The sequence below is a fragment of the Erinaceus europaeus genome, chromosome 17 (genome assembly GCF_950295315.1).
Source record: "Erinaceus europaeus chromosome 17, mEriEur2.1, whole genome shotgun sequence".
Classification (NCBI taxonomy): Eukaryota; Metazoa; Chordata; class Mammalia; order Eulipotyphla; family Erinaceidae; genus Erinaceus; species Erinaceus europaeus.
The window spans coordinates 73516206-73575522 of NC_080178.1; the positions used below are offsets into that span (position 1 = coordinate 73516206).

At 41.7% G+C, this 59317-nt stretch overlaps 2 protein-coding genes across 4 annotated transcripts; one reads left to right on the top strand and one right to left on the bottom strand.

The window, feature by feature from the left end:
* The first annotated feature begins 5931 nt into the window (after window positions 1-5931).
* Window positions 5932-43799, top strand: TSG101 (tumor susceptibility 101). Of its 2 annotated transcripts, XM_007515867.2 has the most exons (10): window positions 5932-6107; window positions 10194-10278; window positions 12955-13020; window positions 20189-20352; window positions 24460-24586; window positions 34327-34393; window positions 37712-37803; window positions 41494-41696; window positions 42478-42717; window positions 43459-43799. In XM_007515867.2, the coding sequence occupies exons 1-10, from the start codon at window positions 6066-6068 to the stop codon at window positions 43546-43548; spliced, it is 1176 nt and encodes a 391-aa protein (XP_007515929.1). In that variant the 5' UTR covers window positions 5932-6065; the 3' UTR covers window positions 43549-43799. The 2 variants fall into 2 exon arrangements, with proteins under 2 accessions (XP_007515929.1, XP_060033044.1); XM_060177061.1 differs by lacking the exon at window positions 10194-10278 and having other exon boundaries at window positions 5971-6107.
* Window positions 43800-44099: 300 nt separating this feature from the next.
* On the bottom strand, window positions 44100-55570 carry LDHAL6A (lactate dehydrogenase A like 6A). Of its 2 annotated transcripts, none has more exons than XM_060177062.1 (8): window positions 55455-55570; window positions 54106-54240; window positions 50223-50340; window positions 49125-49253; window positions 46603-46776; window positions 45802-45919; window positions 44858-44981; window positions 44100-44291 (listed from the first exon to the last, which is right to left on the bottom strand). In XM_060177062.1, exons 1-8 carry the CDS (start codon window positions 55521-55523, stop codon window positions 44127-44129), a joined length of 1032 nt encoding a protein of 343 aa, XP_060033045.1. In that variant the 5' UTR covers window positions 55524-55570; the 3' UTR covers window positions 44100-44126. The 2 variants fall into 2 exon arrangements, with proteins under 2 accessions (XP_060033045.1, XP_007515952.2); XM_007515890.3 differs by having other exon boundaries at window positions 49125-49298.
* Window positions 55571-59317: the final 3747 nt, after the last annotated feature.

Consider the following 59317-nt stretch of genomic DNA (forward strand, 5'->3'; position numbering starts at 1 on the left):
TACTAGCCTTTTCTAATATCTGACATCTTACTAGAAATTAATTTCTACCATCCAATTTATAATATATTCTTAATTAGTAACCTAAGTCCAAGATCCTGTGTAATAGATAAATTAACAAGAATTCGCTACATGACACTGAGCACCTACGATTATTCCAAATACTATGTTAGAGTGTGAGTTTTTAGAAGTGAGTAGTAGTCATTGTCCTCTGAAAATAATTCTTTCACATATTTCCTTGCATTGAGTATTATCAGTTATGTTTTAAGTTCTAACTATAAATCAAGAAGCACTACTGTTAACCAATTTTCTGTGATTTGATAATTTGGTGTTTTGCTGCTTCTGTTAACTTTCACTTTTTAATTTTTCCAAAATCATGCAGTATTTATTTTAATTGAGGGTTGGATTTAAATGCGGTGATATTGTACAGAGACACTTCATTTTCTAATATATAGTGTTTTCCTTGAATATCATAAATGATTAAAATAAACTGCCTGTATTTTTAAATCTAATTTTATTGACATGCTGTTACTTTAAAATAATGTAAGATTTCAGGGATACAACTTTGTTGTTGAGCCAGATGTTGTGCGCGGGCTGCGGAGAAGAGAGAGGGGGTCCGGAGCAAAGAGGAAACACAAATCTTTATTTGTGCTGGCACCTCAGAGTTGGCTGCTAGAGAAGCAGGTTGGGCCACGTGGAGGTAGCGAAAATGGCTGCCTCACGCAGCCTGAACACTGGAGTGAAGCGCTGGCAAGAGAGAGAGGTGCAGAAGAAGAAAGGCTTTTATAGGAGCAGCTTTCGCCAGAATGGGAAGGGGGAGGAGTAACCATAGCACTCCAAGATAGGATGATAACTCTCGTGAGAATGGGAGGGGGGAGGAGTATATCGCGGGGATATAGACAATGCCCTGAGGGCACAACATGGCGGAACAGGCACTCCGAGAATGTCCCAACTCTAGCAGGAACTAGCAGTAGCCTGAGGAGACAACATGGCAGATGTGACTGCATCGGCATAATTTCCCAGCATCTCCCCCTTTCCTTTTATCTAATGCCCAGGGTAACAGTGTGTAAAGTCTGTGAACTACTCAGGGTCAGTCTATGAAAAACCAGCAACGTGAAGGGAAGAAAGCTGCTGTAAAATTGTCTAAAGTGTCCAAAGTGTATACCAGCAAGTCCGATAAAAGTCTCAGTCCAAAGTAGGTGACTAGGGGGAGAAATGGCAAGGGATGAAATGCTGCATGAGGAAGGTCAACCTCTGGAATTCTGCTTTTCTGTAGAGAGTGAGCTGGAACCGCCAAAACGTGACAGGTCAAAGCAGAAGCAGGAAAGGCAGACAGGCAGTAAAAAAGTTCTGTCCTTGGAGTCTGTGAATCAGGTTCTTCAGATCGCGTCACGTGACATCTAGGGTTTCGGGGGGGGGGGGTGCCACTGTAGTCATCTAGTGGGTGATGTCAGGACCTTCCAGATAACGGCTGACTACCATGACAAATAATATAAAATATAATCATAAATGAATAGGAAAGATACATCCCCCAATACTCAGTTGGTCAAGGCACCAAACCTCTTTTTCTATAAAGCATTCAAATCAGATGCCCTGCTAACCACAAGAAGCAGATTGTTTGTGTTTCTTCCACAGGAATCCCAGAAAAAAAACATCTGGACCCCTGCACACCCTGGCACTACAACTTGGGACCGGACCTGCGCAACTCCCAGATAAGTGAAGACTTTGCCTACCTATGCACTATGGTCTTCTCTTCTACTTATGAAGAGGTTTGCCAAAGCTTCTACTGTTTAATCATGAGACAGTTTCTCTGTCTCTGGAACATTTTACTCTGGGCCACACTTCGGTTCCCTGACCGGGAACTTTGGTTTCTTATGACCGGGATCATAGAGCTTGGGAGATGTACGGAGATTTCTCCTTGGACTTTCTGGATTCCCTTGCCCATGTTTCCCGAGGAGAAGGACTGCATTTTGCTCTGGGCCACAATTTGGTTCTTTATGACCGTGATCGTAGACCTTGGGATATGCATGGGGATTTCCACTGGGACTTTCTGGACTTCTCGCATGTTTCCCATGGAGAAGGACTACTCTAATTTGAGGAGCGTTCTCCAGTACCCTGGCAGTCCCCAAGAATGGAGACACGTGGTTAGTTCTACTCTCCTGATTGGATTCTTTCTTCGATGGGAAGACATCTTTAAAAATGGGTGCCTGAAGCAATCCAGCAGGAACAGTCAGAAGCACCCTAAATGGGATTTTGAAGAGCTTTTTGGACTAGGACGCCCTCCGGGGACTCTTGATGCTACATGGTGAGATCTGTTTCATAAGAGAGTGATTTAAGTGACTGAATTTTTGTATGACATTGACTTAAAAAAAAATGCTAGATGCAGCCATGATTTGAATGACTGAATTTTTGTTTGACATTGACTTAAAAAAAAAAAATGCTGGACGCAGCCATGATTTCTAGAGACATCCAGAAACAATCCAAAAAATTGTTTTTTCCTCCTTTGATTTCTTTTTTACGTCTTGGCATAAATCTGAAACGTTTAATCCTGAAAACTGTATGAGTTATGGGTGGGGCAGATAGTGGAATGATTATGTTAATTATTCTCATGCCTGAGGCTTTTAACTGTGATTCTTCTGTTTACCTTTCCACATTTTATTGAGTTTAAACTGTTTAAACAACCTTAAAATCATACTAGAAAGGACTTCCAATTATAATGGAGTTATCAATTATAGTAAACTTCTAATCTGCTACAAGTTTTGTTTGACAAGTAAGTGAATTTCAGCTGTCAAGTCTTCACATGAAAAAGCATCTACTCAAATGGAATTCCTGGAAATCCATTTGGATCCTGTTCTCTGACATTGCCCACAAGATGGAATGGGGGTATGTTTACCCCCAGAAACCAATGATGTGACCTGGCACGACCTGAAGAAACAGATTCACAGACTCCAAAGATCACTCTCTACAGAAAAGCAGAATTCTGGTGGCCGACATTCCCCATCGAGACAGACATGCAGCGTTTCATCCCTTGGCATCACACTGGTTATTGCTGCTCGCCTATTTTGTTTTCCATGTCTTATGCCAGTTCTTTTGAAAACGCCTGTATGATATAGGTTTCTGTTCACCCCACACTCCTAATACTATGGCCATTAGTTAAAAAGAAAGGGGGAGGGAGTTGGGCTGTAGCGCAGCGGGTTAAGCACAGGTGGCGCAAAGCACAAGGACAGGCATAAGGATCCCGGTTCGAACCCCGGCTCCCCACCTGCAGGGGAGTCGCTTCACAGGAGGTGAAGCAGTTCTGCAGGTGTCTATCTTTCTCTCCTCCTCTCTGTCTTCCCCTCCTCTCTCCATTTCTCTCTGTCCTATCCAACAACGACAACAACAATAATAACTACAACAATAAAACAACAAGGGCAACAAAAGGGAATAAATAAATATTTAAAAAAAGGGGGAATTGTTGGTATGCATGAGACCCCTTCTGTTTCATTGGTTTAATACCCCCTGCTTAACACTGTATTCTATTTACATAACCACTGTATTCTATTTACATAACCACTACATGGCATTGGTTCAATCCCCACTGGTTCATGATATGTTTTTGCTCCGCCCTGTCTCCTTGTCTCACACTGATTTTCACCAGTCACTTTTCTCTCCACCCTCTCTGCGTCGCATCCTGTTCCCACCTTACTGGGCTAGTATATTTATAAGGACAAGATTGTTTGTAGAGTTAGTTTAGCTTAGCTCGGCTTAGATTGTGCTGCGTCCTGCATGAATAAAGAGATACTGCCTACAGCTCAACCGTGAGTCCCTGGTCGTCTGTTACCCGCCTGTGAAGCCAGCCCGGCGAAAACAATATAGCCCGGTGAAAACAACACAACTTCATACTTCTGTATGTATATGTTTCACTACAGTAGCCTAGGAGGTGGTGCAGTGGATAGTGTTGGACTCTCAACTATGAGGTCCTGAGCTTGATCCTTGCCATCACATGTGCAGAAGTGATCTTCTGGTTCTCTCTTACCCCCATTAATAATTATTTTTTTAAAAAATTTATTTATTAGGGAGTCGGGCTGTAGCGCAGCGGGTTAAGCGCAGGTGGCGCAAAGCGCAAGGACCGGCATAAGGATCCCGGTTCGAACCCCGGCTCCCCACCTGCAGGGGAGTCGCTTCACAGGCGGTGAAGCAGGTCTGCAGGTGTCTATCTTTCTCTCCTCCTCTCTGTCTTCCCCTCCTCTCTCCATTTCTCTCTGTCCTATCCAACAACGACGACAACAACAATAATAACTACAACAATAAAACAACAAGGGAAACAAAAGGGAATAAATAAATAAAATAAAATAAAAAAATAATAAATTAAAAAAAAATTTATTTATTAATGAGAAAGATAGGAGGAGAGAGAGAAAGAGCCAGACATCACATCATTCTGGTACATGTGCTACGTGGGGTTGAACTCAGGACCTCAAGCTTGAGAGATGCTTTATCCACTGCGCCACCTCCCAGACCACCATTAATAATTATTTTTAATTTACAAACTTCACAGTACCTACTGCCGAAGTCCAGTGTCATCACAGTATCAAAAATGTGCCCCTCTTCCTATTAAAATTTGACCATAAGTGGCCAGGAGGTGCTTAATTTATTGAGAGAAAACTTAAACTAAGGAGAAAGTTTCTTTCATATAATTCTTACCATACCATGGATATTTAAATATTTCATTTAGCTTGAGCTTAGACTGACCTCTTTTCAATTTTTTTAAATGTATGTTTATCTATTCCCTTTTGTTGCCCTGTTATTTTATTGTTGTAGTTATTCTTGTCGTCGTTGTTGGATAGGACTGAGAGAAATGGAGAGAGGAGGGGAAGACAGAGAAGGGAGAGAAAGATAGACACCTGCAGACCTGCTTCACCGCCTGTGAAGCGACTCCCCTGCAAGTGGGGAGCCGGGGGCTCAAACCGGGTCCTTATACCGAACCTTGAGCTTTGTGCCACGTGCGCTTAACCCGCTGTGCTACCGCCCAACTCCCTGTTTTCAATTTTTAAATATTTTTTAGATTTTTTTTTATTATTTTGGATAAATACAGAAATTGAGAAGGAAGAAGACAAATAGAGAAGGAAAGAGAAAGAGAAGACACCTGCAGCTCTGCTTCACTGTTTGTGAAGCTTCCCCTGTTGCAGATGGCGACCTGGGGCTTGAACTGAGGTCCTTGTGCATGGCACCATACCTACTCTCAGCCAGGTACACCATCGCCAGGCCCCATCTGTTTTAACTTTTTAAAGCCTTATTTTAGCAGAAAAGTTTGTTGTTCCTCCCCCTGAAAGCACTGGTCTACTTTGACTTATGGTGGTGCCAGGCGTTGAACCTGGGACCTAGAAGTCTCAGGAATGAAAACCTCACTGCATGACCATTATGCTATTTCATCACTCCTGCAAGACCGCTTTTAAAACATTATCTTACTTGCACTCTTACCTGATAAAAGAGTTGCTTTAACTGAAGTTACTCCCAAATGAACTATGGCTTTAAGGATCGTTTGAAAACCACTTTGCTTTTAAGTGACATAAAAGTGGTTCAGTGGATCAGTTGTCTTACAGTTGAGTTTGCTTTGCACTGCATGCTTAACATAAGGTATCCAAAAGTGATACCTCTAAGTAGAGCCTTTATCTTTCGTGTTTACAACGGTTTATAATGATGTTTCTACATAGCTTCAGCCAAACCCTCTGCGTGTATGCTTCCTCAGGCTAAGGCAGCTGTGAGACCTGCTGCTCTTATCCCCAGCCTAGACTTTGGACTCTTAGAACAGGTTTCCCTTTAATATTTAAAAATCCAACAGAGAGCCGAGCACGACAGGCAAACGCAGGTGAGTCACTCACTACGCAGGCTCCGCCCCATCGCCGGCGCGAGTCTCGGAAGTGACGTAGCGGAAGCGGAAGGGCTATCGCAGAGGCCAACTTCCTGTTGTTAGAGGCGGGGGGGGTGGGGGGCGGCCACTCGGTGTGTGGTTGTGTGGGGCGGCCTGGGGCAGCCCTGGAGCGGCTGACCCTCTGCCTAACCCGGACGGGAGTCGCGCGGAGGCCGCCATGGCCGTGTCGGAGAACCAGCTCAAGAAAATGGTGTCCAAGGTGAGGCCGCGGCGCGCTCGCTGCCGGGGGGGTGCCCGCCGCTCCCTTCCGAGCCGCCCGGGCCTGAGCAGACGCAGCCCCCCGCCTCGCTTGGCTCCTGGGCGGGCGGGACCCTCTGTGCCGGCTTCGGCCGCCGGGGCGCCCCCCACCGCCCCGTCCCCCTCCCTGAGAGCCGCGTCGCCCATTGCGGGAATCCCCCAGAAGGTACCTGGGAGCGGAGAGGCAGCGACCGTCTACAGAGGCGCCTAGCGGAGCCCCCTGCCGCCGCCCCCTCCTCTTTCGGAGTGTTGGGAGCCTTGTAGTTGGGCTCTTGGTTGTCATAGACTGGCAGAAGGGGTCGTACTTAGTACTAAGTACTTAGCACTCCTGGCCACTCCTGCCCCAGTGTAAGGGCCAAGCAGTCACTCGTCGCCCTCCCCGCTGGCACCTGGAGCTGGTTGTCCGCTCGATGCCCGTCTGTCGGAGATCACTGCTCAGCGGTTGAGTTGGCTCCATTATAAATATACACAAACAGAAGAGCCAAAATGCCGGTACCTCACTATCTCGGGTGGAATAGTTCACATGACCGTTTTTAGAGACTTTGATTTAACCCCCCCCCCCCAAGAATAAAATAAGGCTTTGATAGTAGTGTGCTTCTCATAAGACGACTTCATTTACTTCGAACTTTTATCATTTTCACAGTTGAAGTGGTCTTGTTTGTTTTTTTTTCTTGAGAACAGGTGTTTTGAATTTTAAAGTGGTGGATCAGTTTTGTTAATCACTCAAATGTGTCCACTTGAAGACAGTTTGGGGGCCGCGCACGGGTGCGGTGACGTACTGGCTCCCCTGCAGCAGAGCTAACCGCGGTCAGCTGTGCTGCTCTAGTTCAACAGGTCAGCTTTGGGGTCTCGGTTGGAGAGGGGTAGAAACTGACTAGTGCTAGTAAAACGCGCCATTGTGCATCGACTTTTCCTGTGAAAAATACTTTCCCCTGTAAGACCTTCATAGTTTTAGATGGAAAAGCAAATGACCTATACAGACAGAATGGCTGAGGAAATAATGGTTATGCGAGAAGAGAAAAAAATTTTTTTTTACAAGGGCCGGAGTAAGGATCCCGGTGCGAGCCCCCAGCTCCCCACCTGCAGGGGAGTCACTTCACAGGCGGTGAAGCAGGTCTGCAGGTGTCTGTCTTTCCCCTCCTCTCTCCATTTCTGTCCTATCCAACAACGACGACATCAATAACAACAGTAATAACTACAGCAATAAAACAACAAGGGCAACAAAAGGGAATAAATAAATATATTTTTTTTAATTCTGAAAAAAAAAAGGGGGGCTGGGTGGTGATGCAACTGATTGAGCGCATGTGTTAGGTAACACACAAGGTCAAGGGTTTGACCCCCAGCCCCCACCTGCAGGGGGAAAGCTTTGCAAGTGGGTGAAGAAGCTGTTCAGGTGTCTCTCTGTCACCTTTTCTCCCTCTTTCCTCTAAAATTCTTTCCTGGCAAAATACATTTTTAAAAAGTTATATGTTTTAAAAAAAAACGAGCTTGGGGTGGCTTGGGATCAATTTCACTGCTTTGCCATGCGTCATTCCCAGGTTCCAGCCACATAGGAGTACAAAGATGCTGTAGTCTGTCTCTGTCTCTCTCTCTTTCTCTCTCTCGTATCTAGCTTCTTGAGGAAGGTGTTTTGAACTGAGGTGATTGCGGTTATAACCGGAAGGGTTAGGGAAGAATGTGTTTGCTTGTGAGAATATGATAGAGAAGTTAGTGTGTTCTACTAGTGAGCCCCATAGCATGGGAAAATTAGTACTTTGAGACAAGAGGCTAAAAAATACCTTTGAATACAACACCTGACTTTACCTCCTAGTTTTTCTTTTGTTTTCTCCCTTTTTGTCCTGAGACTTCTGGGGAAGGGCGTGTGTATCTATCCATGCATGCATACATACATTCATTCAGTGCTGTAGGGGGTTGGGCTCAAACCTGGGTTGCACACAAGGCAAAGCAGTGCACTATCCAGTTGAGTTGTTTCGCTAACCTTTGACTTTATATTCTAACCTTTCTATTACATCATTTTTCCTTTTTTAAATTTGCTTTCTTCCCCCCTTTGGTTGCCCTTTTTTTATTGTTGTAGTTATTATTATTGATGTTATTGATGGATAGGACAGAGAGAAATGGAGAGAGGAGGGGAAGACAGAGGGGGAGAGAAAGACACCTGCAGACCTGCTTCACCGCCTATGAAGCGACTTCCCTGCAGGTGGGGAGCCAGAGGCTCGAACTGGGATCCTTATGCCGGTCTTTGTGCTTCCTGCCACATCCACTTAACCCGCTGAGCTACCGCCCGACCCCCAAATCGTTTTTTCTACTCACATTTTTTTATAATATCCAAGAGTTCTTGAGCCCCATTCCAATATCACTTTACTGAAGAAATGTTAACTTATAGGATTTTTCCTCTACCCTAGTTGTTTCGTCACATATCAGTTCTTTAGTTGATGTTATGAATTTTAATTCTTTGAGTTTATTTCTGCTCCTTGTGTTGTTTTTGTTTTCTCATTTTTTCCTTTCTCTTCTTTCTTTTTTTAATTGGATAGAAATTGAGGGAGGAGGGAAGATGGGGAGGGTGAAAAAGAGACACCTACAGCACTGTTTCACCCTTTTGTGAAGTTTCCCCCTGCAGGTATGTTCTGAGGACTTACATGGCAGTGTGAGTGCTCTACTCAGCCCCTAGTTTCTACCTTTTTGTTTCTTTAGATCTCTGGTTGCTTTTTGGAATCTTATCTTCCTGAAATAGCTGACTGCTCCTTTTTTTTTTTTTTTTTTTTAAGAAGCAAGAACTAAAGCTAATTGAAAGTTTTTTTTTTTTCTTGTAATTGGTCAGAGCTTGTCAGCTGGGAAACTTCATATGGATTTTTCCTTTTCCTGATATTCTAGTCTACTACTGGTGTGTAAACTGGGTTCCTGGTTTTCTTGGAATGACTTGGTAAAAGTGGGAAAAATGGGGGCCAGGCGGTGGCGCACCTGGTTAAACACACACATTACGGTGTGCAAGGACCAGGTTCAGTGGCCCCTGGCCCCCACCTGCAGAGGGAAAGCTTTACAAGTGGTGAAGCAAGGCTGCAGATGCCTCTCTGTCTCTATCCCTTTCTATCTCCCCCTCCCCTCTCAGTTTCTGGCTGTCTTTATCCAATAAATAAAGATAAAAGTGGGGAAATGAAAAACAGTAAATGATAAATTGTAAGCTAGATAGTATTGCTGATGCTGAAATTTGTAGGAGAGGAAGAGATCATTAATTGGCTACAGGGAAATCTGATAAAAGGATTCACTAAGAGATTTAGGCTAGGTTTTTTTGTTTGTTTGTTTGTTTGTTTAGAGAGCTGCTCAATTCTGATTTATGGTGGGGATTGCATATGAGCTGTTTGGTGCCTCAGGCATGGCAGTCTTTCTGCATAACCATTATGCTATCTTCCCAGCCCAGGTCTTTGAGAATATTATGATTATAAAGTCTGATTTGGTGGAATGCATTTATTAATGAGAGAGAGAGAGAGGAGAGAAAGGCTAGAGGATCACTCTGATACATGAGCTGCCAGAGGATTGAACTCATACTCCAATGCTTTATCCACTACACCATCTCCCAGACCATGGTGGAATACTTTTTTTTTTTTTTTTTTAATTAATGAGAAAGATAGGAGGGGAGAGAGAAAGGACCAGACATTACTTTGGTACATGTGCTGCTGGGGATCAAACTCAGGACCTCTTGCTTGAAAGTCCAGTGATTTATCCACTGTGTCACCTCTCGGACAACAAATGAAATACTTTTTAAACTGGAAAGAGGAGTTAGAATAGAGATGAGTAAGTGGATTGACTAAGTGGCAGTAGAGAAAGCTAAAGCTGTTCAGATTTTTTTCAGACTTTAATGTTAATGATTAGTAATAGGAACCATTATACTACCAAGAAAATAAGACCTTCCCCCACTTTATTGGGGTGGGTTGTTTATAGTATGATTGTTGGAACATAGCTACGACAGAAAATAAGATCTTAAGAGAATTAACCTAGCTGTAATATATATACACTGGGTTTAAACAAACTTCTTGTGTCGTTTGCTTTTCAGTACAAATACAGAGACCTAACTGTACGTGAAACTGTCAACGTTATTACTCTATACAAAGATCTCAAACCTGTATTGGAATCATATGGTGAGTTTGTGCAACAAGAATGTCACTTACTTTGAATTTACTCTTTTTTTTTAATGATTGTAGGTTTCTCATTTTTCCCTTGTAAGTGTGTTGATTTTTTGGTTGTAAGAATGAATTCCCATTTAATAAAAATGCTGGAGTGGAGTAAGAAATGTAGTAATAACATCTTACTCTATATTTGTTTAGTGTCTTAAAAAACAAAACAAAAACAGACACAAAAATCCTAGCATACTGCAAATTCAGATCTAGAGGGAATATAAACACAGATGAATTAGTCTGTCATTTCCCAAAGTGTTATCCATAGTTATAGAGAATGTAACCTGAGGAGGTAGGGGGATTCTGTGGTTTAGTTTGAGCAATTACAAAGTAAACAAAATTAAATCATTTCTTTACAGCAAGATTTCTCAGAGCCTTTTACTGTGCTAATGTGTGCCTCAACAGCAGGAGAAGGAGAATATACTGTAAAGACTAGAAGTTTCAAGCTATTGGGCCTTTTTCTCCACCACATATCATCTCCAAAGCAATACTTGGAACTGTCTCTTTGGTTTCATAGATGAGGAAATGTCTTTGAAATCGTGTAGAGATGGTGGGTTTGTTTCTGTTTCTACTGAAACAGAATAAAATACCTAGAATTGTTTTTGTTTGTTTTTAATAATCTCTTTGTCCCCACCAGTTTTAACATTATCTAACCATGAAAATGTGCAAAGACCAAGGAAAAACCACATGTAGCCTCTTCCACTATGAGCACTTTTAGCAGAGAGGGAAAGTCACTGAACTTTGTTGCTGAATTCGTCACTGTAAGTGCCACTCAACAATCACTAGAATTTTAAAAGCATTTTAGGAGCCTGATGAAGAGGTGGAAATAACAGGTACTCTTGAATTTTGTGAACATCAGAGGCATGAACCAGAAAGTCCTTTCCCAAACCTAAGCATGAAAATTCTCCCTCTGGGGAGTAGGCTGTAGCGCAGCAGGTTAAGCACACATGGGGCAAAGTGCAAGGACCTGCATAAGAATCCCCACCTGCGGGGGAGTCATTTCACAAGCAGTGAAGCAGGTCTGCAGGTGTCTTTCTCTCCCCCTCTCTGTCTTCCCCTCCTCTCTCCATTTCTCTTTGCCCTAGCCAACAACAACATTAACAACAATAATAGCTACAACAATAAAACAAGGGCAACAAAAGGAAATAAATATTTTTTTAAAAGAATACTTTTCTTTAAAAAAAAATTCTCCCTCCTGCCTACCATACTATGGTATTTAGACCCACTCAAAGATATGTATTTCCAAAATTAAAATTAAAATGATTTTAATAGAGGGGAAAACTTGTGGTACAGTAGGCTGTAAAAAACTTTTTTTTATACCAGGGTTACTGCTGGGACTTGGTGCCTGCAAAACAGTACCACTTCTTCTGGTGGCCATTTCTCCCTCCTCCTCCCTCCCTTTCTGATAGAAAGGGGGCAATAAAGACATCTGCAGCACTGTTCCATCACTGGTGAGCCCTCCTCCCCATAGTGGGACTGAGGGTTTGAACCCAGTCCTTGCACATGGTAATGTGTGCATTGTGCCCCATGGGCCACTGCCCAGGCCCAGAAGCTTTCTTTTTAATACCATGACTTCACACATTGTATTGAGAATAACTGAGTAGAGGTAAACATCTGGAATAGTAAAATAGGATGATAGTAGGCTAACATTTAGTATTTTGTCAATTCTTAACAATTTTTAAGAGATCTTATAATTACAGTTGGGAAACTAGTACTCATACTTGCTGGGCCTGTGGTACACATGTTTTTTAAATTTCTTTATTGGGGGATTAGTGTTTTACAGTTGACAGTAAATACAATAGTTTGTACATGCATAACTTTTCTCAGTTTGCCACATAACAATACAATCCCCACTAGGTCCTCTGTCATCCTTTTCCACGACCTGTACTCTCCCCCTCCCCTACCCATCCCAGAGTGTTTTACTTTGGTGCAATACACCAACTCCAGTTCAGGTTCTACTTGTGTTTTCTCTTCTGATCTTGTTTTTCAACTTCTGCCTGTAAGTGAGATCATCCCATATTCGTCCTTCTGTTTCTGACTTATTTTACTTAACATGATGTCTTCAAGCTCCATCCAAGATGAGCTGAAAATGGTGAAGTTGCCATTTTTAATAGCTGAGTAGTAATCCATTGTGTATATATACACCACAACTTGCTCGACCACTCATCTGCTGTTGGACACCTGGGTTGCTTCCAGGTTTTGGCTATTGCAAATTGCCAAATATAGATATATATGCCAAATATAGATATACACAAATCTTTTTGGATGGGTGTGTTGGGTTCCTTAGGATATATCCCCAGGAGAGGAATTGCAGGGTCATATGGTAGGTCCATTTCTAGCCTTCTGAGCGTTCTCCAGAATGCTCTCCACAGAGGTTGGACCAATTTACATTCCCACCAGCAGTGAAGGAGGGTTCCTTTGACCCCACAACCTCCCCAGCATTTGTTGCTACTCACACACGTTTTGCCAAGTAGTTCAAAGCATCTTTTCTAAACTCAAATGGTGACTCTGCTGAGAGCCAAGAAAGGATGCTGTATTAATAATCACTAGCCCCTTTCAGGGTAATAATCAGTATTTGTGTAAGACTGTATGGAAACATCTGAAAACAGTCATGACTAAATCACTGTCCTTCCTTTTCAGTGTTTAATGATGGCAGTTCCAGAGAACTAATGAACCTCACTGGAACAATTCCTGTGCCTTACAGAGGTAAATGTCTTGTTCAGTTTCTGTTTGTAATGTAGATGCATTTTGATTCACATAACATGTTGCCAAAGAGTTGTAAGTAAATTTTTCATGATGCCTGAGAGATTTAAAGTTTGGTTCTTTTATTTAAAGTATTTATTTATAAGAAAAAGAAGGGGGAGGGAGTTGGGAAGTAGCACAGTGGGTTAAGCGCAGGTGGCGCAAAGCACAAGGACTGGCCTAAGGATCCTGGTTTGAGCCCTGGCTCCCCACCTGCAGGGGAGTTGCTTCACAGGCAGTGAAGCAGGTCTGCAGGTGTCTATCTTTCTCTCCCCCTCTCTGTCTTCCCTTCCCCTCTCCATTTCTCTCTATCCTATCCAACAATGACATCAATAACAACAATGACTACAACAATTTAAAAAATGCAACAAAAAAGGGAATAAAAAAAAAAAAAAAAGAAGTGTGTGTGTGGGGGGAGAGAACCAGAGCATTAGGGACTCATGCTTGAAAGCCCAGGGCTTTACCTACTGCATCACCTCCCTGGTTTCATCTTTTTTTTTTTTTTTAAGATTTGTGTGGGTGTGGGGAGACCTCAGGAGGTTACTGAATGTTATAGCTCAAGATGTATGTATGAAGTTCCGGCTTTGATCACCAACTATGCTAGAGATAAGCAGTGTTCTGGTCTCTCTCCCTGTCTCATAAAAAGAAACCTAAAATTTTTTGAAATATTGGGGCTGGGTGGTGGCGCACCTGGTTGAGCACACACGTTACAATGCACAAGGACCCAGGTTTGAGTCCCCAGTGCCTGCTTCAGCACTCACAAAGCTTTTCCCCTGCAGGTAGAGGCGAACACTGACTATTTCATTGGCCTGTTTCATTTTTTAATTTTTAAAAGATTGATTGAGAGAGAACCAAAGCATCAATCTAGTACATGAGATGTCAGAGATTGAACTCTGAACCCCATACTTTCGAGTCCAATGTTCTAGCCATTGCTCCACCTCCCAGATTACATGGCTTCACTTTTTTTTTTTTGTAAGACGTTAAAATTTCTTTTATGAGAGAACCAGAACACTTTGTTTAATGTGAGAAAGGGAACAGAGTGTTGCTTCCATATACGCATACCAGAATTGATCCAGGCCAATAAATGAGTGTCTCGATGCACTGAGAGTTTGTGGTTTCCAAGGTTTAGAGAATCTTAGAACTAGAAAGGCCTAGTCCCTCCTAGTTCAGCTGCCCACCCAATTCAACTTGTCTGACAGTAGGAATCTATGGCTATGAAGGGGGTACTAAATTCCAGACATAGTTAGGTTTTAGTTCTTGCTTTATGATCTTAGCAGCTTGTAACAATAGGCATCTATAACATTTGGACAATAGTAGCTAACTAAAAAAAAAAATTCATTGTGATATTGTAAAAGATTTAGCACAGACTCAGTCATACTAAACAGATATTGTTTGCAGTTGTAATGTTGATGATAGTGCTGTTAATGGATAATTGTATCCTTTGATAGTCAGCTATCCTCTGCTGGGTACTTGAAAGATAAAAGGGACCATTCAGCTGCATAAAAGATATATATTTGAACAGCTCTTTTAACTATTCCTTGTAACTAACTTAAGGACTCTCTTTAATTTCCTCTTTGACTTTACTTAATATCTGCAATGCATAAAGCATTGGGGTAGGGGTTATGGATACAAAAGAAGACCACTTGGAAAGTGTGAAGGAAATGACATTTGAATTTAGTATTGAAGAATGAGTCAAATATTCAAACCAGATTGGACATGCCAAGCAGAGAGAGAGACATTTGCATATCAATATTATATATAACAAGTATGATAAAGTTAGAGATGACTGAGTGAAATTCAGGACTTACTGACTCTGCCTTTACCCTCAGGAAATAGTCTGGTGAGGGGAAATAGTTATATAAATGGAGATAAGGGCAGTGCTATGATTGACTTTTTTTTTTTTCTAAATCTAAGATGAAACCCCCCCCTTTTTTTATGAGGCAGACAGTGAAAAATCTCTACATAGAATTTTTCTTCGGTGCAGTAAAATTTGGGTTGTATATGTGAATATATAGCAGCATACTACACAAGTGAGCTACTTATGTACCAGCCCATCGTTTTTCTTTCTTCCTTATTATATATATATTGCTTGTTTGTTTTACCAGAGCACTGCTCAGTTCTGGCTTGTGGTACAGGGAGGGGATTGAACCTAAGATTTAGGAGCCTCAGGCATGAGATTCTCTTTGTGTAACTGCTATGCTGTCTATCCCCTGCCCTCATTTTTCTTTTTAAAATAAGGTTTCTTTACTTCATATAAGATAGGGTGTCACCTGTATGAAAGGAGCCAAAGCATTACTGCAGCACCTGTAGTGGGAGGGGTCTCAGGTCTATCTTGTTGGGTCTTTTTGACAGGACACCTTAATAATCCAGTTTTCTGGGAGTCAGGTGGTAGTGCAGTGGGTTAAGCGCACATGGTGCGAAGCACAAGGACCAGCAGAAGATCCCAGTTCAAGCCCATGACTCCCCACCTGCAGGGGAGTCGCTTCACAGGCAGTGAAGCAGGTCTGCAGGTGTCTGTCTTTCTCTCCCCCTCTCTGTCTTCCCCTCTCTCCATTTCTCTCTGTCCTACCCAACAACGACGACATCAGTAACAACAACAATAATAACTACAACAATAAAACAAGGGCAACAAAAGGGAAAATAAATAAATTAATTAAAAAAAAATCCTTATGCTAGGGGGTTGGATGTGGTATACCTGGTGAGTGCACGTTACCATAAACTTCTGTTTATACCCCTTCCCATTGAGCCCTACTACTTCTTCTAGCGTTTGCCCTTCTTCCGTAGCCAGTCAACAGCGTCAGGTTGAGCCTGATGTAAAGTTTCGGGACCTCCTTTGAATCTGGAGAGGTGGCAGTCGTTGACTATGTGGGTCATAGTCTGTCTGTAGCCGCAGGGGCACTTCGGGTCGTCTCTGGCTCCCCAGCGATGGAACATAGCAGCGCACCGGCCATGGCCTGTTCGATAGCGATTGAGGAGGGCCCAATCATAACGTGCTAGGTCAAAGCCGGGTTGACGCTCGCAGGGGTCTGTGATGAGGTGTTTGTTCTTTACCTCAGCTGACTGCCAACTCTGTTTCCAAGAGACTGGAACAGAGAAGTTCAGTGTAGGCATAGGGGACCAGATTGGGTGACGAGACGTCAAGCGTTGGACAGGGTGGGCGAAGATATCCGCGTATATTGGCAGGTCGGGTCGAGCGTAGACGTGGGAAATGAACTTAGATGATGCCGCATCCTGACGAATATCTGGTGGGGCGATGTTGCTAAGAACTGGCAGCCATGGAACCGGGGTGGAATGGATGGTTCCAGAAACTATCCTCATGGAGGAATATAATTTGGATTCGACCAAGTGGACATGGGGGCTACGGAACCATACTGGGGCACAGTATTCTGCAGTGGAATAGCATAATGCCAGAGAGGATGATCGTAGTGTGGAAGCGCTCGCGCCCCATGAGGAGCTGGCCAGTCTTGCAATGATGTTATTCCTCGCGCCCACCTTTGCTGCAGTTTTTATGAGATGTTTGTGAAATGACAGAGTGCGATCGAGAGTAACGCCAAGATAGACTGGTTGGGCTTCATGCCGGATTCTCGTATCGCCAAGCTGCACATTAAGCTCACGCGAGGCCGTGGCATGGTGTAGATGGAAAACAGATGATACCGTTTTTGCAGTGCTAGGGATTAGTCGCCATTTTTTACAGTCATCAGATATCAGAGACATGTCTTTCGTGAGTGTTTCCTCGAGGATGTCAAACTTGGATGCCTGAGTTGCACAGCAGATGTCATCGGCGTAGATGAACTTCCTTGAAGAAGTTTCTGGGAGGTCATTGATGTAAATATTGAATAACGTAGGAGCCAGAACAGAGCCCTGGGGGAGGCCACTTGAGACAAGTCTCCATCTGCTAGACTTGTCACCCAGATGCACCCGGAATCTTCTGTTTTGGAGAAGAAACGATATAGTGTTGGCCACCCATGGAGGCAGGCATCTTGAGATCTTGACCAGGAGACCACGGTGCCAGACCATGTCATAGGCTGCTGTGAGATCAACAAAGACAGCACCCGTCTTTAGATTCTTCTGGAATCCATTTTCAATGTAAGTTGAGAGGGCCAGGGCTTGTTCGCAGGTAGATCTTCCTGGGCGGAAACCAGCTTGGGCGGGTGATAGGAATTTCTCTGTAAGATGAGAAATACGTGACAGAAGCAGCCTCTGAAGGAGTTTGTAACACACAGAGAGGAGAGAAATTGGTCTATAGCTGGCGGCCAGTGTTGGGTCTTTCTTTGGTTTCAAAACCGCTATAATCTTTGCACGACGCCAAACTTTGGGCATAGACTCAGATTCCAAGATGTGGGACAGGAATGAAGCGAGCCACTTCTTTGCCGCGGGACCCAGGTTAAGAATGAGTTCTGGGGTGATGTTATAGCCAGCAGCTGTTCCCGGTTTAACCCTCTTCAAAGCATCTTCCAGTTCAGACAGTGTAAAGGGAGAGATTTTTGGAGATGGACAAGATAACCGGAAGTGGGATGACCACTCATGGGAAATTTCTCTTTTCCAGACTGGGTCGATCTTAGCACGTCCAACTTGAGTTAGGTGACTGGCCACTGAGTTTGGAGATACGGGAGGATGGGAGACGGGAGGGGGTTGGCTACCGGCACCCAGTCTGTGAAGAAGCTTCCAGGCCTTCCTACTTGAGTGGGTGAAGTTCAGACTTTCCGTGAGTTGTTGCCAGCGGGCTTGGTGTGCTGCATCCAGGGAGGCAATGAGATGGTCAGCCACATCTGGGTCGCCCGACTCATCATACTGCTTTAGTAGTGGCTCGCATTCAGCATCAAGACAAGGCGTATAGTTAGCATGTCTCCCACGAGGAATGGCTTGGGAAGCTGCTTTGAAGATGGCTTGGCGGAAGCGCCTGTAGGAATCTTCAGAGGGGATAGAGTTAATTAGAATTGCAGGAATAGATTTGTTGGTAAGATCACTGAACAGACGCCAGTTTGCTTTCCGAAAGTTCCATCTTAGTTTCTCCGAGCACAGAATCAGTGGGAGCTGGAGACCAATGTGGATGATAGCTGGGCGGTGATGACTGTGCGGGAAGATCTTGAGAACTTGTCTCGTAGTAGGAAAGGCTTGGCCGTTGACTGCTAATCCAGCACAGGTCGGTTGACGAGTCTTTATTCCATCTAGCACTGTGAAAAGAGCCTGGCTGTTTGGGATCGTATAATAGGGAGAGGTCATTCGCTGAAGCCCAGTCGGCTAAGATAGAGCCATCAGCACGAGTGGAGGAATATCCCCAGTCTTGGTGATGACTATTAAAGTCTCCAACGTAAACGGCTGGGTGATTCGGGCTAGGCAGGACCTCATTATCCCATGAGGCACTGGGAGGCTTATATATGTTGACGAGCTGAATAGTTCCAATAGTAATGGAGTCGTAGAAGGTCGAAGAGGCCGTATGGTAAACGTCCGCAAGACACGATTTGGCATAGATGGCTCGGCCGTGTTTAGGATGGAGATTATAGCATATTAAATCAGATCCACTGATGGTGAATCGAGCAGCTTCATCGACTGCTTATATGTGTTTCTTGTAGGCAGATAACATCTGCCTGATGCTGTATCGCCAATTGAGCCCTACTAATTCAAAGAGACAAGTAGAAAAGAATAAATTGGGCCAAAAGATAATTCCTGGAAAATTGTTTCTACTGTAGCAAGCAGATATTAGCTGAATAATTAGTTCCTTAATATTCTGATATAATTTACAAAATAAAGATTTGAGAAACTTATTTTTTAAACCAAAATAAGTGTCACCAAGTATTTTTACATCATCCATAGAGGTTTTTGTTGTTGTTGTTGCCAGTGCTTCACCACTTTGGACCAGATTTTTGGTGGAGAGAGAGAGAAAGACAGACACAGACTGACCACAGCCCTGAAGCTCCTCCATTGCAGTGGAGCTGGCCTTGAGCCTGGGACAGATCCAGGCAATTCTTGGTGAACAGTTTCATTGGCGCAGTGGGCTTGCTTTTCTTTTCTTTTTTTTTTTTTTTGAGATTTATAATGTGTATTACAAATGAGTCAGAGATAAGGAGAGAGACAAACCAGAGTACTACTCTGGTACATGCAGCATCTGGCACTGAACTGGGGACCTTGGGCATACAAGTTCAGTGCTTTATCAGTTGAGCTATTTCCTTGGCCAGAGGAAATTATCTTAAATAGAATTTCATTGTTTTTTCTTTTCTTTCTTTTTTAAAGTGTGTTTATTTGAGATTTAGGAGTTTGCAGGGTGGCTGAAACATTGGACTTAAAAACATGAAATCTTGGACTGTAGAGATAGCATAGTAGTTATGCAAATAGACTTAATGCCTGAAACACCAGTAGTCTCAAAAACACCAGTAGTCTCAAATTTAACGCCCAGCACCACCATATACCAGAGCTGAGCAGTGCTCTGGTAATAAATAAATAAATAAATAAATAAGTCTTGAGTTTGATCCCTCGCATCATATGTACTAGAGTGATGCTCTAGTTCTTCTCACACTATGTAAATGAAGAAATAAGGGGGTAGGACGGTAGCGCAGTGGATTAAGCGCACATGGTGCAAAGCACAAGGACCGGCTTAAGGATTCCAGTTCGAGCCTCCGGCTACCCACCTGCAGGGCGTTCCCTTCATAGGCAGTGAAGCAGGTCTGTAGGTGGTGTGTCTCTTTCTCTCCCCTTTTCTGTCTTCCCCTCCTCTCTCCATTTGTCTCTGTCCTATCCAACAACGATGATATCAATAACAACCACAATAATTATAAAACAACGCGGGCTACAAAAGGGAACAATAGCCTCCAGGAGCAGTGAACTTATGGTGCAGGCACCGAGCCCCAGCAATAACCCTGGAGGCAAAAAAAAAAAAAAAAAAGAAGAAGAAATAAATAATTTTAAAATATTTGTTATTGAGGGAGGGAAGGAGAGAACCAGAGTATCACTCTGGCATATGTGATGCTGGGGATCAAATTTACCAGGGATTGGGGTTCAGAACCTTAATGCCTGAGAATCCAGTGCTTTATCCACTGCACCTGGACTACTGTTTTGAGGGGGGTGTGTGTGTGTGTGTGTGTGTGTGTGTGTATTTTTACTACTATTTGTTACAGCTTACTTTATTCTCTCATAGGTAATACATACAATATTCCAATATGCTTGTGGCTGCTGGACACATACCCGTATAACCCCCCTATCTGCTTTGTTAAACCTACTAGCTCAATGACTATTAAAACAGGAAAGCATGTTGATGCAAATGGAAAGATCTATCTTCCTTATCTACATGAATGGAAACATGTAAGTATTCAGTGTTTTGTAAATCAGTTGCATTTTGTTTGTTTTGTATACTAGTATCTACTTTCTGTTCACACTCAGAGAGGAATCCAAGGAGAATAGGTAAGTTCACATAATGGACTTATCACTGACTGAGACTGATCTGAAAAGGTTCTCCAAGAGAAATACATCCTATATTTGTATAGAGTTTGGTAATTTTCAGAATATTAATTCACTGTTCTATTTGCTTGAATAGAACTTTTAAGAATAGATAGAATTTACATAGTAGTGAATGCTCTTTAAAAATAGTCTAAAAGGGGGATGGGGGATATATTGGGGAACTCTTAAAGCTTCACTATTTAAAAGTATTCCTGTCAACAAGTTGTAGTAGGAAACTTCTATTTTTCTGTCTCTGATAGTATAACTCTGGCAGATTAGTGTTCTGTAAAAAAATAAGACCCAGACAAACTACAGACATGTGGAAGGCTTTTGAGAACTATTGAAGCAGTCAGAATTTTAACTGCCAAGATCTTACAGAGAAGGGCTGAGCCAACATTCTGCCAATTTCCCTTGGAGATACCTACTGTCTTGGTACTGGACAAGAGGCTGAAAATCTGTTGCTATTCTGTCTGCCAGTGCAGACAGTACTTAGGAGCCCAGTTTTGGAAGAAAGGAAAGCTACAAAGAAGTAAACTGGGTTATTCTGAGCCACCAGCACCACCACCCCCATTTGCTGGATTCCTAAACTTCAAAGACAAATGCTAAGCAGAAAACCTCTGGAAAATACAGCCAACTTAACCATCTCTGGTTGAGGCAATAGGAAAAAGTGTATCAGTAGTAAACATCCTTAGCTTTTAATTGACACTGCTGGAAGAGCACGTCCAGGCATGGGAACCCAGGTAGAGTGAGTCTTAACAAAAGCTAAAACTCAAACCATCCCAGTTCTTGATTATGTTAAGATGATGATTCTCAAGTACTGCCTGTGAAGATAGGCTGAATGAATCCTTGCTTGAGGGATATATATATATATATATATATATATATATATATATATATATATATATTCTGTCGTCTATAATTTTTCTTGAATAGGATACAGTTGTGAAGTACATGGAGGGAGGGGGAGGCAGTGGTGCACCTGGTTGAGTGCACATGTTACCATGCATAAGGACCAGGGTTCGAGTCCTGCTCTCCACTTGCAGGGAGGGATGCTTCACAAGCGGTTAAATAGGTCTACAGGTATCCTTCACACCCTATCTATCTATCTATCTTCTCTACCCCTTTTCCCTCTGTCCTCTCAAATAAAATTTAAAGAAAAACAAAATGACTGCCATGAATAATGGATTTGCAGTACAGGCACTGAGCCCCAGAGATAACCCTGGTGCCAGTTAAAAGAAAAAAGGGTACTGAAGAAAAAAGACAATAGAAACAAGTCCCCTCCCCTCCTGAAAACAGTTACCAGACATGTGCTTGAAACTTCTAGTAACTGACATGTTTAAGATGGAGAATTGTATTAAAAAGAAACCAAGCAAAATCTTAAAATGGAAAAATAGAATAATAGATGTTAAAAGCTCAAATGATGGATTTATCAGCATATAAATTCACAGACTAAAGAAAGGTATAGAAGAGGCCAGGTAGGGGTAAACCTGGTTGAATGCATATATTACAGTGCACAAGGTCCTGGGTTCATGTCCCCAGTCCCCAGTTGTGGGGGCAGGGGAAGCTTGACAAGTGTCAAAAAAGTGCTACAAATCAATCTATATATCTCCCTCCCCCCTTTTCTGTCTCCCTCAAATTCTGCCTCTATCCAAAGTAAAGAAAATAGGGATTTTAAGTCCTTAAAAAAAGATATAGCAGGGAGTCGGGCAGTAGTGCAGTGGGTTAAGCGCACATGGCGCAAAGCGCAAGGACCGGCATAATAATCCTGGTTTGAGCCCCCAGCTCCCCACTTGCAGGGGAGTCACTTCACAAATGGTGAAGCAGGTCTGCAGGTGTCTTTCCCTCCTCTCTTGTCTTCCCCTCCTCTCTCCATTTCTCTCTGTCCTATCCAACAACGATATCAACAACAATGACATCAATAACAGCAACAATAACTACAACAAGGACAACAAAAGGGAATAAAATAAATATTTTTTAAAAAAAGATATAGTAACAGTGGGAATCAACAAGTTTTTATAGGAAGCTATCTAAAATGTTATATTTGGGGGCCAGGCAGTGGCACCCTTGTTAAGTGCACATTACCACGTGCAAGGATTTGGGTTCAAGCCCCTGCTCCCTCCTTGTAGGGGAGATACTTGACAAGTGGTGAAGTAGATCTGTTTTCTCTCTTAAGTTTTTTAAAATTATTTATTTATTGGATAGAGACAGAAATTGAGAGGGAAGGGAGGAATAGAGAGGGTAAGAGACACACCTGCAGCACTGCTTTACCAGTTGTGAAGCTTTCCACCTGGGTCCTTGTACATTGTAACACGTGTGCTCAACCAGGTGTGCCACCACCCCGGCCCGTTTTCTCTGTTTCTATCTTCTCTACCCCTCTCAATTTCTCTCATCAAAAAAAAAAAAAGAAGAAGAATGGCCGCTGGGAGTGGTAGATTTGTGTGCTGGCATCAAGCCCCAGCAATAACCCTGATGACAAAGAAGAGGAAGAAAAGTCTCTATAAACTCTTAAAAAATAAAATAAAACAATGTTATTGTCAGGGCTAAGTGGTAGCACAGCTGGCAGAATGCACACTTTACCATGTGCAGGGACCGAACTTGAAGCCTCTAGTTCCCACCTGCTCGAGGGAAGCTTCACATGCAGTGCTATAGGTGTCTTTTCTTGCTGTCTCCCCTGCCTCCCACTTCTCACTCCCTACTAGAAAAAAAAAAAAAAAGGTTATCTGGAACAGTGCAGTTGTAAAGAGCACCAAGCCCCAGCAATAACCCTGATGTCAAAAAAGAAAGGAAAAAAAAAATGTGTGTATATGTGTGTTAATATATACACACACAATTTTTTTAAATTTCTTTATTGGGGAATTAATGTTTTACATTCGACAGTAAATACAATAGTTAGTACATGCATAACATTTCTCAGTTTTTCCATATAACAATACAACCCCCACTAGGTCCTCTGTCATCCTTCTTGGACCTGTATTCTCACCCTTCTTCCCCCCACCCCCCACAACCCCAGAGTCTTTTACTTTGGTGCAATACGCCAATTCCAGTTCAGGTTCTACTTGTGTTTTCTCTTCTGATCTTGTTTTTCAACTTCTGCCTGAGAGTGAGATCATTCCATATTCATCCTTCTGTTTCTGACTTATTTCACTTAACATGAATTTTTCAAGGTCCATCCAAGATCAGCTAAAAACGGTGAAGTCACCATTTTTTATAGCTGAGTAGTATTGCATTGTATACACACACAATATTATTGTCATCCATAAATCAAAACCGTATTGGAAAAATAAAATAGAAATTTGGTACTTTGGAGAGGTGAATATTGTTAATGAACTTCTATATGAAGAGAAGTCATAAAGGTAAAAATGATTAAATTGCAATTCAGAACCTGATGGACTCATGGATGAAATATATGAGATATAAGCAGATATTAAGGGGTGAAATGGAAGGCTCAATCCAGTTTGAACAATTTTGCAGAGTATACTTTGTCTTAAGTTGGTTTTCAATAGATATTTGCAAGAAAAATTTAGCAACTCATATGGAAAAACAAGCATTTTCTCACTCTGATACAGTTAAAGATCTTTTAATAACATTTTTTGCATAATGTAAGGACATGTGTTTCTAAGGTATCCTTATCTTTTAAAGACCTTCAGTAATAGTTTTTTACTATTGCTTACATCTATTCCTGAATTTGTACCAGAATACTTAATTTTATTTTTTTCTTCAGTTTTTTTTCGCTATATGGAATCATTAAAGAGTGCTACTATCTGACTTACTTTTGTCATACACTGTTATACACATGAAACAACAGCCTTACTACACTTAATAACTTAACTTTGTTAATTAAAGAAATTATCATGTTTGTGGGCCTACAAAGAGAATTTACTGGGCTGAATCGAGCATTGAGGAAACATGGGCAGCCTTTTTCTCTTGCTGAAAAACAATCTGTAGCTGACTTAATGTGTTTTCTGTCTTTAGCCACAATCAGATTTGTTGGGGCTGATTCAGGTCATGATTGTGGTGTTTGGAGATGAACCTCCAGTCTTTTCTCGCCCCACTATTTCAGCATCCTACCCACCGTACCAGGCAACAGGGCCACCAAATAGTAAGTAGAGTTAAAATTTGATTTTTTTTAAAACTTTTATAAATAAAACCTTGCAAAAACATTTAATGACTTCATTTTGCTTTTTAGCATATCAAGTTAGTGGACTTTTTGGAGGTGTTCTGAGCCCTCACATCTGCATGTACAGATTCCCATCAAAGACTGGCAGTTGGGCTTTCATTTGTAGGTAGATGTTTAAATATTGGTGTGCTAGGTTCCAAAAAGAAAGAGAAAGAATGCTGAATAGGGCTAGAGTTTTTTTAAACTATGCATACCACGGAATAGCCTTATTTGATTATCTCAGAAACATAAATGGAAAGGTAGAGTGACCTTTCCTTTTTCTTTGCACATGACTCAGTTATAGTCAACTAAATCATTTATATTTGGCTATTCTAGGTATACACAATTGGATATCTAGCTCGCAGATTCATTCTCTTTAGTAAGCCAATTCACTATTATACCCTGTGTGGAAGAATTGTGGGCATGGAGTCAGTACCAATTCACCTCTAGTTGGTACACTTTATTTCTGGGTTAAGATAAGTCTTATAAGTCTTAAGCAGTACTTTAAAATTAACCTGGGTAATTTAGATAATTTAGAGTTGGTTGTACTTGTTTTGACTTAATTTGGTTGTGGTTTGAATTGTGATTTTTTTTTTTTAAATAAATCTTACGATTATGACTGACCAGAGTTAGTTACTTTCAGTTTTCTCCTGATGAAAATCCTCTCATGCTCTTTTTTTCCCTTTTATTCCAGTATCACTTTACTGAGAAAGTGTTGATTACAGAATTTTTATTGTTACAAGTACAAATTTGTTTTCCAATTCCTGAGTGGAAAACTAGCAGAAAGACTGTTCTGAGCTCATTCTCTTTTCTCTCCCTGCCTTCTTACAATCAGCTTGGATTTGGAACATAGCTTTTTAAAAATTCTAGTGATTCTTTTTGGGCTAGAAATTTGTTTTTATCTTAATACATCCTGTTGGCTTTAACACCTGAAGTTAAAGAATCTTGCTTTATGTTTGAAAATGCAGATACTTCCTAGCCTTGTCTTTCTTGTTTAATAGCTTTAAGTTAGAACACCATTTACCACTTAGACAATTGGGCTATCTCCTAAGCAACAGTTTAACCTGAAGTTCTTTTACTTTTATATTATCATTTTTTATTGTTGTAATTATTGTTATTGATGTCGTCATTGTTGGATAAGACAAACAGAAATGGGGAGAGGAGGGGAAGACAAAGAGGGGGAGAGAAAGACAGACACCTGCAGACCTGCTTCACTGCCTGTGAAGCGACTCCCCTGCAGGTGGGGAGTTGGGGGCTCGAACCGGGATCCTTAGGCCGGTCCTTGCGCTTCATGCCACATTCACTTAACCAGCTGCACTACCGCCCGACTCCCCTATATTATCATTTTAACTGCAACATTCTAGAAGTGATCTCACTAAAGAAGTCACTCATGGGGGGGGGGGCTGTGGTGACACATCTAGTGAAGTGCACATGTTGCCATGCTCAAGGACCTGCGTACAATCCCCAGTCCTCACCTGCAAGGAGAAATTTTCACAAGCAGTGAAGCAGTGCTGCAAGTATCTTGCTCCTTCCCTGCTCCCCTTCCTTCTCAATTTCTCTGTCCTATCAAATTAAATAAAGTTAAAACATATTAAAAGAAAAGAATTAACTATTGGATTGGGAGATAGCATTCCGTAGACTCCAGTATATTGTGCCCTGACACCACATAAAAGTATCATGAGGGGGAGTCGGGCGGTAGCGCAGCGGGTTAAGCGCACGTGGCGCAAAGCGCAAGGACCAGCCTAAGGATCCCGGTTCGAGCCCCCGGCTCCCCACCTGCAGGGGAGTCGCTTCCCGGGCGGTGAAGCAGGTCTGCAGGTGTCTGTCTTTCTCTCCCCCTCTCTGTCTTCCCCATCTCTCTCCATTTCTCTCTGTCCTATCCAACAACGATGACAACAAGAATATCTACAACAATAAAACAACAACAAGGGCAACAAAAGGGAATAAATAAATAAATTTTAAAAAAATATCATGAGGGCAGGGGTAGATAGCTTAATAGTTGTGCAAAGATATTCTTATTCATGAGGCTCCAGAGTCTGGTTCAATCCCTGGCACCACCACAAATCAGAGCTTAGCAGTACTCTGGTAAAAAAGAGTGATCCAGGAGGTGGCGCAGTGGATAAAGCATTGGACTCTCAAGCATGAGGTCCTAAGTTCGATCCCTAGCAGCACATGTACCACAATGATGTCTGGTTCTTTCTCTCTCTCCTATCTTTCTCATTAATAAATAAATAAATAAATAAATAAAATCTTAAAAAAAAAACAAAAACAGGGTGGGGTAGATAGCATGATGGATATGCAAACAGACTCTCATGCCTGAGGTTCCAAAGTCCCAGGTTCAATCACCTGCACCACCATAAACCAGAGCTAAGCAGTGAAAGAGAAAAGAAAAGAATGAAATACCATAGGAAGATCAGGTGGTGGTACACCTGGTTGACACCTGGTGTACACACGTTACAGTATGCAAAGACAAGCCCCTGGTCCTCATCTGCAGGGGCAAAGCTTCATGAGTGGTGAAGCAGTGCTGCAGGTGTCTCTGTGTCTCCCTATCAACTCCTTCCCTCTCAATTTCTGGCTGTCTCTATCCAAGAAATAAATAAAGGTAATAAAACAATAAATGTACCATGGGTTGCAGGGTGGTTCTGTACTATCTCTCTCATCTGTCCTATTTATTTTCCTTTGCCACCAAGGTTATTGCTGGGACTCAGTGTCTGCATAATGAATCTACCAGTTGGGATGGAGCACTAAAATTGGCTTTCTTTTTTTCTTTCTCCCTCTCTCTCTTTCTCTCTTTTAAATCTTGGCTAGAGACAGAAATTAAGAAGGATGGGAGCGTGGAGGGGGAAATGCAATATGGCTTCCTCACTTTTTTTTTAATAATTGTTTTATTATTTTTTTAATTGGGGAATTAATGTTTTACATTCAACAGTAAGTACAATAGTATGTACATGCATAACATTCCCCAGTTTCCCGTATAACAATACAACCCCCACTAGGTCCTCTGAATCCTTCTTGGATCTGTATTCTCCCCCACCCACCCACCCCCGAGTCTTTTACTTTGATGCAATACGCCAATTCCATTTCAGGTTCTACTTGTGTTTTCTTTTCTGATCTTGTTTTTCAACTTCTGCCTGAGAGTGAGATCATCCCATATTCATCCTTCTGTTTCTGACTTATTTCACTCAACATGATTTTTTCAAGGTCCATCCAAGATCAGCTGAAAACGATGAAGTCACCATTTTTTACAGCTGAGTAGTATTCCGTTGTGTACATATACCACAACTTGCTCAGCCACTCATCTGTTGTTGGACACCTGGGTTGTTTCCAGGTTTTGGCTATTACAAATTGTGCTGCCAAGAACATATGTGTACACAGATCTTTTTGGATGGATATGTTGGGTTCCTTAGGATATATCCCCAGGAGAGGAATTGCAGGATCATAGGGTAGGTCCATTTCTAACCTTCTGAGAGTTCTCCAGACTGTTCTCCACAGAGGTTGGACCAACTTACATTCCCACCAGCAGTGTAGGAGGGTTCCTTTGACCCCACACCCTCTCCAGCATTTGCTGCTGTTACCTTTTCTGATGTATGACATTCTCACAGGAGTGAAGTGGTTATCTTGTTGTTGTCTTTATTTGCATTTCTCTGACAGAGACTTGGAGCATTTTTTCATGTGTTTCTCAGCCTTTTGGATCTCTTCTGTAGTGAATATTCTGTCCATGTCCTCCCCCCATTTTTGTTTTTTTTTTATTTTTATTTATTTTTATTTTTAATTTTTTTTATTTAAGAAAGGATTAATTAACAAAACCATAGGGTAGGAGGGGTACAACTCCACACAATTCCCACCGCCCAATCTCCATATCCCACCCCCTCCCCCGATAGCTTTCCCATTCTCTATCCCTCTGGGAGCATGGACCCAGGGTCATTGAGGGTTGCAGAAGGTAGAAGGTCTGGCTTCTGTAATTGCTTCCTCGCTGAACATGCTCCCCCCATTTTTGGATGGGGTTATTTGTTGTCTTGTTGTTGAGTCTGGCAAGCTCTTTATATATGTTGGTTATTAAACTTTTATCTGATGTATGGCATATAAAGGTCTTCTCCCATTCTGTGAGGGGTCTCTTGGTTTGGGTAGTGGTTTCTTTTGCTTGAAGAAGCTTTTTAATTTGATGTAGTCCCATAGGTTTATACTTGCCTTAGTCTTCTTTGTAATTGGATTCGTTTCATTGAAGATGTCTTTGAAATTTATGCGGAAAAGAGTTCTGCCAATATTTTCTTCTAAGTATCTGATATTTTGTGGTCTAACATCCAAGTCCTTGATCCACTTGGAATTTACTTTTGTATTTGGTGAAATACAGTGGTTTAGTTTCATTCGTCTGCATGTTTCCTCTTTTTTTTTTTTTTTTTTTCCCCTCCAGGGTTATTGCTGGGCTCGGTGCCTGCACCATGAATCCACCGCTCCTGGAGGCCATTTTTCCCCTTTTGTTGCCCTAGTTGTTGCAGCCTCATTGCGGTCATCATTGCCATTGTTGACGTTGCTTTGTTGTTGGATAGGACAGAGAGAAATGGAGAGAGGAGGGGAAGACAGAGAGAGAGAGGAGAGAAAGATAGACACCTGCAGAGCTGCTTCACCGCCCATGAAGCGACTCCCCTGCAGGTGGGGAGCTGGGGGTTCGAACTGGCATCCTTACGCCGGTCCCTGCGCTTTGCGCCACGTGCGCTTAACCCACTGCGCCACCGCCTGACTCCCAGCATGTTTCAACCCATTGTTTCCAACACCATTTGTTGAAGAGACTCTGCTTTCCCCATGTAATCGTTTGAGCCCCTTTGTCAAAGATGAGATGTCCATAGGTGTGGGGGCTCACTTCTGGGCTCTCAGTTCTATTCCACTGGTCAGTGTGTCTGTTCATGTTCCAGTACCAAGCAGTTTTGATGACAATGGCCCTATAATACAGTTTGAGATCTGGGAGTGTGATGCCTCCAGTTCTGTTCTTTTTTCTCAAGATTGTTTTGGCAATTCTAGGTCTTTTCTGGTTCCAGATAAACATTTGTAGCATTTGTTCTATTCTCCTAAAAATGTGCTTGGGATCTTGATAGGGATAGCATTAAATTTGTATATGGCTCTGGGTAGTATATTCATTTTGATGATGTTAATTCTACCAAACCCATGAACATGGAATATCTTTCCACTTTGTGTCTTTTTCAATTTCCTTAAGTAGTGACTCATAATTTTCAGTATATAAGTGTTTCACTTCTTTAGTTAGGTTTACTCCTAGATATTTTATTGTTTTTGTTGCTATAGCAAAAGGAATTGATTTCTGGATTTCAACTTCTTCTAGCTTAGTGTTTGCATAGAGGAATGCCACTGACTTTTGAATGTTAATTTTGTAGCCTGACACCTTACTGTATTGCCTGACGATTTCCAAAAGCTTCTTGCTGGATTCCTTAGGTTTTTCTGTGTATACTATCATGTCATCTGCAAATAGGGAGAGTTTGACTTCTTCTCTTCCAATCTGTATGCCTTTAATTCCTTTCTCCTGCCTAATTGCTATGGCAAGAACTTCCAACACTATGTTGAATAGTAATGGTGATAGTGGGCAGCCCTGTCTAGTACCTGATCTGAGGGGAAATGCTTCCAGTTTTTCACCATTGAGTATGATGTTGGCTGTAGGTTTGCTATATATAGACTCCACTATCTTGAGGAATTTTCCATCTATTCCCATTTTTTGTAGTGTTTTGATCATAAAGGGATGTTGTATTTTGTCAAAGGCTTTCTCTGCATCTATTGATATGACCATGTGGTTTTTGGTCTTGCTTTTGTTGATGTGGTGGATCACATTGATTGATTTATGTATATTAAACCAACCTTGCATGCCTGGCATAAACCCCACTTGGTCATGATGAACTATCTTTTTAATATACTGCTGTATCCGGTTGGCTAGAATTTTGTTCAGTATTTTCGCATCTATGTTCATCAGAGATACTGGTTTGTAGTTTTCTTTTTTGGTTGTGTCCCTGTCTGCTTCATAAAAGCTGGCAGGGAGTATTCCAGTGTCTTCAATCTTCTGGAAGACTTTTAAAAGTAGAGGTATTAGTTCTTCTTTGAAAGGTTTTGTAGAATTCATTTGTAAAACCATCTGGTCCAGGACTTTTATTTTTGGGTAGATTTTTAATAACTTTCAATTTCGTTAGCTGTGATGGGCCTGTTCATGTTATCCACTTCCTCTTTACTTAGTTTTGGATGTTGGTAGGTATTTAGGAAATCATCCATTTCTTCCAGGTTCTCTAGCTTGGTGACATATAGTTGTTCATAGAAGCCTCGCATGATATGTTGAATTTCTGCGGTGTCTGTTGTGATATCTCCTCTTTCATTTACTATCTGATTTATTTGGGTCTTCTCCCTGTTTTGTTTTGTGAGTCTGGCTAAAGGTGCTCTGTCATTCATGATGCCACTTGTTCTGTTTGTATTGTTTCTATGCAGTGTCAGGAATTGAGTGCGGGGCCTCATGCATACAGTCTGCTGCTAAACCATCTTTCCACCCCTCAAAATGTCCTTACTTTTAGAGTGATGTTTGAGTTAGTTAAGTCATATTTAAAAAGTATATGACCAGTGGCCAGAAAATAGTTGAAGTTAGTAGAGCATAGAACTTGAATGCCTAAGGTTCCTGGTTTGGTTTCTAGTGCTGCATGTACTTGAGTGAAAAGCTCTCTCTCTCTGCAATTATCTTTCCTAGCTCATGTGAAATAAACATCATTTTTTGACAGTTAATATTCAATATATATTAAGTGATAACATTCAATAGGAAATTTAGCTAACCACTTTATGCCCATTCTGATTTAATCCTCGTGGTTCAGTAGCCCTGTATGTTAATATATAGTAGTATTCCATTTTATTCTGACACTGAAGTTACTTCTCCCCATTATTTGCTGTCTTCCCAGCCCTGTATTGAAGACTGGTGAAATTACTAGTATTTTAGGACCTAGAAAAGGAGAATTGGTTATAATGGTGAGGAAACTGCTTGTGTGTAAGAGATGTTGGTTTATCATGAGAGGGAAACCAGCATGGAGTAATTGTGTTGTTACTGACACCCATTTCTTGATGTTCATAAAGTTCTACTGTGCTTTGTGTCTGGGAAGAAAAAAAATTTTTATGGAGTCAAGTAATTGTGATATTTTCAGTAGTGTTATTCCCCCTTTCTGAAATAACATTCAACGTTGTCCTAATGAAAAGATTTACTTACCACATTTATACATTTTTTAGCAAGAAAAGTGAACATTGGTACTTGGAAATATATGCTCAACAACTCTGGTAGACTTCTAAGGACTTGGACTTAAGAGTCCAGCATACTCCCACACACATGCACACAAACTTGTGTTTTTTTACTTTAAAATTTTATTCCTTGAAGATTCTACACTTGCCCTTAAACCTTCATAAACTGCTGCTTGGCTAGATCATTTTGTTTACCCTTAACCTCTAAGTCTCGATGAGCTACCTTATAATTCTTTATATAACATTCTATAAGTCCTTGGTCATAACATCTTTCCATATTATTTCTTGCTTGTTTTGGTTTCTTTGTTTTTTTTTTTTTTTTTTTTTTTTTCCAGAGCACTGCTCAGCTCTGGCTTATGGTGGTGAGGAAAGTTGAACCTAGGACTTTGGAGCCCCGGCAGGAGAGTTGAGTCTCTTTTTTTATTTTTATTATTATTTTTTATTTTACTTTTTGCCTCTATAGAGTTATTGCTGGGTTCGGTGCCTGCACTACGAATCCATGGCTCCTGGAGGCCTTTTTTTTTTCTTTTGTTGCCCTTGTTTATCGTTGTTATTGTTGTTATTACTGTCTTTGTTGGATAGGACAGAGAGAAATCGAGAGAGATGGGGAAGACAGAAAGGAGGAAAGATAAAACCGTTTCAGACCTGCTTCACCCCTTGTGAAGCAACCCCCTTGCAGGTGGGGGAACCAGAGACTTGAACCTGGATCCTTAGGCTGGTCCACCTGCGCTTAACCCGCTGCACTACACCCGCCCTCGAGTTGAATCTCTTTGCATAACCATTATGCTATCTACCCCATCCTTTGCTTGCTTTTTAAAAAGACTTATTAATGAAAAGAGGAGAGAGAAAGATCAGAGTATTTCTCAGCAGAGGTGTTGCCAGGATGGAATCTAGGTCTTCTGCTTGAGGACCCCACACTGTATCCACAGTGCCACCTCCCAGGCCAGTACTCCTTGCCTTGTTTTTTCCATGGACTGTAGACAACTGAAGCCCACAAACTTTCTGTTCTCTCCTTCATCAATTTCCCAATGCCTCTCACATAGAAAACACTTAAGATGTTTACTGAGTGAACTAAAGACTAATTCATTGTATTCAATGAGAACTTTTTTTTTCTTTGTTTTTTTTTGGGACCCTGCCCACCTCAGAAGCTTGCTAGCCTAGTCAGCCTGACTCATGGCACCTGGGAGCCCCGCCCACCCTGGACCCTGGCGGGATAATCAGCCTGATTTACAACACCTGGGAGCCCCACCCACCCCTGCCTTTTTTTGAAGGGCTGTGCAATGTGGCCAGACTCTTGTCTACTCAGCCTGATGCTGAGCCCCAGGCCCACTATATGCCACAAGCCACGCCCACCTGTCAGCCTCCACCGATAGCCCCATCATTACCAAGAACTTTTTTAGTAAGAGTAAATTTTCAGAAAGCATTTGCAACTAATCTTAAAATTAGCTTCCTTTTTTTTTTTTCTTCCCTACATTGGTTATTCTTTTGGCACCACAGACCTTAATTCTGTATCGTGTTCTGTCTCTCTCGGATTTATATATTTATGGGAAAGGAGAGAACGAGACCATCACTCTGGCACAAGAAGTGCTGGGGATTGAATTTGGGATTCATGGAGACAGTGCAGTGCCTTACCTACTGTGCCACTTTCTGGGCCCCTCATTACTTTTCTCTTTAAAGTGTATGTAAAGCATTTTTAAAGTCTATTGGAGTGGTCTGGGAGGTGGTACAGTGGATAAAGTGTTGACTCTCAAGTTTGAGGTCCGGAGTTCAATCCCCAGCAGTACATGTACCAGAGTGATATCTGGTTCTTTCTTTCTCAGCCTATCATTCTTCATTAATAAATTAAATAAATAAAGTCTATTGATTTGAAGCTTTTTTTTTCTGCTACTGTTTCTGATCTTTTAACTAGTCTAGCTTCATATAAGTTTTGTATGGGACTTTCCATAGTAATTTGAAGTTTTTTTAAGTCCTTATTCAAACCAACAAAGCTAGCTGTGCCAACTGGTCAACAGTTAAGTAAAAGATTTCTTGGATGTAATAAAGAGGCCTCTTCCCAAGAAGCTAACCTTGGGCCCAAGAAAAGCAGAGTAACCTCTGGATTTCAGATTGAACCAGCTCCTGTCTCAGGTGATGGAATGCTTGAGAACTTGTAAAGTTGACCCGTTAGCCAGTTATTTCTTTTTGGAATTATCACAAGTGCTGCTGTAACTCACTTTTAATAATTTGAATAGTATGTGATTTGGAGATATTTACTATTCAAAGTAAAGAGCTAATGTGTTTGGAGTTTTTTGTCTTATTTTGGTGTTGAAATTTGAGTCTTTAACTGTATGGAATTTTGCTGTGGTTTGACAGTGATGTATGTCTTATAACCTATATTATCTAGGACAATAGTATTTTAAAATGTCAAAAATTGTTTTTAGCTTCCTACATGCCAGGCATGCCAAGTGGAATCTCTGCATATCCATCTGGATATCCTCCCAATCCCAGGTAATGAAAAATTATCTTCTGAACAATTGCACTATAAATTCTGTTATAGAGTCAAAAAAGTGAATGCTAAACTAGGGTATTAAAATACATTGGGTTGTTGGAAAAGTCATAACATTTTTTCTGTTTTTCTATACAAAAATGCATCATGATTTTTCTGACAACCTAATAGTTTCAGTTTAGTGGAAAGTACATTTTGGTTTACTAGTAGAATTTTACAGTATTTGTACAGATATCAAATATATTTTTTTCTATTCTAGAGAAATGAAGTTTCACTGTGTTACAGCTTAATTGAATACTAATGAATTTAGTTAAGGGGCTGGAATTCTATATCCTTTAAAAAAAACTTAGCTTTTCTATAAATTACAGGGAACCAGTCAATAATTCCTATGATAAAGTCATTCTTATCCTCATAGTATTTGTTCAATTTGATTATGTGCTACTAACCTTCATCATTTGATAATAGCATGGTGTACACAGGAAAGTTAACAGTGAAATCAGTCTATTCTCAACAAAATCACTGATAATTACTAAATTGTGTTTTAAATGTTTACTTGTTTAGTGGAAATCTAGTAATATTTTCCAGAGGTGGGCTTTGGAAGGGAACTAGAGAAAATAAAAGTGGAAAAAAGGTTCTTTAATCTCGTCGTTACCACCAGGGCTTCACTGCTCTGAGCTGGCTTTTTCAGAGAAAGACAAAACTTACCACACCACAGCATCAAAGCTCCCCCAGTGCTCTAGTGTTCCCATGGCTTGAGGTGAGATGAGCTGAGCTATCTTGCCAGCCTCCATTGTTCAACTTCCGTAGGTGCTACAGATTTCACAAAACCTCTCCTGACCTTCTTTAGCTGATACTGATTTTTTCCACTGCACATCTGCTGTGTGTTTTTGTTTATTTTTAATTTGAGAGAGAATAAACCAGAGCATCACTCTGGCATATAATGCTGGGTCTTGAATTTAGAATCTCATACTTAGAAGTGTGCTGCTTTAATCACTGTCCCAGCTCTCTGACTGCCTTCTCCTGAGCTTTTATGGGTATTTGCTATTTCCTTTGTCCTGTCAAGACTAATGGCAACTGTGCCCTAGTTTGAGGTTTACCATCTTGAAGAAAAAAGATTCATACATTAATGCCTACATTAGACACTGCAGGGTAGTTGCTTAAATAGTACATTTTGAAGATGTACATAAAGAAGAAGGAGCATAAGAGCATTGGAAAATTCTGTTTAAAACCACTAGGGCCACACCTGAACGCAAGCTCTCTGTTATTATGCACTTTTTTTTTTTTTTAAACCAGAGCACTGCTCAGCTCTGGCTTATGGTGGTGTGGGGGGGGATTGAACCTGGGACTTGACGGAGTCTCAGACATGAGAGTCTGCATAGCCATTGTGCTGTGTACCCCCACCCTTATTAAGCACTCTTTTTTCAAAAAATGATGGCCCAGTAGGTGGCACTTTGGCTAAAGTGCTATACTTAAGCATGGCTCCTGAGTTTGATCCCCACCATATGTATCAGTGATGTTTTGTCTCTCTCTGTCTCTCTCTCTCCCCCCTCAGTAAATAGATTTGTGCCTGATTAGCAGCTGACTAGGGAGTTGAACCCAGATTCTTCTACCTTGAAAGCCTGAACCTCCAATTATATTGCATTTTATATGCAAATACTGGACCTTTATCATTGTGTGTTCATAATTAAACTGCTTGAATCAGTGTAAGCTCTCTGCTTGTTTCTTTGGATCTTCCATTGGGAGATGAATGCCATTGTTTCACCAGGTTTACTGCTGAGTTGTTGGAAAAGTCTTTATATACTTCTCTGTGTTTCTATGCAGAAATGCATCATGACTTCTCCAGCAACCCAATATTTTAAGATATGCTCTGATTTAAGACAGTCTGCTTTATTCTGGGTATTATTGTACTAACACAAATTAGTAGAGTTTTTAAAAGCAAATTCAGTGTCATAAATGAAATTTCTGTAGAATTTTCTGGAATGGACACCCATAGCTTTAAAACTGGTAAGACAATGACATGTCGAGTTTAACATCATGAATGAACTCTGAAATTCATTTCTATAAGTATTTAATTTTTAGTTTTGTTTTTTATTTTCTTTTATTTTTCTTTTTTTTTTCCTCCAGGGTTGTTGCTGGGCTCAGTGCCTGCACCATGAAGCCACTGCTCCTGGAGGCCATTTTTCCCCCTTTTGTTGCCCTTGTTGTTGTAGCCTCATGGTTATCATTGCCATTGTTGATGTCGTTCATTGTTGGATAGACAGAGAGAAATGGAGAGAGGAGGGGAAGACAGAGGGGGAGAGAAAGACAGACACCTGCAGACCTGCTTCACTGCCTGTGAAGCGACTCCCCTGCAGGTGGGGAGCCAGGGGCTCGAACTGGGATCCTTACGCTGGTCCTTGCGCTTTGTGCCACATGTGCTTAACCCACTGCGCCACCGCCCGACCCTGTTTTTTATTTTTTTAAAGACAGTCAGGAAAAAAAAACAACCAGAGCACCACCCTATCATGGGGGTGTTACTGAGTACTGAATTTAGGGTTTCACACGTGCAGGGCATGGTCTTTACCACTGAGTCACATCCTTGACTTCTGAATAAACCTTTTAAAAAAATTTTTATATTTATTTATTTTCCCTTTTGTTGCCCTTGTTTTTTATTGTTGTTGTAGTTATTATTGTTGTTATTGATGTCGTTGTTGGATAGGACAGAGAAATGGAGAAGGGGAAGACAGAGGGAGAGAAAGATACTTGCATATTTTAAGTATTATTATCTGCATCTTAAATATTATATTATGTGTATCTTAAATATTACTATCTGCATATTTTAAATATTTAGATCTAAGTTACAGAAGAGCCCTTCTCAATGCTTATATGTAAGCTGACTCTGGAGTTTGGGGCAATCTACTTTGGAATTCATTCTTTTTCCCTCCAGTTATTGCTGGGGCTTGGTGCCTGTACCATGAATCCACTGCTCCTGAAGGCTGATTTTTTTTTTTTCCCCTTTTGTTGCCCTTGTTGTTGTATTGTTGTTGGGGTTATTGTTATTGATGTTGTTGTTGGATAGGTCTGAGAAATGGAGAGAGGAGGGGAAGACAGAGAAGAGGAGAGAAAGATAGACACCTGCAGACCTGCTTCACCGCCTGAAGCGACTCCCCTGCAGGTGGAGAGCTGGGGGCTCCAACCGGGGTCCTTAGGCCAGTCCTTGCGCCTGGCGCCACGTGCGCTTAACCTGCTACGCTACCGCCTGACTCCCTTGAATAAACATTTTAAAGATGACAGTGTGTTCGGTTGTCTTACCATTGAATGTTTTTTGTTCTATTCAACAGTGGTTACCCAGGCTGCCCTTACCCACCTGGAGGTCCATATCCTGCCACAACAAGTTCCCAGTACCCTTCCCAGCCTCCTGTGACCACTGTTGGTAAGTACCCTTCAACACTGTTATTTCTCCACATAAAAAAAAGTCTCCTGTCATAAGAAGCACATTTCGCAGATATATGTGAACTATTAGAGTACTATTCTTACTCAGAGGAAAACCTTTTATGTTCATTTTATCTATAAAACTTGGTGACTTGTCACATAAATGAACTTTTTAACTCTGGGTGTTTGGGAAGTGGTTCAGCAATGCATATGTCCTCCATGCGTGAGGCCCTGGGTTCCATCCACACCAGCTTATGATAGCACCAAAGGCAAAATTGGTAGAACCCCATGAATGATGGAGTGATACTTAGGTCTCACTTTTCTCTCTCCTTTCCCTTTCTCTCCCCCCTTCTCTCTTTTTCAAAATGTAAAATAAAAATTAGACTGGAGCATTGGCTTATCTGTAGAGCACATGCATGAGACTTTGGTCTTGTTTCCTGATTATCACAAACAATTAGACCAACTTAATCAGTGTTTACTGGGTGTCACTGAACCTTATAAAAGGCCAACTACTGGAAGTTGGGCGGTAGCGCAGTGGGTTAAGCGCAGGTGGCGCAAAGCACAAGGACCGGCATAAGAATCCCGGTTCGAGCCCCTGGCTCCCCACCTGCAGGAGAGTCGCTTCACAGGTAGTGAAGCAGGTCTGCAGGTGTCTTATCATTCTCTCCCCTTCTCTGTCTTCCCCTCCTCTTTCCATTTCTTTCTGTCCTATCCAACAATGACTTCATCAGTAACAACAATAAAACAAGGGCAGAAAGGGAATAAATAAAAGGTCAACCACTGAGAGATAAGATGTTCTTAACTGGTTATATGTAAGAACATGAGCATCTTTTAAAAGAAAAAGACAACGGTTATTATATTTTTGGCAGTGTAGCTTTCTTCAGCTGGAAGTTCATACAGTACGAGAACTTCTGTATACTGCCCTCTTCTTACCCCCACACCCCAATACTGCTGTCACCACCAGTTCCATCATATCTGCTGTATTCCTGTTACCATAAGATGACTTGTCTTTGCTTCTGAATTCTGATTTCCCTTATACCATTCTACAAAAACTGCTGCTGCTAAGGTTAGCAGTTACCTAATCAACTTAAATTCAATAGCCTGGACCCAGTAAGACAGCTGATCTGCGTAGCGTGCCTACTTTGCAATGCACATGACTCAGGTTCAAGCCTGGCCCCTATCACTCTTCAGGGCTGTAGTATCTTTCCCTCTCTCTGTATCTCTCTTCCTGTCTGAAAAAGTTGGCTTAGAATAGTGAAGCCCTGGTGACAACCAATAATAAAAATAATAATTAAAGTACCCCATTTTTTTTTGTTTTTAATATTTTTCTTTGTTTTATTGGATAGGACAGAGAAATATTGAGGGGGAGAAAGAGACCTACAAACCTTCCTCATCACTCATGAAGCTTGGGGGAGGGGCAGAGCAGGGACTTGAACCCAGGCCCTGCACATGATAATATGTGCACATAACTGGGTGCACCACCACGTGGCCTCAGAATGTTTTTTCTCCTAGAAAAAAAATTTTTTTAGTTGGGGAGAGTAATGGTTTATAGTTAACAGTAAACACAGTTAATACATGTGAAAATTTCTCAGTTTTCTGCAAAACACTAACCTACCACCGAGGTCCTCCTCCACCATAGTGCATCAGGACCTAAAAAGTACCTTCCCAGACACACACCCCTGCCCCAGAGTCCTTTACTTTGGTGCAATACACCAAACCCAGACCCAAGTTCTGCTTTGTTTCTCCTTATTTCTCAACTTCTGAGAATGCTGTCATCCCATATTCACCCTTCTCTTTCTGGCTGATCTCACTCAACATGATTCCTTCCTCCAAGATCTACCCAAGATGTGGTGAAGAAGGTGGATCTTGGGGGCCAGGCAGTAGTGCATTGGGTTAAACACACATGGAGCGAAACACAAGGACCAGCATTAAGGATCCTGGCTTGAGCCCCCAGCTTTCCACCCCCACCCCGTCTCCCCTCCTTTCTCTCTGTCCTGTCCAACAATAACAACACCAATGACAATAATGACAACAAGGTCAACAAAAAATGGGGAAAAAAATAAAATAAGGTGGATTCATCACTTTTAATAGCTAAGTAACATCTAATTGTGTGTATACCATAAGTTTCTCAGCCACTCCTCTGGTGGACCCCTAGGTTGCTTCCATGTTTTGGCTATTACAAATTGTACTGCTATGAACATAGGCACACACAGATCTTTTTGGATGGGTGTGTTTGGTTCCTTAGAATACATCCCCAGGAGAGGAATTGCAGGGTCATGGGGGTTCGTCCATTTCTAGAGTTGTCCATAGGGGTCACACCAGAACCAGAGCACTGCTCAGCTCTGGCTTACGGTGTTGCTGGGGATTGAGCCAGAACCTCAGGTGTGAAAGTCTTTTGCAGAAACATTATGCTGTCTCCCCAAGCCCAGAATAGTCCATTGTTATCCTCCATATACTTACTAATTCAGCCATAACTCTGGTAAGTAGTGAGGAGAATATACTTATTTACATATCAAAAAGTATAAAATCTAACTGGTGAAAAACATCACAACATAGGTTAAGTATTTCCTACTAGAGGAGTAAAAGGAAACTGCTTTGCCTATGATGATATATAGATAGGTGGCCTTAAAAAAAACCTTTACCATGTACATACACTTGACATAAGGATTCAGTTTACACTGCCTTCTTTCTGGGGGAAATTAAATACGTAATCTTTAGTAATTGAACAACAGGTTTTTTGGGTTTTTTTTGTTTTTGCCACCAGGGTTACAGCTGGGGCTCAGTTACTACTAACCTAGAATTGTGGAAACACTTGTGAAATCTGACTCTGAATAAGTAAAGATTAGTGTGTGGGGACTTGAAGCATGGCAGTTTGCCAGCTCTTAATTCTAGAATACACCAGTGTTTCCCTGTGACGTGCATGAACGTTTTCAGGCTAATTACAAAAAAATTCCAATGTTTCATTGGCTTCAGATAACTTTTACTGTTCCTCACTGTTGGGGACTGTAAGTAAAGACAGTAGGTCAGTAAGAATATTTGTGGGAGTCGGGCGGTAGCACAGCAGGTTAAGTGCACGCTCGTGGCATAAAGCACAAGGACCAGAGGAAGGATCCTGGTTCGAGCCCCCGGCTTCCCACCTGCAGGGGAATTGCTTCACAAGCTGTGAAGCAGGTTTGCAAGTGTCTATCTTTCTCTCCCCTCCTCTCTTCATTTCTCTCTGTCCTATCCAACAATGACGACATCAATAACAAAAACAATAAACAACAAGGGCAACAAAAGTGAATAAATAATTTTAAAAAAATAATATTTGTGGGGCCGGTTGGTGGTGCACCTGGTTGAGCGCACATGTTATAGTGCGCAAGAACTAAGGTTCGAGTCCCCAGTCCCCACCTGCAAGTGGAAACTTGACAAGTGCTGAAGCAATGCTGCAGGTGTCTCTCTATCTCCCCCTTCCTCTCAATTTCTGGCTGTCTATCAAATAAAGATTTTTTAAAAATTATAAAACAAAATTAAAAAAAAATAATATTAGTGTCTTACAGGGAGAGTATTTCTGAATCAACTCAAATTTTAACATTTTTGATGAAGTAACATTTTCTCTTACTTTGAAAATGCCAGCTATTTTGTCCTATTTTCTGGAGGCTCTTATTTAAGAAAGCTTAGGAAACAAGAGTTTTGCCTATTTCTTTTGCAGGGCCAAGTAGGGATGGCACAATCAGTGAAGACACCATTCGAGCTTCCCTCATCTCAGCAGTCAGTGACAAACTGAGATGGCGGATGAAGGAGGAAATGGATCGTGCCCAGGCAGAACTCAATGCCTTAAAACGAACAGAGGAAGACCTGAAAAAAGGTCACCAGAAACTGGAAGAGATGGTTACCCGTTTAGATCAAGAAGTAGTAAGTCATTGAGTGGTTATGGGTTTTAGACTGAATTATAGCCATGCCATGTTATTTTTTTTATTTTTTATTTTATTTTTCGCTTCCAGGGTTATTGCTGGGGCTTTGTGCCTGCACTATGAATTTACTGCTCCTGTGGCCGTTTTTAGTTTGAGTAGAGCAAAGAAATTGAGAGGAGAGAAAGATAGACACCTGCAGACCTGCTTCACCATTTGTGAAGCAACCCCCCTGCAGGTGGGGAGCCAGGGCCCCAAACTGGGATCCTTACACTCTATACTATGTGCACTTAACCTGGTGTGCCACCACCCGAACCCCCCTCCCAAGGTATTCTCTATGTCCTTTAGTGGCTCTGGACATTGTTGATATAGTAAGAGTTCAGAAAATGTTTCTCTAATCATTTGAGTAAAGATTCTCTTGATAAAAGTGGAGCTTATATTTGGAATTTGTTCATTAAGTATTCCATGGCATTTAGAGCATTTTGTTTGCTTTTTCACCTTGGAGGATATTTTGACTCAGAGGAGGACTGTATTGTACTTGATGTAACTATAGGAATTTTAGTTTATTTTAATCAGAGTAATGCTCAGCTCTGCTTTATGGTGTTGTGGGATATTGAACCTGGGACTTCGGAGCCTCAGGCATGAAAGTTTCTTTGTATATAACCATTATGCTATCTACCCCTGCTCCAGCCTCTTGTGAAATATTATATAAGGTCTGTGAAGTTGACAAGCAGGTAATTATGCATAAATATGAAATCATCATGCTTAAATTATTCTGTTTTCAGGCTGAGGTTGATAAAAACATAGAACTTTTGAGAAAGAAGGATGAAGAACTAAGTTCTGCTCTGGAGAAAATGGAAAATCAGTCTGAAAATAATGATATTGATGAAGTTATCATTCCCACAGCCCCGCTGTACAAACAGATCCTAAATCTGTATGCAGAGGAAAATGCTATTGAAGACACTATTTTTTACCTGGGAGAAGCCTTGAGGCGGGGAGTGATAGATCTGGATGTGTTCCTGAAGGTATGTCTAACTCACTGCTTCTCAGAATTTGAAACTTGTGTTTTAGAGGCACCAACCTTGAAAACTACAAAATCTACAGGGTTTATACATGGTTACAAGCAGCGCATCAATTTGAAGTAAGGGAAGAAAAGTGGACCCCTGTACTTATCTGCCTGTTGCTCCCACTCCCCAGCCTCGAGTTTTTACTATTCTACAGGTGAGAAGGCACAATCAAATTGAAAGTAATAACTACTGTAGCCCCCCCACCCTCATTTATCTAGCTATTTTTCCAGGTCAAGCAGCCCTATATTAATTAGCCTGCCCTCCTAATTCTAGAGTCCTGAATGAGGGCTGTATCAAGCTTAATGCTACTATGCAGACACAAAGATCCAGTAAGCCAAGTTTGAGTATTGCTCTGTTGGGTCGTGGCTGTAGAAATAGTGTCTCTGCATTGAGTCAGCTGCTGATCTTGCCTGAGAAAGTGGCAAAGCTACTCTTGAACCAAATGTAAACACTTGAATGGCTGGGTATAAGCTGGAGGCCTAAGAAGTCTCCAGCTCTGACCTGAGTGACAGACACATCTTGGGAAAAGATGCACAAGAGAGACTTAATTTTGCTAGGGTAACATCCTGTGTTATTCATGCTGATCCTCTCAGCCAAGCAGGGACAGATATATTTTTATAGGCTTCAGCTTTTTGAATCCCGTTTAGGTTACAAACTGCCTGGACCATTCTAATCCTTGAACCATTTCCCTCCTCCCAGCATGTACGTCTTCTGTCGCGTAAACAGTTCCAGCTGAGAGCACTAATGCAAAAAGCAAGAAAGACTGCTGGTCTCAGTGACCTCTACTGACTTCTCAAATCAGCTGGAGATTGAGTTCTTAAAGCATTCTTTTTTCCTCTTTCTTTCTCTTTATCAGTAGGTACCCAGAATAAGTTATTGCAGTTTATCATTCAAGTGTAAAATATTTTGAATCAATAATATATTTTCTGTTTTCTTTTGGTAAAAGACTGGCTTTTATTAATGTACTTTCTATCTTCTGTAAGCTCTTTTTGTGCTGAATGTTGGGACTGATTATGCTAAATAAAATTTGTTGCATATTTTTTCTCTTCTTTATTCAACATCTTTATGGAACAGGAAAATTCATGAAGCCTAATGATTGATTTAGCAAACAAAGCAGTCTCCATTTTAAGCTGGTGTAAAATTTATTTTTATATTATAGAGGAAGTTAACTTTTTATAACAAATATCAGATGGGCAGTATGGGAGAGTTAATATATACTTGACAGATGGCAAGTATCAAGACACATTCTCTAATCCAGTCATTTAAGAATTGTAAAAAATAAGTGCAAATCAAAGAATTAAAGGAATCACTCCTTTTCTTTTTTAGCAATTTGAAATCTGTTGAAAATTTGACAAAACCTGCTTTATTTAAAGCTTGAGTTCTTTCTGAATTTCCCAAAGAGTATCTGCACTCTTTTTCAAACAAGCCTCCTCTTCAGGGGTCAGTTTTACCTTTATGAGGTCTGTGATACCATTCTCTCCTAGGACACAAGGAACACTAAGGAATACTTCTTCGGTTATTCCATAGAGCCCCTGAAAATAATTAAAATTAAAATTAGTTCTTCCTTCTAACATAGGTTTGCAGTAAGAGAAACAATGGCTGGTTGAATAATTCACAGGCTTTTAGTATGAATTGTGGCAAAATGAATACTAAGAACAATTTAAAACAGATAATTAAACTTTTTGTTTTGTCACAAGGCTTCAGGCTGACTCCCACTTGCCCCTAAACCCGTTCATATCAGAGAACCACTTTAAAATTTCTATTTATTCCATTTTGTTTTAACTTAACCCCAATTCCTTCCTTCCCAGGGAACTAATTGCATTACTTTTATAACCAGTATTTCTTTCCTAGGTCTCTTCATTGGGTATAACTGTAACTATTACAGAACAATAAGAAGTGTAGCAAAGCCTACCAAAAGTGGTTCCCTCTGTTAAATAATAGAGACTTAAACAAAAACTTACCAAATTGACCATAGTAAGACTACATCAGGAGAAAGGTCTTCAAAAATTAGTCTCTCCTTTTGTCTCCAGCAAAATACAGATTTTAGGAGGAAGGTTAGTTTACTCTAATACTGATTTTCCAGATGTGAATATCCTACCTTACTTATGGTGGAAACTGGATGCACTCTCCTAAGATTCTTCACAATACTTTCTGTTAAGTCAGTTACAGACAGAGCAACACCCCAGCAAGTATAGCCTTTCTTTTTAAGGATCTCGTAGCCACTGGAGAATGATAAGAAATTGTAAGTTTTGAGGGTTTTATTTTTGCCCTTGCCACCATTCTCTGCTCCAGTTGTACATTATGATGATGATCAAACAAAGATTGAGGGGGGGGGAGAGACACCTGCAGCCTTGCTGTACCATTTGTGAAGCTTCCTCCCTGCAAATGGGGATTGAACCTGGGTCCTTGTGCATAGTAACACATGCACTTCACCAGGTGTGCTACCACCCAGCCCTTCCAGTTGTACTTTTTGTAACAATCCAACTTTTTCAGATAGAAAACACCAGAGTTTCCTCCAGTGTAATGGGGACAGGGCTAAAGCAGACACTCTCCAGATGAGCTATTTTGAATATTCATTGAATATTCATTTTGTGGTGACCTGACAATGCAATGATTTCTCCTAGAAATTTCCTACAGGAGTGGGCTATTTAAGTACCCAGAAATTACTGTGAGATCATTTATTACTAAGAGCAAAGACTTAATAGCATAGAAGACTGTTACTTGACAAGTATGTGCCTGCTCTGATCAATACCAGGTTCAGCTCCAACTGTGAGTAAAACAGACTCAGTTCTGAACTGTTTCATACTATGGTTACAGAATTGATAATGCAGGTTAACAATGTAGCTTACTGATCAAGGACTTTTTTTTTTTACCCTTGGATCCCTGGCACCAAGATTTTTTTTTTTTCAGTCTGCTGAATATGATGGTCACAGAAAATTAGAATTGCTAATGAAAGAAACAGGAGATAGAATAATGCACATTTAAAGAACCCAGTCATCCCTCTGACAGACTTTTAAGGTACTAAAAATGCAAACATATTACCTGGAGACTACATCTTGGTGAACATTTCCCCATTGCTCTGGATCTTTATTAGTTCCTATATCTGGGTTTAAGTCCTTCAGAGGGACCCCAGCAATGTTGACTCCACTCCACACAGGAACTGCAAGAGCCAAAAAATTAATTCATTCCATGGCGTATGGAGCAGGATGTTTTTTTAAACCTTAACAAAACCCTTAAACTTCCCCAAGTGGCTTTCAGCTAAGAACAACAGAAGAAACATTCAAGGGGTCTAAGCCTGTGTAAGTGCTAATCACCACAGGAGCCCTCTTTTCTTCCCTTTAATATTTTCCAGTTAATATGAAGGATTCCTATGACTTAACCACAATACTGATATTTCTAGATCAGTGTCCTAGTAATAAACTACATGTTACTTAGTCTGTACTAAGAAAGCCTTATAATCTCAACTGTCATATATATGTAGGATTTATACTAACAGTCGTACTTTTTCAAATTTGTATTTCTGATAGGTTATTTTCTTACAAGAGCAGTACATGTGCTAACAAATTGATACACTACTAAAAAGTGTCTGTGCAGCCAGGGAGGTAGTTCAGTTAACAGAGCACAGTCCTTGCATGCATGAGGCCCTGGTCCCCAGCACTGCATAGGCTGGGGTACTGCCCTGGTATGTATGTCTTCAAATTAAATAAATTAATAACATAGAAATGAATGAAAGGGTCTAAAGCAGAGTAAATGCCCTTTTCCCATAGGAGCTATTGTACTCTCTGATAAACTATCTCTGATCAGCAGTCTAAAACGCACACTTCAGTGGTACTTTAGGCTTACCACTTGAGTCTCCATGTTCTCCAAGGACTAACCCATGACAGCTTTCAGAGTGAATACCAAGCCTTTGCCCAATAAAGAAGCGGAACCGGGCAGTGTCCAAATTGCAGCCGCTCCCGATAACACGACTTTTAGGAAACGCACTCAATTTCCAGGCTACATATGTTAAGATATCCACTGAAAAAAAGGAAAAAAATACAGGTTAGAAAAAAACTCACATCTAACAATGTGTATTTTAGATCCATTTAAATATTGGACTGGGGGTGGGAGGTGTGTGGCTCTTTCCAACTCCAGCTAGACCATGGTTCCAACACGATCTGCCCAGTAGAGAGATGGGGGTAGGGGAATAAATTGGTTTAAAGGGTTCAATGTATGATTGATGGGAACAACTTTTGGTGACGATGTATTTAGAGCTGTGAAATTATGTTGTACAGCATAAACCTGTATAGTGTCATAAACCAATGTTACTTCAATAAATTTTTAAATTAAATTTTTGTTGCGCCTTTTGTGCCAAAATATAGCAGGCTCAATCCATAAATTTTGATAGACATGAATATTCCTTATCAGTTCTTTTAAATATGTTTAAGAAAATCTACCTAGGATTTAAAAAAAAACTCAGACTACAGGTGTTGCTCTTTCCCTCTCTATCTTCCTCACCCCACCCAATTTCTTTTCTTTGCCTCCAGGGTTATCACTGGGGCTCAGTGCCTGCACCACAAATCCACTGTTCCTGGTAGCCATCCTTTTCCACTTTTGTTGTTGTTGGGTAGGACAGAGAGAAATTGAGAGAAACGGGGAAGTCAGAGGGAGATGGGCTATAGCGCGGCGGGTTAAGCGCACGTGGCGCAAAGCGCAAGGACCAGCATAAGCATCACTGTTGGAGTGCCTGGCTCCTCACCTGCAGAGGGGTCGCTTCACAAGCGGTGAAGCAGGTCTGCAGGTGTCTTTCTCTCCCCTTCTGTCTTTCCCTCTATCCATTTCTCTGTACTATCCAACAACAATGACATCAGTAACAATAAGGGCCACGAAAGGGAATAAATAAATTTTTTAAAAAGACACATGCAGACCTGCTTCACCACTTACAGAGCCACCCCCCTGCAGGTGGGAAGCTGGGGGCTCGAACTGGGATCCTTGAGCTTTATGTACTATGTGCGCTTAACCTATGGGCACTACCACCCAGCTCCATTCCTTCTCGATTTCTGGCTGGCTATCCAATAAATACTTTTTTAAAAAGTCAAGAGGAAATCAAGAAACCAGTGAAGGGATCAGGGTGATATTTCATGATGGAGTACAGGACTTACAAGTCTCTGCGCCCAGGTGTGATTTCCAGCATTGCAAATACCAAAGCTAAGCACTGTTTTGATCTTTGTCCTACTCATTTCTTTTCTCTTTCATAACAGAAAATTTGATTTCTCTGTCCTGTCCAACAACAACGACAACAACAATGTTGACAACAACGATACACAACAAGGGCAACAAAAGGGAAAAAATGGCCTCCAGGAGCAGTGGATTTGTAGTGCAGGCACCAAGCCTTAGCAATAACCCTGGAGGCAAAAATAAATAAATGACTTCAGGGCAGTATTGCAACGGTTTAAGCGCAGGTGTAAAGCGCAAGGACTGGCATAAGTATCCTGGTTCGCCCCCCCCCCCCCCACCTGCAGAGGAGTCACTTCACAGGCAGTGAAGCAGGTGTCTGTGTGTGTGTCCCCCACCCCTGTCTTCCCCGTCTTCTTCCCTTCCTCTCTCCATTTCTCTCTGTCCCATCCGACAACGACATCAGTAACAACAATTTAAAAAAAGGGCAACAAAAGGGAAAATAAATATAAAAAAATTAAAAATGGCTTCACAGAAGATAAAAAATCAGACTTGAAATCTAGCTTTACCTTTAAGAAAAAAGAAAAAGATGCAAGATACAAAAAAACAATAGTGAATCCAGATTACACAAAGACTCATGCCTGAGGCAATGAAGGTCCCAGGTTCAATTCCCTGTAACACAATAAGCAAAGCTGAGCAGTTTCCTTTCTAAATGAAAACTAGGGGGGAAATGGGTCTAGGAGGATTTTCACATAGGTTCACACTCCAGAGCTGTTTTTTTTAAAGGAACAAAACCTATTCTGCAATCAGAAAAGATGAGATTGTTATCATCTCAAATTGGCAGTGACTTTGCTGAGTGAAGTAAGTGAAGGACAACTACTGGTTTTGCACATGGAATATAGATGACTAAAGCAAATGAACTTGCACAAGGGAAAACAGGTAGTTAGACTATCTTACACTTTGTGACAACTGAGATAACTGCAGTGGGAAGGGAGTGTGTGGGGGGGAACTTCCAAGCATCATGTAGATAGGAAAATACTCGTCTGATATTTTGAAGAGAAAAAAAAAAAACACTGACAAAATAAAGAACTACTTGAAACAAAAAGATTCTGTTTATAACAATGGTTTAAAACTCAGTACTTAAATATTTCTACCAAAAAGCCAGTTCACCAGTACCAATTTCCCTAAGTCCTCCACTAAACAGAGCTCACCTGGATTGGAAACAATGATCAGTTTGCAGTGAGGACTGTGCTGAGCAATATTGGGAATCACTGATTTAAGGATGGACACATTTCGGTGCACTAGATCAAGGCGTGTTTCTCCTTTAACCTGGCGGGCACCTGCCGTGATAATCACAATGTTGGAATTTGCAGTCACAAAATAATCTGGAAAGAAATTTAAATAGAAAATAGATTATGGAAGAAGCTGGCACTGAAGCACACATCTGTCTCCTGTTTAGCAAACTCACCACACTATTAAGAACAGGCTCTCTACTGTGCCCACAGCATAGAACTGTTTTCCTTTCAGGCTTCTCATTTTAACCTCACAGCATACCTTTTTTATTTATTTGGCATCCAGGGTTATTGCTGGGGTTCTTTGCCAGCACTACAAATCCACAGCTCCTGGTGGCCATTTTTCCATTTTATTGGACAGGACAGAAATTGGAGGAGAGACATGCATACCTGCTTTTCTTCTTGTGAAGCATCCCCACTGCAGGTGGGGAGCTAGGGACTCAAACCTGGATCCTTGCACAGGTTCTTGTACTTAGTACTATGTACTTAACCAGGTACACCACCACCTGGTCCCCCCTTTTTAATTCAGAGACAAAAATATTTTACTAGAAAAGAATGTTTACTTATAAATATGAAAAGCCCCTTGGACACTTGCTTTTGTTCAAATAATAATTTTCTGAGTGCCAAAGTGCAGTAGTTCAGCACTTAGGCTTTTTAATAAAACAGGACCAAGTTCAAACCCTCACTATCACTTTAACCTCAGTTCACAGGTTCATCTGTAAAACATTATACAGTTGTGCTCAGGATTAAATAATATGTAAAGCGCTTCTCTCAGGGCAGCTAATTAACTTTAACTGTCATAATAAGGGGCACTGAAGCTCCTAGGAGCTCGGTCTTCTGCTTTAGAAACCCTGGAGGCAAGTGAGACACCCTGTTAAGGAAGCCTGAACATGTTCTGAGGGTACAGAAGAGAGAGCAGTCAGCTTTATGGGAGCTGGGCAAGTGTTCAGAAAGGACACAAATACTCTTTTTAGACAATCAAAACATTAGGAAATGGATAGTTAATGAGACATTAACCTTTGCTACAAACAATATTTGGCATTCTCATGAAAGTGCTACCGTGTTGAAGATCCATCGTTTCACCCATCATTCTGCTTTCATCGGTATCCACAAAAGCTATTTCATTGCTCAAGCCCTAAAAGATATTAGTCAAAGTGGGATAGGGGGAATGTTTTGATTAACTGATGAAAGAAAATTCTTACACAGACTATCTCTGAACTACTAAACTCAAAAGATACAGATCTGCTCACCGTGGTCTCATGAAGGCCAAGCTAGAAGAAATGCGAGTTACAAAGATGAAAGTCTCAGCTCAGTTGTGAAAACAAAACTAGAAATCACTTAACTAGTGAAGTCTAGGCAGTTCCCAGACTAAACTTTAGAATAAGACATCCCATGCATTCACTCACCTAGTGCTTAGCCTCTACCAGTACATAATACTATCTAAATAAAAATGTAAGACCCCGTCCAACTCTAAAATTTTGTAGTTTCATAATCAGCCAATGTCACCTGCAAAAATTAATCAGTACTGTACATTTTGAACATGCTACTCTATACATGAGAAATTAAGTACTTGTAATCACCATGGAAACACTAAAGGCATACCTAAGAAATCGGTTTGTGAATATGTAACCTTTTGGGAAAATTTAAATAACTACCATGCCTGGAGCATGGTAAACTGCTCTACCAACGCAATCACTGTTTCCTTTCTGGCTTTTTTTTTTTTAACCTGGCAGGATACCTTTATAATTAATTTTTCTTAATTTTGCACACAGGGTTATCACTGGGGTTCTTTGCCAGCACTACAAATCCACAGCTCCTGGTGGCCTTTTTTTCCCATTTTATTGGACAGGACAGAGAAATTGAGAGGGGGAGGAGAGATAAAGGGAGAGACACATGCAGACCTGCTTTTCCACTTGTGAAGCATCCTCACTGCAGGTGGGGTGCTAGGGACTTGAACTGGGATCCTTGTATGGGTTCAACTCAATCACCTCCCCATCCCTAGATAAATGGATTTTTATGTATAGCCTTCATTAGCAATAAGAACACTAATGATAAAGGCATCACAGTTCAGGGGGAGCACTGGTGATGCACCTGGTTACACATTACCAAGCACAAGGACCCAGGTTCAAGCCCCCACTCTCCACCTGCAGGAGGTCTGCTTCACAAGCGATGAAGCAGGTCTGCAGATGTCTATCATCTTGATCTATCTCCTTGTCTCTCGATTTGTCTTATCTAGTAAAAATTAGAAAAAATGGCAGCTGGGAGTGGTAGATTCCTAGTGCTGGCACTGAGCCTCAGCAATAACCCTGGTGGCAATTTAAAAAAAAAAAAAAGACCTAACAGTTGGTAGGACAAAAATGAGTTGTGGGCTGTTTGTATGATTGACAGGAGCATCAGCGTAATATTTAAACTCTAAAAAATACAGTTCTTGGGAGTTGGGCTGTAGCGCAGCAGGTTAAGCGCAGGTGGCACAAAGCACAAGGACTGGCATAAGGATCCTGGTTCAAACCCCGGCTCCCCACTTGCAGGAAAGTCGCTTCACAGGCGGTGAAGCAGGTCTGCAGGTGTCTATCTTTCTCTCCTCCTCTCTGTCTTCCCCTCCTCTCTCCATTTCTCTCTGTCCTATCCAACAACGACAACAACAATAATAACTACAACAATAAAACAACAAGGGCAATAAATAAATAAATAAAATATTTTTTAAAATACAGTTCTTAGCAGAGAGGTGTGAGAAGTATACATCAAAGGGGCCATTCTAATAGTGTAACAGAACTGGAATTTATGTTGTGAGTCTTACTGAGGTGTGAAGTTGTATTCTGAAAACTTCACAGCATTGTAAACCTGTAATTTTTGTTTTGTTTTTGCCTATTTGTTTCCTGTTTTGTTTTTGTTTTACCAGAGCCAATGCTCAGCTCTGGCTTATGGTGGTGCAGGGGACTGAATTGAATGAACCTTGGAGTTCGAAGCCTCAGGTGTGAGTCTCTTTGCATAACCACTCTGCAACTAACTACCCACACAGCCTTTGTAAACCTACATTAAATCAATAAAGTTTGATTTCTCAAAATATTTACAAAAAATAAACCCCAGGGCCAAGTCTCAAAATTCAATATGCCAAGCTAGGATTAAAGGTTACAGAAAGGCAGGGTAAAGAAAATGTCAAGTAGGCTGGGAGGTGATGCCGTGGATACAAGCACTGGACTCAAGTATGAGGTTCTGAGTTTGAGCCCAAGCTCACCTGTGCCAGAGTGATGTCCCCTCCCTCTGCCATAAACATTATTATTATTATCATGATCCCATTCAAACAAGCAAAAAGCTTATTATGGTTTACTAAACTGTTACAGTTCCAGATGAGGAAAGCAGTCTTAGAAACGGGTCAGAATTCCCTTTCAGTTCTGTGGCTAGTCTTTACCCTGCCATTGAACTTCATTAACTATAGTGATACACTACAATTAAGTTTGATTAAGGCAGGCGGGGAGAGGGGAGAGATCTTCCTTGCTTGGGGGGCAGCACTTATGGGTCTTGCACAAGTGGCCTATCACTGCTCTTAAGTCAGTTTTCTTACTTTTTATTTCAGATAGTGAGAGACAGGGTAGGAGAGACACCCAACAAGACCCAGACGCAGTGCATTTGAGCCCAACTGGTACACATGATAATGTACCTCCAGTGTTATCTCCTGGCCCCAGGAAGAGAATTTTCTTTATACATATATTATACAAATTGAGAGTGGGGAGTCGGGCAGTAGTGCAGAGAGCTAAGCGCACGTGGTGCGAAGCACAAGGACCTGCCTAAGGATCCCCGTTTGAGCCCCCAGCTCCCCACCAGCAGGGGAGTCGCTTCACAGGCGGTGAAGCAGGTCTGCAGATGTCTGTCTTTCTCTCCCCGTTTTCTCCTCCTCTCTCCATTTCTCTGTCCTAACAATGACATAAATAACATCAACAATAAAAAAGGGAAAATTAAAAAAAAATTTTTTTAAAGAAATTGAGAGTGGAAGATTAAGAAGGAGACAGGCACCTGTAGCTCTGCTTCACTTGTGAAGTTTCCCCCTGCAGGTGGGGATCAGGGGCTTGAACCTGGGTCCCTGCGTATTGTAATGTGTGCAATCAACCAGGTGTGCCATCACCTGGCCCCTCTTTTTAAGACATTTTTTTAAAGATATATTTTTTAATTCATTGCATTTGCCAGAATGATGATCTGGTTCTGTCCCCTTACCTCTCTTGTGCTAATAAGTAATTTTAAAATAGTTATCTCTTTATTAGAGAAAATCGAGGGCAAAGAGGACAGGGAGAGAAACAGACACACCTGCAGTACTGTTTCTCTGCTTGTGAGGCTTTCCCCTGCAGATGGGGGCTGGGGGCTTGAACCCAGGTCCTGGCACATTGTAGTGTGTGGGCTCAACCAGGTGTGCCACTGCCCAGCCCCCTAAGATATTTTTTTTTCCTCCAGGGTTATTGCTGGGCTCAGTGCCTGCACCATGAATCCACCGCTCCTGGAGGCCATTTCCCCCCCTTTTGTTGCCCTTGTTGTTGTAGCCTCGTTGTGGTTATTATTATTACCATTGTTGATGTTCGTTGTTGGATAGGACAGAGAGAAATGGAGAGATGAGGGGAAGACAGAGGGGGAGAGAAAGACACCTGCAGACCTGCTTCAACGCCTGTGAAGCGACGCCCCTGCAGGTGGGCAGCCGGGGCTCGAACCAGGATCCTTACGCCGGTCCTTGCGCTTTGCGCCACGTGCGCCTAACCCACTGCGCCACCGCCCGACCGCCAAGATATCTTTTTTAATGAAAAAGACTATGTTCCAGACCAGACCTGCCAGATTGTGTACTGCTTTCTTCTGCCACCTATTTTAGCAGGTTTTTAAAAATTATGAGTCAAGTTAAATCATACGACACATGACTTACTTTTAATAGGATGCTGGTCGCACAGGCCATACCAACGTTTCCCGTTCCTACGATGGAGATCTTAGTGTGAAGAACTGGCTCCTCTGAAGTCAGTGTCTTAATAAGTTCATGCTTCACAGTCGACAGCTTGGAAACCTGACAAAGTGAAGAGAATCTGCCGGCTGCCTCTAGACTGGGGCGGGGATACTGAGAACTCCTGGGCTCCATTGTGTAAGGAGGTGCCAACAGAAAATGTCAGCTTGGGGCTAGGCAGTGGTGCACTCAGTGAAGCGCACACATTACCATGTGCAAGGACCCAGGTTCAGGCCCGTCTCAAGTGGTAAAGCAGTGTTGTAGGTGTCTTTCTCCCTCTCTACCTTGCCTACCTCTCCTCCCCTTTCAATTTCTCTATTAAAAAAAAAAAAAGTCTCATGGAGCGGTGGAGTCATTGGTGAGGCACCGAGACCCAGTGATAACCCTGGTGACAATATAATAATAGGCTGGAGATAGGGATCCACTTGCCAATGTCCATGTTCAGCAGAGAAACAATTACAGAAGCCAGACCTCCCACATTCTGCACCCCCCAGAGATTTTCTTTTAAATATTCCCTTTTGTTGCCCTTGTTGTTTTACTGCTGTAGTTATTACTGTTATTGCTGTTGGATAGGACAAAGAGAAATGGAGAAAGGAGGGGAAGACAGAGGGGGAGAGATAAAGACAGATACCTGCAGACCTGCTTCACTGCTTGTGAAGCGACTCCCCTGTAGGTGGGGAGCCGGGATCCTTACGCTGGTCCTTGCGCTTTGCGCCATGTGCGCTTAACCTGCTGCGCTACCGCACCCAATAGATTTTTGGTTCATGCTCTCAGAGGGATAAAGGATAGGGAAGCTTCCAATGGAGGGGAGGGGATACAGAACTCTGGTGGTGTGAATTGTATGGAATTGTGCCCCTCTTGTCCCAGTTTTGTCAATCATTATTACATCATAAATAAATAAATGTAAATGACAGGTGACTAGCAAAGCAGCCGGTAGTTTCCAGCAAACAGCACAGCCTCCGGAAGGCAACCCAAGGGGAGGAAGAGACCGGTGGATGCAGCTAAGGGAAAAGAGGAAACAGCAGGAGCTGCTCCTCCAAAAGGAGGAGCTACACGGGCCAGGGAGACAGCATAATGGCTATCTAAAGAGACTCACTCATGCCTGAGGCTCTAAAATCCCAGGTTCAATCCCCAGCACCACCGTAAACCAGCGCTGAGCAGTGCTCAGATTAAAATAAAGTAAAATAAAAGAAGCTCGAGGACTGCACGCCCTCCCAGGCCCCAGCTGGCTACCTTCCCCCTCACCAGCTCTCTCAAGACGAGCCAAACACACTCACCCGGGTGAGAGGCCAGCCAGGCCGTGGGAGGCCCAGAGCCACCGCCAGGCTAGAGCGACCCAGACCCATGGCGCCAACTTTGCGACAGGCCCGCAGGGCTCCTGCAGCCCAGCTCACGGAGGCCCGCGCCAAGTGGAAAGGAAAGTTGCAGGCACTGTTGCGTCTCTGAAACCTGCGATGTGACGTGGATTCCGACGCCCCCTCACCGGCACCTGAGGCCTCCCAGGGCCAACCCACCTCGTGCGGGCCTGGGGGCGGGCGAGGCGGCTCCGGGTGCAGCAGGTGCAATGAGTTGCATTGCATAATAGAGTATTCCTTGCTCGGAACTCTGCGCTGTGGCTCCCAAATATTTTTTTCATTTTTATTTATTATTTCATATTTTTAATATTTATTCCATTTTGTTGCCCTTGTTTTATTGTAGTAGTTATTATTGATGTCGTTGTTGTTGGCTAGGACAGAGAGAAATGGAGAGAAGAGGGGCTAGACAGAAAGGGGGGAGAGAAAGACACTTGTTGACCTACTTCACCGCCTATGAAGCGACTCTTCTGCAGCTGGGGAGCCGAGGGCTCAAACCGGGACCCTTATGCTGGTCCTTGCGCTTTGCGCCACCTGCGCTTAACCCGCAGCGCAATGCCCGACCCCCTGTAGACTAATTTCTAACCAAACTTTAAGTGTATCCCATAAAGGACTTTTAAACTCTTGGCATAAATTTTGCAGGGCCTGTAGGAGAAAGGGTTCACAGGGCTACTTTTTATCACACACAGATGTAACTTTAGAAGAAATGTTTTTTAAAAAAAGTCGAACCCTCTACGCAAGCAATTTTAAAGTAAGATGAAATCCTAAAGGTTTAACAGTATGCTAATAAGCATGTCTACAAGTGGAAGAGAATGCTCAACATGAAGTGGTTAATGCCACATCCAAATTCCTTATTTATCCTTTTAAATAAATTGTTTTTCCTTTTTAAAATTTTTTTAGTTATAACTATTTATTGGATAGAGATAGCCAGACACTGAGGGGGAAGAGAGTGATAGAGAAGGAGAGAGAGAGACACCTGCAGCCCTGCTTCACCCCTGGCAAAGCTTCCTCCCTCCCCACCCCCACCCCCGCAGGTGGGGACTGGGGGCTCGAAACCCAGCCCTTGGAATTGTAGCATGTGTCATCAGCCAGGTGCACCACCACCTGGCCCCTAAATATGGTTTCTCTACTTTTTTTTTCTTTTTTGCCTCCATCATTATCGCTGGGGTTCAGTGCCGGAACTACGAATCCACAAATCCATGCCTCGCAGTGGCCATATTTTTCATTTTATTAGGACAGAAAGAAATAGAAAGAGGAGGGGGAGATGGGGGAGGCAGAGACCTGCCACTCTGCTCCAGCTCTTGTGAAGTGCTTCCACCTGTAGATGGGGAGCCCAGATCTTTGAGTTGTCCTTGTGCTTAGTACTGTGTGCATTTAACCAGGTGCAACACCACCCAGTCGAGGTTTTTCTACTCTTCTGCCACCACATTCTATCAAATTAACCATTTTTTAATTAACTAATTATAATACATAATATTCATCAAATTTCATAAAATGCAGTGTTTCTCAAACCTTTATTTTTCTTCTGTCAAGAACTTTTTGCAGGCACTTCTCCCCTAATTATTCAACTGCCTCCTCATGGTAAAGTTAAGTATCAAGGAATAAGAGTTTGTATAGTAGACTGAGTGTTGGGAGAATTAAACCCATGTAATGGCTTACTTTCTTTCCATGTCCCCCGCAGAACTTTCACCTCTTGAGCGCAATATTGCACCTGTGGAGAGTACACGATGTGGTTTTATTCATACTACCTTGAATGCTTCTTGAAGTGTACTTTGCAGTCTGTCAATCTCTGCAAAATTTCCTAAAAGAGTTTTTAATTTGGTATGTAAAGAGCTTTTAAAAAAAGACAAAATCTAGAAACACCTTCTCTAACCATCTAACCAAACCCTTGTAGCCACTTTTTAAATTTTGTATATTCAAGGGAAAAGTTGAATAAAAAAAAAACAGAATGAGAGTACAATCATTTTCAGCAGTCAGTTGATAGCTAGAACGAAAGCTATTAAGATGGCAGGGAGCCGGGCGGTAGCACAGCGGGTTAAGTGCATGTGGCGCGAACGCAAGGACCTGTGGAAGATTCCTGGTTCGAGCCCCCGGCTCCCTACTTGCAGGGGAGTTGCTTCACAAGCTGTGAAGCAGGTCTGCATGTGTCTTTCTCCCCTCCTCTCTGTCTTCCCCTCCTCTATTTCTCTCTGTCCTATCTAACGACATCAACAACAATAACTACAACAATAAAAAAGGGCAAAAAAAGGGAAAATAAAACTTCAAAAAATAATTAAAAAAAAAATAGCAATAGGGAGTCGGGCTGTAGCGCAACGGGTTAAGCACAGGTGGCGCAAAGCACAAGGACTGGCATAAGGATCCCGGTTCGAACCCCGGCTCCCCACCTGCAGGGGAGTCGCTTCACAGGCGGTGAAGCAGGTCTGCAGGTGTCTATCTTTCTCTCCCCCTCTCTGTCTTCCCCTCCTCTCTCCGTTTCTCTCTGTCCTATCCAACAACCGTGACAACAATAATAATAACTACAACAATAAAACAACAAGGGCAACAAAAGGGAATAAATAAAATATTTTTAAAAAATAAAAAAAAAGATAGCAATAACAGGCGGCCAGGCAGTGGCACACTTAGCTAAGCACACAGATTACAGTGTGCAAGGACAACACAGGTTCAAGCCCCTAGACCCCACCTGCAGGGAAAAAGCTTCATGAATGGTGAAGCAGTGTTGCAGGTGTTTCTCTGTCTCTCTCCTTAACTCCCCCCCTCAATTTCTGTCTCTGTCGAATAATAAATAAAAAAAATAGCAAGAACAACATGGGTGAACTCTGTGACCAAATGAGTAGACTTCCACTAGATCCATGTACATCAAGACCTGCAAGCTGTCTGTCATTTTCTCCACAAGTTCTATTAGGATTTGTAAGTTACTTTGGACCTCATTTCTTAGTTGTTTCACTCAGTCTTTCCTATAGCTGACTTAAGTTCTTTGTAGGATCAGAGAAATATGTCTGTTGTGGTCCAGGAGGTGGCACAGGGGATAAAGCATTGGATTCTCAACCATGAGGTCCTGAGTTCAATCCCCGGCAGTACATGTAACAGAGTGATGTCTGGTTCCTTCTCTCCTCCTATCTTTCTCATGAGTAAATAAATTATTTTTTTTTAAAAGAAATATGTCTGTTATACATTGCACAATATATGGCACACACATGTATGTATATACACAATGTATGTCATATACACACATACTATAAAGTTTATGTTTGTGAATTACAGTGAAAAGTAGCCCTGTAATCCCTTTCTCCTGTGTGTGTGTATATAAAAGTCTTTTGCATAACCATTATGTTATCTCCCTGCCTTGGAAACTGTAGCTTAAAATACTAGTCCAAACCAGAGTGAGGGAGATAACGTAAATGTTATGAAAAAAAGACTTTAATGCCTGAGGCTCTGATGTCCCAAATTCAATCCCCAACCTGGCGCACGTCACACACACACACACACACCACCATAAGCCAGAGCCAAACAGTGCTCTCGTTTAAAAAAAAATGTAATAAAATCTAAATCAAACGAGTTATCTTTAACTACACTAGAGTAAGCTTAACTATTTGTTGTGGATTAAAAGAAGGGCATTAGACCAAGCTGACTTCCCTGGGAAGACGACCTCACCAATGTCCCCTGGAACCCCACCTCCCCAGAATCCTACCCCACTAGAGAAAGACAGAAATGGGATAGGGGTATGGATCCATCTGCCAATGCCCATGTCCATCAGAGAATCTACAACAGAAGCCAGACGTCCCACCTTC

What these genes read in the sequence shown, in the direction of transcription:
- TSG101 (XM_007515867.2), top strand. Translation starts at nt 6,066, where the DNA reads ATGGCCGTGTCGGAGAACCAGCTCAAGAAAATGGTGTCCAAG. An exon ending in AATTCCTGTGCCTTACAGAG is followed by an intron (nt 13,021 to 20,188) that starts GTAAATGTCTTG and finishes ATTCTCTCATAG; the next exon opens with GTAATACATACAATATTCCA. An exon ending in ATCTGGATGTGTTCCTGAAG is followed by an intron (nt 42,718 to 43,458) that starts GTATGTCTAACT and finishes CCCTCCTCCCAG; the next exon opens with CATGTACGTCTTCTGTCGCG.
- LDHAL6A (XM_007515890.3), bottom strand. Translation starts at nt 55,523, where the DNA reads ATGGGTCTGGGTCGCTCTAGCCTGGCGGTGGCTCTGGGCCTCCCACGG. An exon ending in CGACCAGCATCCTATTAAAA is followed by an intron (nt 50,341 to 54,105) that starts GTAAGTCATGTG and finishes AATATCTTTTAG; the next exon opens with GGCTTGAGCAATGAAATAGC. An exon ending in GATCATTGTTTCCAATCCAG is followed by an intron (nt 46,777 to 49,124) that starts GTGAGCTCTGTT and finishes CCTTTTTTTCAG; the next exon opens with TGGATATCTTAACATATGTA.